Genomic DNA, 72,089 nt, shown 5'->3' with positions numbered 1-72,089 from the left:
AGAAAGCTTTTATTTGTAAACGATTGCCGTTAGGAACATGTTTACCGTGGTTTCACATGCCAAACTTGTCACATGTGACAAGGCTGCTTTTGCACGACTGATTCATGTAAGTCTTATTTTACACTTCTTTTACTTAAAGAGATATTTGATATTTTGTGAAAGATAACTGTACATAATATTTGGACATTACCTTGTCATCCATTACTAGTGAGGAAGAGAGTTCATGTCTATGTCCAATTAAACAGGAGGAACTGGCAAAAGGCTGCTAGTTTATGACCATTGTGGGGACCCTTCGCCAGAACAAGACGGACATACCGCCTGTCATGAGGCCATCCAAATTGAGGGATAAGCATAGAATAAGAATCTGGAGTCAGTGGCAACATGACCATGGTGAGCTATGTGCAAAAGAAGGGGAAGGCTGTTGTCCTCCTGAGCACCATGCATGATGACAAAGCATTGGATGACAACAGTGTAAAGAAGAAACCAGAAGTGATCCAGTACTATAAAAGCAAATCAGGAGTGGACACAATGGATCAGATGGTTCGCACCTACACATGCAGCGGAGAACAAGGAGGTGGCACAGGCGGGCATAGTGCGTAAAAATGGCCAAAGCTTTTGCTGACTCAATAACTGCAGTTCCAAACCAGCTCTGGCATTAATATATATATATATATATATATATATATGGCTGTATATATATATATATATGGCTGTATATATATATATATATTAATATCAGCACCAAAACTGTGGGAGCTTCATGGGTTTTCATGGCCGAGCAGCTGCATCAAGCTTTACATCACCAAGCACAATGCCAAGCGTTGGATGGAGTGGTGTAAAAGCACCACTGGACTCTGGAGCAGTGGAAACGTGTTCTGTGAAGTGACAAATCACGCTTCTCCATCTGTCCTCTGAGGTACGAGTCTGGGTTTGGTGAATGCCAGGAGAACGTTACCTGCCTGACTGCATTGTGCCAACTGTAAAGTTTGGTGGAGGAGGGATAATGCTATGGGGTGTTTTTTCTGGGGTTGGCCTAGGCCCCTTAGTTCCAGTGAAGGGGAATCTTAATGCTTCATCTTACCAAGTCATTTTGGACAATTCTATGCTTGCATGACAATGCCCCACAAAGCAAGGTCCATAAAGGCATGGTTGGGTGAGTTTGGTGTGGAATAACTTGACTGGCCCGCACAGAGCCCTGACCTCAGCCCCATTGAACACCTTTGGGATGAACTAGAATGGAGATTGCGAGCCTGACCCTCTCGTCAAACATCAGTGTCTGACCTCACAAATGCTCTTCTGGATGAATGGGCAAAAGTTCCCACAAACACACTCCAAAATCTTGTAGAAAGCCTTCCCAGAAGAGTGGAAGCTGTTATAGCTGCAAAGGGGGACCATCTTCATATTAATGCATAATAATTTGGAAAGGGATGTCATAGAAGGTTGTGTAGGTGTAATGTGTATGTGGGCCAATGCTTTTGTCTATATAGTGAATAAAGAGACGCATGAGGAGAGCACGCCCCACCTCCAAAAGCACATTACAGGGGGACTGGAAATATGTGGGCTAAAAAGACTAAATGCACGCACCACCCAGCCACATGTACTGTTTGGTCCAAGTCAGTCCTCAATCATTTTTGACCCATTTACGGAAACTTGATGTAGAAATATAAAAACTGTTTTATTTCCTAAATTAAGAAATGTAGAATGAAAATAATGATGTTTGGTGATCAAAAACAAGATATTGAATGAATACTTGGAATATGAAATGATTAAATAAATAGATTTCCAAAAATATAGCTAAGAAACAGTCAGCCATGCATGAAATAACATTGTAAGTCAATATGGGTCATTTCTTACCCATGTTGTTCCTTAAAAGGGTTAAAATGGCTTTTGACTTTGCAACATTATGTCAGTTACATAAAGATCATTTATTGTGCTTCATTATTGTTCTTTGCTTTAAACTCTTTATTTATCTGATATCAAATACTTCCTTTATAACAAAACTTTGAATGAACGACATTAAGAAAAGTCACAGTTTTGTTTGACATTTTTTTCTCTCTTTCTGCAAATTAGAAATCTTGATCAGAGCAGTCCTTTTCTGTACCTGTAAATGTCATCATATAACTTTTGGGTCGTGTGTCTGTTGCGGACAAATGTTGAGAAATGTCTGGAGCTTAAGTTTGCAGAGTCACACTGATGGGAGAATCTTGCAGAGAGGAAGCAGTGAGGGGAAAAGCAGGAGGAGCAAAGTACTGCGGGATAGACAATGGGCCCTAGAAGACATTGGGGAGATGAGGATTATTAAGAAGCATTATCAGAGTTCGTTATTTGGATATTTTTTGCCTAGAAAAAGAAAAATACAAAATACAAAGGCATCCGTTTGTTCAATCATAATCCTGATATCTGTGTAGCGTGGGTGGGAGAAGGCATACTGAAGGTGGGTGCACAGTTTTGTTTGTTTTATGCACTAGAAACGTCTCTCTGCACTGCCAGTTTAGACAGAAGAAAGAATTACCATAGTGCTTCAACACTTTTTTCATTACAGATACATGATTTCCTTTATTAACCTAATTTATAGTACAAATATAAAAAAAAAAAAGTTAAACAGTCAACAATTCCAATTAGCACAAAGACAAAGTTGCATTCATTTGTTCATTCAATAGATTAAAGAAATGCAGTTTACTTTTTAAAGAAAAGCAGCATATCCTTAAAAAACATCATGTTTGGCATACAGTATTGATAAATGCCTTAAACAATGAGGTGGTTATCATGTTCGTGGAAGAACTGTCTGCACATGTAAAGGACTATGTATGACCTGATTGATTCAGCTCTCAATTACAGCCACTCGTAACTCTTTCATTGCACATACAGTATGCACATACAAATATTGTCATAAGAATGATTGTGGGTTTGTAAACAAATATTTTGGATAACTTGAAAGCAAACTCATGTCAGGATTGCTAACCGTAAATTGAAATCAGTAAGAGCAATTATTTAGGAATATATAGATCTATATATATATATATCAATTATTTAAATGAAATTTCTTGTGTGTAGCATTTTAATGTTGTAACAGCTGGAGGTGAAGCTTATTTTACCTACTTTATAAACATTTGGGTAGTTTAGTCCTTAATAGTAGGCCTACATAAAACAATCCGATTCTTCATTTGACACATGAAGACGTGAAACAAATATGTAAAAATCTATAAAAAATCAATGCTGAATTTACAATATTAATTTCTTAATTGTAGTGGAGTAATATTATAGTTTTGGGGGGAAATTGCAGTATGCTATCCAATTACAAATATGGCTTAACGTTAGCTGTTTATTTAATGACTGTTCTTTGCGGCAAGGCCCTACAGCTAACTTTTCTAACCAACATTTAAACTGAGGATGTTGGTTCAACAAATCAAGATGTAAGAGTGCATGTTTACTGTGAATTTACAATTAGCTAAATATATTTTGCTACAATAATTACATAACCTACCGGTAGACTACACAGTTCTTCTTCATTGCGCTTCTTTACAATATTTGACGGTGATCGGTAATAGCAGAATTCCTTCCGGAATGGAATGTGAACTGCTTTTACTAATATGCTTTCAGAAGACTTCCTCGTTCACTAATGAAATATCCCTTATAATATAACAGTTAAAAGATTAAATGAAGGTCATGCAAAGGTAAAGACAACTATTATCACTTCACTACTATTTAGATGTTGGGCCGTGCAAAACAAAACAAATATTAAGACCCAGATATCAAGGTTCTAAACAAAGAACCTTGAACCTTGTCCATCTGTAGCAACTGAGCAATTCTAATGTAACATTTCTCATAATTCGAAATAAAAAAATATTTAGACAAAATTAAATCTAGATTGATTAATTTATTTAAAAATAAAACAAAGTATAAACCACACCAAATTAAAAAAAAACAATTTTCTCCTTTGAACAGAACAAGTTAGTGTAAGTAAGTTCTTTTTTTTTTTTTAATGGCCGAAGGTGAACAATCACAAAGACAGGTAAATCGGTTCATTGGATATCCAAGCTTCACAAATGTTTCTTTTACAGGGCAAGTAGGATGTGAACCCGTTTTCAGTCAAATGTAATCTAGAATTTCAGACCAATCTTCCCAACACAGTACTCATCATATCTAGCATAGCAGATCTATAAGAGTAAGATATATCCACCAAATCATGATTAAAAACAATCCCTTGAAAATAGAGGAATGTATGTCTGGTTCACCATTTTCAGTTTTCAATGTTTAGCATTCTGAATAATGGCAAATGTACAAATACAAAAAAAATTAAAGTAAAAAAAAAATTAAAGACTTGGATTAAGCTACACATTAGTTGTTAAGTTTATTCATAAACAATCTTTGTGAAAACTATATGCAGTTTTGTTTCTCAGAAATGATTGTATGGTCACGTTGGTCATCGGGTCTAGCATGAGTGTTTTGGCACAACATTTGGCTTCATTATTTGTAGTATTAGACGTGCTAAAACAACTGCTTTGTAATATCTGCACACTAAAACATTGCTGTTCATAATAATATCTACAATATCCAGTTGCTTTCTTTTCTTAGGGTATGTTTTCATGATGCATCTTTACCCCATCTAAGGGAACGGTGTACACGAGGTACATTTTTGCATTCTTTCAGAAATTAAAAAAGGTTTACACACACACTCCTTCCTAACAGGCTATTCCTGTTGCTATTGGCTATACTTTCTTTATCTTTTTAGGTATCATTAGAAGCCAATTTCTATAATGAATGTCAAACCACAGCTGAACTCGCTGTTTGATACCATTGTCCCATAAATCTGACATGATTAGTGTGAATGATGCTGGTCAATGAGCAAATAATGGCACCTACAAACGGCTGAATCATCCTGTTAGAAAATAGTTTTGTGGCTCAATTAAGCTTCTGCTGAAGAATATAAAATAATGGTTGGTAGCTATTTTCAGATTGTCTCTTCCCACAATACGACGAAGAAACATACTTTAATCTGAAGTCTTTACTACTACTTCTTCCATACCTCATTCATTGCTAAGAGTAAAGGAATCAAGACGTAATGTGCAATAGGATTTAAAAATCGATCTACTGTGTTATACTTGCTTGTACAAAAGACTGGTGGGAAGATTTCATGAGTGGTGCTGTGGTACATCGATGGTAAAAATAAAGATGACCTATTGAGAAACAGGGGTGTTGACAGTCATGTCAGGGAGAGCCGCACTGCCCCAGCTGAAGGATGGTGACGGAGACCCCGGTGTGTACACATAACTCTCTGCAGTCAGTATGAAGTCCATTAGAAGCACTCTGTGTTCCTACAGGGTATTCTTCTCTGGGGCGAAGAGAGCTTCCAGGCCTGTTGCTTCACTGTTCTGCACTACATCCTTGTCCGGCTTCGGGCTTTTATAGAGCGATGGAAGATTCCGGATATGAACCTCCTTCCTGAACTGCTGGCACAGAGCTTTCTGTTGACGGGAGTCAAAGAGAGGAGGGGTTAGAACAGAGCTATAGGAGATCTACCAGAAAGAATTTCATTACATTGTACAGCCCTGTTGAGCTGCTGCACATTTTCTTTCTGCCGAGCACAGAAGATTTACTGCACAGCCAGAATCACACACTGCTGAGTAATGACTTGCACTCGGAGGCCAGGGTGTCTGGTCACTTCTGATGAGCAGTCTACAGTGGGATATAACAGCGAAGCACTGCTCTCTAGTGGCTAAATGTGGCATTACCCCAACGGTTCCTTCGATGAGCTTCCTGAAGTGGTCTTTCCTCTTCTTGTCTCCAACCTTCTGGGCATTAGGGTCCAAGAGCCGGTGGTCATACTGGTCCAGAGCCTCCACACTGATGTTTGGGATCTGGGTCATCACTACTCTTAGCTCTGGATAGCGAGCTCGCTATAGCAGATAAACAGACCGGTAAGGAGATGATTAGCAATGCATTCTGAGGAATCAACTATAAAGACCCACAGATAAAACTTCTATATATTACTGATAAAATAAGTACTTTGTGACTTCACAGCAGAACCAATTAGTCATTTGACTGCCAATGAATCAGAGGCTCATTTGATAACCGTTTCATTGTTTGATGTTATTTTTGGCAACGGAAATATCCAATATTTCTCACTGGGAGGCTAACATTTGGCATGGAGGTCAAGTTTTTGTGAGGCTGTGTGTGTGAATGAATGTACGTGGTCACAGCTTGTGCGGATTTTTGATGGTTCATGCTTCTTCCATTTATGACAGTCAACTGAACAGTTTTTTACTGCAAGTTAGATAAAACGTGCATTTCAAGACATCACTTTAATCCTCTTATAGTAAAAACAAATATGAAAAACAATGGACTGGGCAATAACGGTCAAACAAACAAGGTCAAAATAAAGAGCAGATATGGCAGAGGTTATTGCTTTTAGCCTCACCAGGTTTTCATAGATGAGCATGGCCAGCTGAGAGAGGGTAGAGTTGCAGACTTCATGTTGCCCGTGAACCTGAAGGGCCCTAAGGACGCTGGTATAAAACCATGTGACTGCTTCAGGAAGAAGATTACCCCCGATAACCTGAAGGGACAAAGAGCGGATTTGAGAGGAAAACTTTAGAAATATGTGAAATTTAAGTCACAGACAATGAGTGAATATCAACAGAAACTCAAAATAGCCTGACCCGGTAAACATGAAATTGTGCATTAAACTGTCAGAAAGGTGTCAGAAAGCCGTATCAAGCATGGTCGTTTCAGCTTTAGACTTCCATTGTATTTTATGAGATTTGTGCACACTAATAAAATACTATAAGGCTAGCTTTTATATTGTACGTTTGTTGCTACCTGGCGCAGAAGTGTCCAGCAGACCATGGAAGCAGTGCGGTGACAGTTGGTGGTGTCCTTCCATGACAGGGAGGTAAAGGTGAGGGTCAACATGTTCATGTAGATGTTCTGGATGAGAAAAACAGAGACATTGAGCCTATCGGCAGCATTTCAGTAATAAATATGCTGTTGCTAGAGTGTTATGCGTCTCAGGCTGACCTCGTGTTTAAACAGGTGTTTTCCCAGCTCACTCAGCTCCTCTGTGGGCTGGGCAGGAGACGCCGTCTGTGCCGAATCCATCATCATGTCTTCCTCTGGGAGAGAACAGTTCAAGAAAAGTATTAAGATAAGATAAGATGGAACTTTATTTATCCCCGTGGTGAAATTCAGGCGTTTATAGCAGCCACAGGGTCAGGGTGAAAAACAGGATTCAAACAAGGTAAAAAATAAAGATAAAATACAATACAAATAATAATACAAACATTTAAAAATAAAAGTGATAAAGTAACTGTTGAAAGAGATATCATGGTAAAACGTTAGTCATTTGAAGTAAGACTAGAGGTGTCCCAAAAGACTTGGAAAATGTGCTTAGGAAACCTTAGACTTGTGCATTATGGGTGTGCTGAAAGTCTGATTTTGCATAGAATTGTTTCTCCAAATAAAGCATGATTTGTCGCCTATTTTGGTATAAATATCATGATAGACTATGCACTATCCAAATGATTTGGACAATCATAGCAGTATCATGGCGATCAGAATACTAATCAGATAATATTAAGAGACAGTTAAATACAACTAATTGTGATTTGACAATAGGCAGGAACAGTACTCGACTATGTCAATTATTATATAAATTAGACACACAAGAGTCATCATTCATGCCATCTTGTCATTGTGAGTATTTGTTTGGAAATGTTCATTGTGAGAAATCCAAATAAAATCTTGAATGAATAAGATAGAGCTTTATTGTCTCCCCTAGGAGAAATCCGTCCTGGGCGTCGAGATAATACACATAAAACATTCAGGTACAGATAGAGATCACATATCACACGGCAAAGAAACAAACAAGAAACATACAGGTACAGCACTTTCCCTATTGCACATACACAATCAAATTGCACTTTCCCTATTGCATTCATACATAATCAAATATTGCACTTTTCCCTATTGTACCTATGCATAGTGTCCGTCAAATTGCACATATCCCTATTGTGTCCATACCTATTTACCAGTGGCGAACCGTCAGGGCCTTCAAGGCATTCAGAGAATACCCTGGAACACTCAGATAAAACAAACAAAAAATTGATTTAATTATATAAATAAAATGTAATAAAATGTATATAGGGGGGGGCGGGGCGGTGGCTGGGTGTGTCTACAGAAGGTCCAGTTGTGATAGCCACGGTTCTCCGTAACTTTCTCGATTGCACAAACTACGCTGTCAACATTGCACCTCCCAACAACTCCTAACACAGCATCACAATTGTTTCTGACTGTTCAGCAGCTTGATTGACAGCGGAACAAAGGAAAACTTATACCTGTTCAATTTACAGTTTGGTAATCTATACCTTATATAATATATACATATATAATAAAAACAAAATACAACTGTATTTAAAGTGTTATCTTACCATCTATTTCCTCTTTATCTGCTGCTGGTTCATGTCCTTTTTTAGATATGCAGCTCACAGCTACAAGAGAAGAAAGAACAGAAATGTTATGGCCGCACAATAACTCAACTCCTCTGCTTACAATATTAAGAGTAATGGCTGATCAGGCAGTTGCTGCTATATGCTCAATTATAAAACACATAATATATTTTTAGCACCTTCTGAATATGCACCCCCAAACATCACCCTTTTTTCGAGTTCACAGTGGGGGTCAGTCATTTAATTACCAAGGCAAAAGACAGTCAACATGTAGACTTTCAGCTCTATACAGGAATTATGGCTCATATTTGCACTTTGCTGATGTGTTTTTAGTTTGCACATCTGGCACATACACAAATTGCCCACATGATTAAAAGTGCATTAGCAGTAACAAGCCATGATTTTCACCGTGTGTTTGGCTTAAAAAAAAAAGATCTCAGGGACATTATATTGCTATCATAAAACAAGTGCACCGTCAATATAATAAAATATCCTTTTGCAACAGATATTTTATTTTGTAATCAATACCTCTGCCAACAAGTGCACAAGTAGCTGGCTCATTGCAATGCTAGTTAATACACTGCTTTTTATGGTGCATTCCTTAACTCCAGTTTAATTATCAAATAATCAGTTAATAGCAACATTAACTTTTAATTCACTTTCATTTATTTTGAACACAAGACATTCTGAAACTTACAGAGAAGGTCCAGCACCTCCCTGGTGAGCAGGCGGACCAGCTGCTCCTCCAACATCTCCTGCGTCACATGGCTCTCCTGACACACCACCACCTCCTCGTCCTCACCACTACAAACACAGAAAAAGATTAAATAAAGATTGTATTTAAGGAAATGTATGCGAGTACCGTTAGCAAAATGTACTGCAAGTATTCTGTAGCCGTGGATTGTACTTACTTGACAGAGGTCCTCTGGCTGATGAGTTGCCACTTGACGTTGAGTCTCTGTAGTATGAAATGGAAACAAGACCATGAGATTTAGCAACCTAAACAACAGTGAGTGTATTAAATATATAATATGGTCAAATTAATGATAAATGTTACAGAATGGGAGATGTGGAGATCTGACCTGCTGCATGTAGGCAAACAAAGGTCCCAGCAGGGGGCACAGTAGACTGTTGTAGTACTCCTGAGGACACGATAGCACCAACTGCCTCAGAAACACCCGTAAAGTTATTAAGGAAATACCATGTCAACATAAAGCAACAGCTCAGATTAGTTCATGTAGAATGAACAGCAGTGATAATATTGGATTTTGAAATAAAACAAAAGCAAGGATATGAATCATAGGGCGAAGTCTGTGGTCCGGCACATGGTCCAGAGACGAAAAAGCAGAGCCAGCTATTTCTTCACTCAGCCTCTCAATGGTGTAGAAATCTTGCTGCAGGGACACACCTGCGCATCCCAGGACATGGAAGCTTCAGAGGTAAAGAGAGCGTAAGATAAAGTAACATTTCATCGGAAAAAACATATTGAAACAAAACCAAACGTTTGGGGATCTTTCTCACCAGTTGTCATACAACGTGGACAAGAATCCCTGCATTCGCTCCAGGTTGCTTTTATACACAGCAGTGTCATAAAGGTCCAGAAGGTTCTGAGAGAGACCTGGAGAGAGGACATATATAGAAGGTGTAGACAAAATCTATGAAGATGATGGCTTACTCATGGGGAGTGAAAGAAGAAATGTTCTGGAAGCCCATCTTACCAAGAACCACATTTTTCTCTGCGTCCATCACATCATGGGCCCTGGAGAAGGTCTCACTCAGACGAGCCATGTTCTCCGGGGTGAACAGACTGTTTTGGGTCCTGCAGTGAGGAATAGAGCAAAGAGACCGGTCACAGATCAGTGTAATAGCAGGAGGTATTATTGGGACACTGCTAGACAAACTGATGAGCAAACACAGAGGACTGACCTCATTTTATCACACATGTAATGTAATTGTAATTAAATAAAGTAACTGCCTTTTTTTTTTTGTTATTTGCACCGCCTCTCAGCTGCCAATCAAAGTGCAATGCTCTGAGCAGACCACCTGATCATGCGAAACCTTTCCTCTTTATCTTCCTTTTTGAAATCAGAAAAGGGCTCCAACATGCGGCCATATACATTGTAAAGCTTTTTTTATCAGCTATGAAAACGCTTTTTACATCAGCATGTCTGACTTGGCAAACCTTACTGCCCAGGTGAAGACATTTGTTGAATGAAGAAGTAATGAAAAGTATTGTGATAAATAAAAAAGGCATACCTGATTAGAGCCAGCAGGTTGGGCAGAAAGGCCAGAAACTGGGCAGTGCAGGGGTTTCTGTAGATGGGAGCTCCTGTGGGGGTGAGGCCCCCCACGAAGCCCCCAGCTTTGGCTTCCTCCAGGTCGGCAGGCCAGCGCGCACGCTTCACCACCCCCATCATGGCATACAAGCAGAAACTCAGCTAAAGAAGGCCAACAAATAAGAGATTAAGAGTTAAACAATTGTTTCATTATTGGGCTCATTGCTTTCTCAATACTTACAATTAGCCCAGTACTCTTTATGAGCAAACACCTGCAAAATGAGCCTTAGAGCTCACATACTAGGTAGACCTACACACTTACCCGCGCTCTATTAAGGCCCGATGTGTCTGCATCTTTATTCTGCTCAGTGACAACCTGATCGGCCCCGACAAAGGACAGGTACACGGCAGGGTTCGACAGCACACTGGAACACAAAGAAGAGATACTTATCTTTCATGACTTTAAAGCTCATGTACATATTGAGGGGGAAAATAAAGAATTCATACGCACTGCCTCATCTCCTCCGAGGTCCAGTCTGCAACCACTGAAGCCATCAGCTCGTCTATAAAAGCCTTCTGCTTTTCAAAGTCTTTGAACTCGTTACTGATGAGCACCAGAGACTCCATTAGAGAGCTTTCCATCTGAGAGAGCGTGGCCTGGCTCGAGCACAGCTTCTTTACGTGATTGTAAAACATGTCAAAACAAGGCTGGGGAGGAGAAAATAAATCATGTTAACTAATGGATATACATGTCATGGGATTTTACTTAAAATTGGTGAATTGGACACTCACCAAGAGGACCCTAGGGTAGTCTCGGCATATTTTGATGATTGAAGAACAGGCGTGCCGTCTCACGTTCTTTACAGCTCGGGACCGAGGTGCCTAAAGTCATCAATTGGATGTTTATTTCTTGGGGTTTTAGACATGTAGGATTAGGAAGATCACCGGTTCTGTTATGTTAATTGGTTCTGTGAAAGAAACTCACCTTATTTTCCTGACCAACCTCAAATGTGACTGCTTTAAACAGCTGTAGGGACAAAATAATAAAGTACTGTTAATCGTGATGATAATACTTGTTATAAACTTGTTTTTGAATGTTGTAGAAACTGGTGGCATAGCAACACATAGCATGCAAAGTTGTGTACATGGGATATTTAAGAACACAGACATCCCCACATTTGAAAAGACTAATACATATCATATTGAATAGAGTTTTTCTCTACCTAAACTTAAATATCTTAGAAAACCAGCAGCACTACATTAAACCATCATAAAACTACTATATATTTATATTAGCCATTACTATATTCCGGTTTATATATATACATATATTGAAGATGCACATAAATAGTATGCAGTGACCATGAGGACTCCGCTGACCTTGTAGAGGACCTGTGGCAGGAAGTTTGGTCTATGTATGACAAACGGGAAGAGAGCAGAGACGTTGGTGAGCACACAGGACAAGATGAGCGGGTCTTTGGTGTCGTAGTTCAGCACGGCCTGCAGCAGCTCCATGCTCTGATCTATGGGCAACTTCTACACGGTAAGAGGCAGAGGGAGAGGGGGGCAAACGTTTACATCATTATAGTCCACATTATTTGTATCACTCAGGTTTGTTCTGTAGCTTAAAGCGATTCCTCTTACCTCCTCCTCCAGATTTTTGAAGATCTGTGTGGCCATACACTCCATGAACACAGTCATTGCATCCCACTGCACCACTGATGGAGACAGGAAGGAGCACAGGCCCTCGGCAGTCTTAGCTAGTGAGGTTTAGAGAGACAAGTTAATTAGCTGCTTTTAGGAATGTATGATCATCCATATAAATGCAAAGTTTAAGTAGAGCCAATGGTGTATGCTTTACGTGTTCAATTACCCAAATCAGCCACAAATGTACAGATAAGAACATTTAGAACACAATAAGGACACTTACATGTGATAGCCCCAGTATCAATAGGGCTGCTGATCTGATACTGCAACCATTCTGCTGCTATCTGGAACGCCTCCAGAGGAACAATGCGACATGCAAACCTCACCACCAGTCCCAGCTGCGCCCGATAAGCTGTTAAACATGAACATACACGGTTAAAAACATCAAGGGATCAGATAAGGACGACTCAGGTAAAGCTACATCTGTAATGCTTACAGTTGAAAAAGAAATTGAAGTCCTCATCACTGTCAAAGTCCACACAGGAGTACTGGCAACTTGGGTTATCGTCTCTAGATGGAAATCCAGCCTGAAGAGAAAGACAAGTCAATATTGGGCCCCTTGAATTATACCTAACATATAAGACACCTGTGGTACCCTGAAAATGTTTACGTCTGGTTGGCTTACATCCATGTCTCACCTTGACTAGGTTGGTCATAGACGTTCTGAGGAATTTGGCGGCCATCTGTACAACGACTGCGTCCTTACAAAGAGCCTCATGTCTGAACAAAGAGCCCCAGGTAGGCAGGGTGGTTTTCTTCAGAAACTGCAGCATATCAAACACAGAGAGAAGGATTCATTTTCTACAGATTCAAATGCAGTTTACAACATAAGGATTTAGAAGTGAAAGCCATCAGAAAGAAAGTGATCTCACCTGACTGGAATGTGTAGTGAAGGCTAAAAGGGCTTCCATGTACTTGCTGAGATTTGCAGGTACTTCAACCTCTACATCTGAACCCTGTGGAGAGGACACATTATACACATTGCTTATATGATGTGACACCAAATGTATTCATGGCCAGGATAAAAGGCCATGTGAACACAGGAATTGATATGTTGTCAAATTCATTTACCACTAATGAGCAGAGCTGGCCTCCCAGAGCGCACAGCACCTGACACAGCCTCTTCAGGAAGATGTAGCGCCGCTCCACCACATCCACTGCTCTAAAAAAGGTATTCACAAAGAAGTGTATTCAGTATTGCCCCTATGTGCTTTGATGGCTCTTTTAAATCCACAGAAGGCATTTGTGTCACATGACTTACTGTGATTCATCGGATTTCATACATATTGCCAGTCCATCTGCTGACCTGCAACCAGACAATCCATTGATTAACAGTGACAATAGGCTGAAGCCAGTAAAGTGGTGGATGGTGGAGGAAGTACTCACTGGGCTGCAGAAAGCATGTAGTCGATGGCCACATCATCAAACAGCAGCATGAAGGGCTTCCTGTCCTCCAGCTTGCCCTGTGGCAGAAACACACAATACATGGTGTGTTATTGTTCATTTAATGTAAAACTTCAAGGTAGCATGACTCATCTGATCTACAGTTCTAAAATAAATGATAAGGCAGTTTTATATTCCAAATCCATTACTTTCACCAAGGCTGCACAATCCCCTAATTTATTTTCCTGTATTTTTATATTCAGCATCTAGAATCTAGATCAGCAGCAAATAAACAGAGTGATATATATTAAAAACAGATTGACTGATGGTGAAAATGTCAGAGTCAGACTCATGACTTATAGGCGTTTAAATAACACCATCAAAATAATTTCCTTAAGACTTTAAAAGAATCTCTAAGAGTTGATAAGTGCGCACAGAACTTGTTCGGACTAAACAATATATAATGTATATATTATAAATAATCAACTAAGAATTATTGTAAAACTAAAATCAAAAAACGGCTAGGTTTGTCTGGGAGTGCGTTGTGAGGCAAAGTCGTTGTATTTGTTTAAGTAACCACAAGGTGGCCCTATTGCTACAGATATGCATCACATCTTTCCATTTCCCAATTTTCCAATAAATTCCATAAAATCTGGCGAGATGTTTCGAACATATCATACAATAGCTACTATCTGACAAACAGAGAGCACACAAAAAACGAGATTTACAGCTGGCATCATGGCTTAAGCTACAGTCTAAGGGCCTTTCATTCCTGTGTTTTCTCTGCGACTCACCTTCCGACTGATAGCGATGAGCAGACACTCGGCTGCCTCCAGCTGCAGCTCCGGTTCACTCAGCAGTAAACACAACATTTCCAGCAGATGACAGTTTCCGGAGGTGATGTACACCAGAGACACCCAGTCTATGTAGCCTGCAAGTGTATTCAGCGTCGCCACGGCAACTCTGCAGTGAGCCCTGGCCTGTGCATGGAAAATCAAGGTAAGTAATCAAGTTCATAAGAGGTTCATTTTTAGAGCAGAGAAGCTGTGTGGTGTTCTGACCTGCAGCTCATGTTCGGGAGACCCTTTCTGGAAACAGAAATATAAGGAAAAAAAGATCAGAAAAACAAGAAATTATCCTACTTTTTTATTTTAGCTATATGAAAAACAATGGATCAATACATAAAAACCATAACACTGGCACATGATTTTGATTGCTACTTTCTACTAAATAAAAGTTTGGACGCCACTGACCAGTTTGCGGTATTCCTCCACATTAAGATGCAGAATGGCCATCATGAAGCTGAAGATGCTTTCCATGTTTTGGGTGAGGGTCTGCTGGATGTCTCTGCGTCGCTGGGTGGGCAACGTCTGGAACGTGATCACATCCTCCGCCAGTCTCAGCAGGATCAACATCACCAACTCTGTCTGAGCCTCCTATGAAAAGGCAGAAGGGCATTTTAGCTTCAACTTTATTTATTACATTTCACACCTGCCTTGTATAGTCCGGTTGAATCGAACCCTGGTGCGTGTAGCCGCTTGGTGCGGTTCATTTGGGTCGGTGTGAACACAATCCGAGACCTCTTAAGTGAACTAAACAACCGGACTCTGGTCCGCTAAAATAGGTGGTCTCGGAACGCTTGCTTGCGAACTCTGGAGCGGTTCATTGCTGGTGTGAACGCAGTCCGCACCAAAACATAGGAAGCGTAGTATTTACGTGTCACAAGAACGCGGATATCTTCAAAATCTTTAGCGAAAGAGTCTTTCAAGACATCCGCGGTTGTTTAGTTAAAGAGTGAAGCAGAATTAAGTGCTGAACAGTGTCGTGTAAAGTAAAAATTCTCCGTCAGCTACATAAAAGTAAGAACACCTGTCGTCGGTGAAACGCCCCTCCTTACTGCAGAACGTCTCTCATTATGTTCTAAAGTTTTTTAACGGATGTTGTCCGATTATATAATCATATGCACGGGCCGCTAGTGTCTGTTGATCTTCAGGTTAACAGCAGCATGAGAATAACCTGCCGAAAGTTCCGATGCTCCATGGCGGAGGCTCCGGTAGAAATTGCCGGGATTTGCGTTTTTACCCCCTTAATGTCTGACCAATGGTTGAACAGCATTTCCGTGCACATGACTTGTGTTTAAAGTTTATAGTCCGTTTGAGTTTTGCCCTGTGAACGCAAACCGAACCTTCTGAAAAATGAAACAATGTAACAAACTGTCGCCTGGTGCGCACCAGAAAACGGACTATTAGGTGTGAATGCACCAAGACCATAACAACAAAAACATTAAAGGGCTGCATCTTTTGGACCAAAAAATATACTTTGTGCTCTACTACAATAACCAATTGGGAAACAAGTTGTTTCGGTTTATAGTTGCTCATTTACCTTTCATTTGCTACAATCTTCAAGTAGACAATGACACCAGATGAAAATGACTAATCCTCGACTGGCACTTATTTGCATGCGATTTATGACATAATATTATTCAAATTTCGTGCAAGCTGGCAGAGGAAACGACACATATGCAATAACAAACTATATACACGCTATTAATTACTCACCCCATTGCTAGTGAGAGCCTCCATCTCTTTCAGCATGTCTGGCCAATGTTGAGGCCATTCTCTCTTTATCATTTCCACAGTGATTCTTGACAGGCCATCTTTGATGTGGCTCTCCTCCTCTAGGATAGAATGAGTACCCTGATAAGACGCAAAACAGGTGTTAGATAAGTGTCTACTACTGTGACAGTAAGATTCAGGATCATTTAAACCAAAAGACAGATAGTTATGTTGTTAACAGCCTATTAATGTCACACTTACAGTTGATAACAGGTGCATGGCACATTCCTTCAACTGGACCTTCTCTTGTTGTGGCATGTTGTTCCATCTGAACCTGCAATAAAAATAAGATTAATTTAGCTTTTAGCACGTCATTATTTGTTATAAACATGATTTCTCTGTTGCACTCACTTGATTACGTGTTCCAGGATTTGCAAACCAAAGTGTCTTACAACAGCTGGCTGGGCTTTGTCAGCCAATTGCAAGGCACATGGGACACAGAATGAGCTGGTCTCTTTAAACTCCTCGCAAAACTGATGTGAAAAAAAAGCTTGTTATTACACAGACCCATAGATAAATTTAATGATATAAGGTATAAACATACGATAATATTACCATATTGGTGTAGTTAGTCAGTAGGAAAGTGGCTTCAACAACAGCTGCCAGAGCAACTTTTAATTCAATACCAAATAGCCTAAAGTTAACAAAACAATTAGCCATTTAAGCTAGATGCAGCCCTGCAAGGTTTATTGGACTTGTTAAACCAGGCTCAGTATTTAATAACCCTATGCAGGACTTTCAGTAAATAATAATGTCTTTGAATGAATGCATGTCTTCACTGTGATACTCATGGCATGCAGGGGCTAGCTCGCAAAACATCTGGCCATCATTATTTATAAGCGAACGTAGACAAAATGTGTTAGCAATGGTGTTAATACTAGACCATTACAACATATTATTTTTTTATTCAGCTACGCAGTTACTTGAGTCTAATTTCACACCAACTACAATATATGGTATTCTCAGCTAGCTAGCAGCTAGCTAGCAACCCAAAACGATGCTACCTTTAGGGCCTCCAGCCGGTAAACTTGTCCTGTTTCTGCATCCATCATCACATTCAGAGCTTTGATAAGCTGATCACACATGGCGGCCACCTGGTCAGCCATGACTTCAGGTAGTGTCTGGAGAAAGCGAGTATCTCCCTTATGCAAAACACCTGCACGATAGTGAGCAGCGTAAACAGGGACGTACCAACGTGCACACAATGTGATGTCCGCGCATTTGAACTGTTGGCTTTCCGTTGAATTAGAATTCTGGGAGTTGTAGTGGAACCGTCATGTTTTTTGTTTTTTTTTTATAAAAAAAAAAAGATCGTCTATGTACTGCAAGAGATATCCCATCAGGGTTAAGAAAAATCATGATCATAGGAATACTCAATCCATGTTCCTTCGTTTGATTTGTATTTCTTTCTTAACAGAAAGCATAACGCGACTGCGATGTTTTTTCTGTTTTTACATGACTAAATGGCCAGATTATCTTTTGAGATAAATTGACAAAACGTACACGGACTCAGGGGACTGCGGTCAAGCCAGCCTCCACTCGGGAAAACCTAGTCAAACCAGCCCGCACGTGATATTGCGGTGCGCGAATATCCTATGCATTACGGTAGAGTCCTGGAAACACTGCCTCAGTGTTTAGATGAGAATAATAATAATAATGTTTTCTAAGTGACTAGATGGGATGTCCTGCTATCACCCTGAAGTGAAATAAGTCTTTGATACTGGACAGTTTTTGTTTTATTCTCATCTAAAAACAGGGATGATAGCTCATACAACAGAGATTTCAAAGGTCTTTTATTTTGAAACTCTACATAAGAATGTCCTGATTTTTTCTGGGTGACTAGATGGGGTGTCCTGCTATCACCCTGAAGTGAGATGAGTCTTTGATACTGGACAGTTTTTGTTTTATTCTCATCTAAACACAGAGGGATGATAGCTCATATATGAGACTTCAAAGGTCTTTTATTTTGAAACTGTACATCAGAATGTCATGATTTTTTCTAAGTGACTAGATGGGGTGTCCTGCTATCACCCTGGAGTGAGATGAGTCTTTGATACTGGACAGTTTTTGTTTTATTCTCATCTAAAAACAGGGATGATAGCTCATATATGAGACTTCAAAGGTCTTTTATTTTGAAACTGTACATCAGAATTTCCTGATTGTTTCTAAGTGACTAGATGGGGTGTCCTGCTATCACCCTGGAGTGAGATAAGTCTTTGATACTGGACAGTTTTTGTTTTATTCTCATCTAAAAACAGGGATGATAGCTCATATATGAGACTTCAAAGGTCTTTTATTTTGAAACTGTACATCAGAATTTCCTGATTATTTCTAAGTGACTAGATGGGGTGTCCTGCTATCACCCTGGAGTGAGATAAGTCTTTGATACTGGACAGTTTTTGTTTTATTCTCATCTAAAAACAGGGATGATAGCTCATACAATAGAGATTTCAAAGGTCTTTTATTTTGAAACTCTACATCAGAATGTCCTGATTTTTTCTAAGTGACTAGATGGGATGTCCTGATATCACCCTGAAGTGAAATGAGTCTTTGATACTGGACAGCTTTTGTTTTATTCTCATCTAAACACAGAGGCAGTGTTTCCAGGATTCTACCGTAATGCATAGGATATTCGCGCACCGCAATATCACGTGCGGGCTGGCTTGACTAGGGTTTCCCGAGTGGAGGCTGGCTTGACCGCAGTCCCAGGGGCAAGGCAAAACTCTCGGAAGCAATTTCAAAATAAAAGCCCTCGTCTGGTCTGGACACTTGATAGATGAAGCTTGCCCTTAACAACCATAGCTATTCACAAAAGGCTATTCATCCTAATTTAAATAGCAAGCCGATACACGCAAACCTAGAAGATGGATAACTAGTAAAAGTGCAAAGTGCAACGCCAAAAGGACTTTCTAAAAAATATTTCCTTGTCATAATGTTCTACCATAACCACTTCCCCTGTTGGATATTTCAGTGCTACCAAATTCACTTCACACATTAATACCCAAATTGGTTAAAAAAAATGCATTTGCTTAATGTTAATTAATTTGAATATTTTATGGGAAAAAATCAATAACTTCTCTGTGATACCAAAAATTCACGTTACACATCAATGGTCTTAATTCATAACCCTAACATGGAAGGAATGAAAATAACCACGGCTTTGATTGAAAAAATGGAAAGCGTTTTGACGTTTGTTATGAATTTGCGACAATTGCACTGGCGTTTGCAAAGCGAACAGTTCCACAATACGCCACTATTTGAAAGTGTTCATAAAAACAGAATTATTCCACGCGTATTATGTGCACTTTTCGTATTTTTTCAAAGCGTTGGTTTTAAATGGGAGTGCCCGGTGTTAAACACCCAATAATCACATATTTTGTTTTTGTCTTTGTTCAATATCATTTTTTATTTTACAATATAGCTTCATACTTGCAATGCTGTAGCTCATTAACGCTCCTGTTCCTACTTTTTTACTGGTTTCCCACCAGTAATACAATCAACAAACCATTCTGCTACAGCGGTTCAGCTTAATCCGGTGATTTACGATGATGATTTTAGTAGAATTTTACTTTATGACATGGAAGTTATGTAATATTTGATTTTTTCATTTTTCGGCGTTTTACTTTGTAGACGGTCCCTGTGCACTCTGCAGATAGAAGTGTTCCATCTCGGAGGACCCTTATACAGTCTATGGGAGGACGGAGCCCATCGGCCTGTTTTGATATAAATGTTGTTGAAACTCCTTGTGTACCTTACTATTGTTGTTTAAGAGACGAGGTTTGTGTTTTGACAATTGTTTGTGTTGAGTTATTGATCCATCAAGTTTGAATCAGTCAAAATCGTTCTTACCTAACGCTAACCGAACTAGGAAAGCAAACTTTAACTTTCATCTTGTAAAATACGAGCAGAGTGAGACCTCTTGCCTTTTCAACTCAGGTTGATCTTCACTTTTAATGTAAGTTTAATTTACATCTAAAACATATGCCCAACTGAATGATTTGATACAAATTAAGTAGATATTAACTTTTATTTCATGCGAGTGTAAATGCTACAGTGTGTACCGATCTAGCCGTTGGGGGTGTTTTCTGTTCCAAAAGGGGGCGGAGCTTGAATTCCAAACTGGAATGAGTTTCCTCCTATGGTTTCCTCCCGATACGTCACTCTGGGATAGGCTGTGAGCAGCCGAGCAACACTGCCTGTCAACGGAGTTTCGGGCTGATTACCTTGGCGTTTTTGGGTAAGCAAAAACAATAAAATAATCAAAGAATTGCTGAATAGATTTATGATTAATTTTTACCTTTAGTTTGTTACAAAAGGTGAGGGTTTTTAGCTTTGCCTCCCTCTCGCAACGAGCAGTTTTAAAGTTCGATGTTCACACAACTACAAGGGAAACTTTTGTCGGGAAGGCCTTGTGTTATTTGTTGCAACAGGTCCTCGACACGGGATAGTATTCATGTATTTTATATTGTGTGCATTTTGGTTGGACTTATGAAATAACGAAGTCCTGTGTTTTGAATGCAGGACGGGACCCCCAAGTGAGAGAAAGTAGCCTTGCCCATCGCGGCTTTAGGCTCTGGGATTAAAGTGATCGCCAGTCTCACAGCTTTCGTCGAAACTGCGAGTTGGGGATTCATGCTGTGTTGGTTAGCTAAATGCGGTACGAAGCTAAAATGATGCCGGTAAGTTCATGTTTTAATTACTTGGCTACAAGTTTCATCGTTGTCCTTTCGCATTGTATTCATTGTATTTCATTGTTTTCGACATGATATCACTGCACTTACCCTGCATTGTGAATTACCTGGACATATAATTGGACGCTGCAAGATGATGTGGCTGCGACTTTTGTGTTAATAATTTGGCAGCACAGGTTTCTGCTGTGAAGTTAACCATGTGTGACAGCAGTGTGTGATCTGCGTATGATGTTATGTCATATATTTGCTTTCCACGCATACGGTCTCTAGCTACCTTCACGTAAACCAGCCAGAGTCCCCTGCGTCAAACTACCTTTTATAACCTGTCTCGGGACAGTTTACATTAACCTGACAACATAGTCATTAACGGAACTCCGTTAAGACATGATCCTGCTCAGTACACACAACAAGCAGGGGACACCTGCCAAGTCTGGATGGCACTAAGCTAACCTCAGCTCTGGACTCCTGCCATGTCATCACCATCATCAGAGGTCCATTTCTCTTGCTGCAGTCAAAGCCTCTTTCTCTCAGCACTTCTTTGATGTATGTAGAGAGAGAACAGCGGACAGTCTGTATGTGCTCACAGTAGAGAAATAACCTTCCCAACAATTAGAATTTGAGACATGTTTTTTTATTTTAATAATGCAGGAATGCAAGCAAGGGTGCAAAGTTCAAAGAAGTGGTGGCTGAATTTGTAACTAGTAAGCGTTCAACCCAGCAAAATAATCGTATTTATTTTTAAATCGTATAAATTAAAGTTCCCTTCACAATTTTCTAGACATCAAGAAGGACATGTGTTATTGCTATTTGTTTTCATCCTTTTAATTGTACCAACAAAGTATATTAATATATATATATATATATATATATATATAGGAAAGATAGAGGAAAGAACATCTATTGTCTGAATGTTAACACTGCAGTGTTTTGTGTTTTTGCCTCAGCTTCTCTGGTTGTTTCTAGTTATTTGTGTTATTATGAACAAATATGTTAAGTCACATGCTGTACGATGCAGAGACTGTACACTTGATTTATAAAGATGTAAACAACTAATGACAAATCCAGTGTAATCCTGTGTGGTAGTATGTCTCAGGTTCTACTAATGATAGCCGTCTGTGCCTCGACCGGTGCTTCCAGTAAAACAGCTTGATCAGTGAATTAATCATCTTAGCTATGGAGACAGAGTCCTATCTGTCTGGTGCATGACCTCAGTCTGCTCCTGGCACATGGTTATTTAGTATCACCAAGCTCCCATCTTGTCGAAACTAATATACATGTCACCCTTAAACTCTTTCAAACAAGATTTGTGAGACCTTGTTAACCGCCCCCCTTTATCCCATTTCTGACTCCTGAGAATATTTGTGTGTGTGTTTTGTTGTGTTTGAATGGGATACAGCTTCTGGTGCTGGCCTGATAAACACAAAATGGCCTCTATATATCAACGTCTGATGTGAGGTATTGTCTTAGAAATTGCACCCATAGCCCATGACCCCGCTGGTACATGCCAGGGGCTCGGGGGTAGTGAGAATGTAGTGTCGTAATGACTGCTGGGATGGTAAATAAGGGGTCACTGTTTTCTGAACACAATGAGCTGCAGGGACTCTTTTACAGCTTGTTGTGGAGAGCACATTGTGTGTGCGCCTGACTGTGAGTGTTGTGGCAGCACCCTGATAAGAGATGCTCACCCTCTGTTGAACCATAGAAGATATAACTCATCTACCCCTTATTTACCATCAGGTTTTCTCAATCTAGGCTTTGACTGTCGACAGTTACTAATGACACATTTAGTCTTGGACTCTCTGCTGGTTTTTAAGCTTATATAATGTTGTCCTTTTTGTTAATATTGATTATATTCAATACAATGCTCTGGCAACATACAGTGACAGAAACTCACACCTGTTAACATGCATGTTCCTGCTTTATTTTGATGTCAAATGTTGCAGGCATAAATCACTTCCTCATTCCTTTCCCATGACATAAGTTGCTTGCTGTGTAGATTTCCAAGCAGATAAACTATTTTGTGCCCATCCTGCATTATTGAGTTGTGCCTTCTTTGACCACACGCATGTCTCAATTATACCACAACAAATCTCTGTTGTTAGACTTTGTGGTGGGAAAAATGAAATGATGCTCTGGGAAGCCTGATTTTGCTGTATATGTCAACAGAAACATGAGAAAGCTTTCTCTGTGGCCACCATAGCCTTTATGTGTAGCCTGTGGGAGAGTATGAAGTGGTTACATAAGCAGCCTCATTGGTGATAGCCAAGGACTCACAAGGGCAATGTTTTGACTTTTATTTTAATACGAATATATTTAGATTTGACTGTATAGGCCCAAAAGAGTAGTGTCAAAATACACTTCTCTCCAAACGTAACAAGCTAGTAATTTTATATAGTTTGTATGTTCTTAAGATAGCTTAGAACAATATACCATAATGTAAACAAGCAGGATTTCATCACAAGGCAGAACAAAGATTTTTTCGCTGAGTCAATGACGCTATTTTACAAGATTTCTGTGATGCACCCTGTTAGACTGCAGGACACTAATGCTACAATACCAGCCTCACATTAGCTCGGTTTCTGAAAGGAAGCACACATGAGTCACCTGAGCAGGTATTGACTTACCTACCATAGAGTATTGAGTGACTCCCATCCGGGGGAATCGTGGTGAAAAGCCGAACTACACTCCAGAAAGACACCTTTTCAAGCAGCGACAGCATTTGAAACGGTCTAACTATTAGGAACACTGCGGCTATGGTTCAGAAGTGAAGCCAGGGTGATCAGGGAAACAGCTTGTGACCCTTTATCATTACATATTCCCAGGAACTAAGATAAAAATTAAGGTCCATCTTCTTCTTCTTCTTCTTCTTCTTAAAGCTTGGACTTGGAGGTTGTGGTCGAGTTGTCAATTTTAGCTTAGACAGGTTCTTGCTGAGTTAAATGATCCGGAAGTACTTAAGTGATGATGAGAGCAGTTGGGATACTCTAGATCAGGGGTGCCCACACTTTTTCAGCTTGAGAGCTACTTTTAAAATGACCAGGCCCAAATGAACTGCCTAAACTGTGTTGCGAGCGGGGAGGGGGTTCTAGTGGACTAAACGGCGGATAAACTGTGGCGCCATTCAGATGAGGAGGTGAGGCCCCCTCATAACTGCATGAACCCGTATGCCACAATACATTTTATACCCTTTCTTTAGTAGAATTGTATAAATTGACTAACTAGGTAATCAGTTCGTTGGTGATTTGCAGCGCATGCGTGGTCAGCTGCATGTTAGAAAAGATGAGATCTCAGACTGGCTTACCTGTAAGTCAATCAAGTGGCAAATGCCATAGTAACGGCCCCTACACACGGTGGCGTGCGTTGAAGCTTGCCGGCTGGCATGTCTGACGCTCGACCAACAACCAATCACATGAATCTCCCGCCCCGGACACACAAGCAGCGGTTTGATTGGCTAGAGCTTGTACTGTCATATGATTCGATTGGCTGACGCTTCCGTCGAAGCTTCAAAAGTAGAACATTGCTCAACTTTTGAAGCGAACAACGCTTTGCTCCCACAATGCAGTTTGGCGAAGCGTGACGTCACCCCATTCAAAGTGAATGGGCAGAAGCGTTGAAGCTTCAACGCACGCCGCCGTGTGGATGGATGATAACGGCTAACTTTTTTTTTTTTTTCAATGCCATGTGATCGACCCACACTACCTTTGCGATCGACCGGTCGATCGCGATCGACGTATTGGGCACCCCTGCTCTAGATGATAGGAAAGGAGCTTCAATGCTTCCTTTATAATTTCCTTTAGTTTAGGATACATTGGTCCATCCTTTACAAAAGGAAACAAGCTATCCAATTCCTTGTCGACACAACATTCGGCTGTTCACAGAAACAAACAAAGTATGAGATAGATACTACAGTAGATGCGCTTATTGTATCTCGTAGTGCAGAACATTGTATTTCCCACGGCAGAAGCACATCAAGAACACCTTGTTTCCCCTCCTGCCAAATCTGAAGAGCCAATGGGATATGGTATATTATAATGAGAACAGTAAGCAGTCAATTTTCTCATTTAACAAGATAACATCACAGTTGTGCAACCCTGATGTTTGAATACATGTCACTTTGGTTTGTTTGAATGGCAGACATGTATTGATATTCCAGCCTATGTAGTCCTAATATTGATACTACTGGAAACCAGTGCTTGCTGTTCTCCCATGGACTTTTGTTCACACTAAAACAATTTGTCCAGGAACTAAATGTAGACTCTAGTTCCTTTGGTCAACAATTTGTCAAAAAGACAGTTCCTGGAAATGTTCCTTCATTGGAAAAGACCTTTTTGTAGTCTGCCTCCTCCAATCACCCGCTCTCCTGCTTCAACAAAGACTCTTTAGCACATGACAGATACAACACAACCAACAAAGTGGGCGTTTTTTAAGGATGCCAATTAGTGTGCCTGTCACATTCTCAATTGCTGGCTTTTAGTTTACTTTAGTGTTAGAAAGATGGGTTTTGCATACAGTAAACTCGTATACCACGGACAAGCCGACAAACTATTTAAATAGCAAAGTCTGTGTATGTTATCTGAAATAGCCTCAACTTTGCTGCGGCCTTGTTTTTACTCTGAATGATCTCATCCAACTGTAGAAGGCTTGGAAAAAGGATACATCCACTCCCTTCTGGTTCATTTTGACTGCCATTTCCCTTATCTGTTAAGCGCGAGTTGGAATGGTCTCGTATAGGCCTGGAATGGAAAGCTATTGTGCAGATCGTAAAGTGATAGGCTAAGTAGTAAGTACTGCAGTGCAGACGGAGAGAAGAGGGTGTCCTGATTCAAGAGTCACAGCTCTCTGCAGCGTTGTAAAAGCTGCTTGTATTTTTCTGCAGCTACGGTGCATTCGGATAACGCCCGTGTCCTCGTGTTTGTTACCCCTGACCTTTTCTCCCTCACCCCGTCATCCCTCCTAATGTAGCATAAAGAAAGTGAGAGAGAGATGAAGAGGAATAATGCATAATGCACATTAGGGAGTTTTCTGCTGCCTTGCCTTTTTGAAAGACTGCTATGCTGGAACAGTGTCAACTTTTGAGGCTGTGGCAGAGAGAAGATGATGCTGCAGTGTCTTACAAACCCGCTGTAATCAGATTCAGAGGTGACTCCCTCAACAAGACCTAGTGGCGTCATTTGCTTACCACAGCAAAACGTGAAAGTGTGTGTGGACTAGTGTTGTCACGATACCAACATTTTGGTTTCGATACCGATACCATGTCAAGAATTGCGATTCCGATTCTTTTTCGATACTTTTCTTAAAAAAAGGGAAACACGGAATATCGTCTTTAAAATTAGGAATAACAGATGATGTTAGCAGTCAGAACAACTGAAGCAGCAGTGTTACTAAGAACAGAAACGCCAAAGAGTCACATCTTATATAAATATATATAAAAGCATTTATTTTAATTGTGTAGCAGTGAGTTTAACATTTCGGCAGCACTGTTGAGCATTTTGAAAATGTATTTTCATGCCTCTGTGCAAGGCTTAGTCTTTCTATCTTTATAGCATCTGGTGTAAAGTAACTAAGTTCATAAACTCAAGTACTACTTGGGTACAATTTTGAGATACTTGTACTTTATTTAAGTATTTCAATGTTTCTTTTGCTACTTTGTTCTTCTAATCCACTACAGTTCAGAGGTACATGGTGTACTTTTACTCCACTACATGTATTAATCCCTTTAGTTACTTCACAGATGTGGATGAATGATGTGAAATATAATCAAGTGTTAAATCAGACTTTAATTCCACCTGGAGTAAATCCACAAGATTCAAACTAGCTGCACCTTCACCAGCTTTGAGAACACTTTCATGATCAATCATTATAAAACACATCATATATATTATTCTGAAATGGACCAATCTGCACAATGACTACTTTTACTTGAGGAATATTTTGAATGCAGTACTTTTACTGTAACAGAGTATTCTACACTCTGGTGCTTCTAGTACAAGACCTGAGTACTTCTACTTTTACTGTCGCTACTTTAACTATATTTTGATGATAATACTTTTGTACTTTTATTTGAGGAACATTTTGATTGCAGGATTGTTCCTACATTCTGGTACTTCTACTTTAACTCAAGTACAAGACCCGGGTACTTCTACTTTTACTCAAGTACAAGATATATACGTATACCACCTCCGTTTATAGCCTATGAAAAAAACTAATAGAAAACGAAGGCTAAAGCTAACGTTAGCAGATAGTGATGCTAGTTTGCTAGTTAAGTTTGCTCAACGATAATATTGCGACAGAAAAACTTTTCAGTGCACATCACGCTCTGCCGCTCCGACAGGAAGCTCTGCTCTGAACACCTGAACGGCCCGTTCACAGACTTCTGCCGTCTTTTTTGTCAACAAGCCGAGGCGCAGCGGCAGTTGCACTCCCACTTGCAGACATGCTTCTAGTTTTCTCACATGCTCTGGCAGCTAGCGCGTGGCCGCGTGCACGAGAGAGGGGAGGGACTTAGAACGTGCTTGAGAGGAGCGGGACTGCAGGCACGGCTGCAGTGCAGGGAGTGGAAGCAGAGCGCTGAACACACACGGCTCTTATTAAAACGGCGCTTTTTCACGGGAGTGCTTTTCCCCGTCATTCTTAAAGTACCGATACTAATGAAACGGAGGAATCGTACCGTTTTTAACGGCAGGGTATCGCGGTACCTTTCAAGTATCGGTACACCGTGCAACACTAGTGTGGACAGAAGGCCCCTAAGGTGAGACCCAGTGATGTACCTGAACGCGTTCAATGAACGATCGTTCATGAACGCGTTCATATTTTGGGCGAACGTGAACTGAACGTACTGTATTTCCGCTAGATGAACGTAATTGAGAACGCGTTCATTCTCAGCGCTGTATAACGGCGTTCAAAAGTGCGTTCATTCTCAGCACTGTATTATAACGGCGTTCAAACGTGTGCCAGATTTCATATGCCTTTCAGCCGAAAACCCAGTTAAAACACACCGTAAACAGGCTTCAAAATAATGCGGAAAACCACCCAATCTGGCAACAGCAAGCTGCCTGTGACGCGTACGCGCCTGTCACCCCTGGCTGTCGCACTAAAATATAAATATACTAAATATATCAGACTCCTCACAACAAACAATGTGGAACCGCGGAACCGGCGAGCATTGAATGAATGAATGAATTAGTATGGACGAAGCCGAGAGCAGCTGCAGCAGCACTCGCTCAGAGTGAGACTCTACGGCAGGGGTGGGGAACCTTAGGCCTCCGGCCGTATACGGCCCGCGAGACAATGTGGTACGGCCCTCGAGGTAATTTATAAACACACGCAAAAAATAAAAAAATGAAAGAAATCTAGACAGCAAAAAAATTAAACAAGCGAGTGCCTGTTTTTCCTGGCCAAAGTCAGGGTCCTTGAACACAACACGAGCCTAACGTGTCATCACGTGGTATATGTCTCGACTGACAGGGTGCAGTTCTGACGGAGAGCACCAGAACGCCACTCCAGCACTTCAGAAATTGCAGTACCGATAAGTCCATACACATGCCGCAGTTTCTGCGTGTCTGTGTCTTTAGTTGAAAGCCCAGTGGCGATCTGCTCATCTGTCATACTGATCAGACAGTCAATAACTGTGTTGTTATCATTAGCATCTGGTTAGCTAGCTATGCTAACAAATATAAGAAGCTTTTTCTACAACCAGTGAGGTAAAGGCACATCTTTATATGACCATTATAGTTATAAAAAAAACAAGAGAATAAAGTAAACAGGTATAAAATACTATATGACAGTTATTAATAAAGAAGAATACAGTTTGAAAGGGTAGTGAATTGTCAAATATCCATAAATTAAAAGAAAATCTGCTTACAGTTGTGTTTGGGTGTTGAGAGATGTGTCCATAGATCTCCTAATGTTGCTCTCAAAGTGCAACAAATCTTCCCAGGGGAGCATGCCCCCCGGACCCCTCTAGAGGAGGTTAGGTCCCCCCCACCCACTTAAACCATGTTCACATGGATAGGAAACTAAATACATTTGCACACATCTTGTGTCCATATCTTTCTGTGTTGGTGGTCACGCCACACCCTGCACGTGCATGCATACGCGAGTCATGGTGAGATATCTGGATGAGGAGGTTGCTTTTTCTTTGCACAGAATGAAATGAATGGGCTGTGATTTTAGTTTTTTTAAGCAGAGGTCAATAACTTGTACGGCCCTCTGAGGATATTGTAAACATTGAAATGGCCCATTAACATCGTACAGGAGACAAATAATAGCTCGCAGCAACGTATTGAAAAAAGAACTATGAACTATAAATTAGTTCATTTTTGAAACCATGAACTTTAGTTCAACATTTTGAATTATGAACTATGAACTGAACTAGTTCATTTTAAAATGTGTGAACTGTGAACTGAACTAGTTCATGTAGAAAGTGAACTTTCCCAACACTGGTGAGACCCCTCTGGCATGGTCAAAGATATAGTCCCTGTTATCTTATCTGTTGTCACCCTGCCTCACACTACCCAGTCTCCTAGTAGATGTTTTGTATATGGCAGTCTTCTTCTTATCGTGTCCACAAGGCAGTCAGTTACAGGGCTTGGTTAGATGTGGTTCAGCCACAGCTGAACACATTGCTGTCCCTTCTCATTAAACTCTGCTAAGTCCGATGTTGTGCAGGGTTGCTCCAGCAGGGGGCATATCAGGAGATGTTGCATGGTTTGTGGTTCAATGCCGCAGTCACACACAACGTCCCCGTCATTTAGGTATCCCCATTTGGCGAGAGTGGCTTTTGCACGTCCAACACCAGATCTTATTCTGTTTAGGCATTTCCACACTGCGTAGTTGGTGTCTGCTCTAGGGGGCAGTGCCTCGCTCGCCTTCAGCTCCATTGTTGTTGCTGATGGGAGGTTGTCAAGTCTTTCTTCCCACCGAGTGACTCTTTCACTGCTTATGCTCGGTGTTCCGAGGGGTGGGACGCTCTTCAGGAAACTTTTCCTGGATTTAAGGCGGCTTTTGGCACATGGCCAAAGAGAGGATGTCTTTGGTCAGTAGACTGTTGTTGGCGCTCTTTCTTGCTTGCTGCATTTCGTCGTATCTCTGGTGGGGCTATGCCTGCCAGGATGTACAGACGGTCTGTAGGTGTTGATTTCAGGCAGCCTGTGATAATGTGGTAGCTAGCATTGAGAGCGGGATCCAGCTTCTTGGCATGGGCGGCTCGTGCCTATACTGGGCAGGCATACTCGGCAGCTGAGTAGCAGAGGGCTAGTGCGGTTGACTTCAGAGTCTGTGGGTTTGCACCCCAGGTCGTGCCGGTGAGCTTGCGGATGATGTTATTCCTCGCACTCACTTTGCACTTAGTCTTCTCAGTGTGGCAGTCAATCCCACTGTATCATATCAAGCCTGTCTGACACTCTGCCTCATTGGATATGACTACATCCAGGCTCCTTCAAGGCAGGGATACATCTGGAATGCTTAGAAAGGGTACATGTGTATATAGTAAATTCATAGATATTCATCAACACACTCGAATATTGGGCTCTTTTATTGAGCATAATGCAGCTTTTCCAAGTTGGTGTCAATGTGAAGTTGTTCCCTTGTGCCTCCAACACACACTGAAACTATTTAGCTTGCTTATATTATACCACCTTTGCCTTCACTTAAAAGCAACATTTTACAGCCTGAGAAATTAACATAACTTATACATATTTATTAGTCTTTTATCAGCAGGAGGTTTTCAATCAGGTCAACCTGATTACACGCGACGCATGGCTTTACAGGTTCTTTGTTTGAGATTAAACAGCATATGCAACACTTTGACAAGCCGAAAATATGTAATGCTACTTGCAGAGAAAAATAAGCAATCAATAATGTTTTAGTTGTTTGTTATAAGTATTTAATTGTATGTATAGTATTAAACTTCATACCTATGTTAGTTAGATTAAACAGGCCATATACATTTTGGGCTTTTATTTGAGTTGTTAATTCGTTTATTTTATATCTACAGTATATTCTGAACAATAAATAAGTTAATAACATAAATAATTTGTTGATTTATCTGTAATGCAATTAATCTCTTAGCTTTTTTTAGTTACAATCAGTGTAGAATTTCATAAATGTCCATGTTGAACAAGATAAACATTATGAACAAACATGACTGAGCTATTATAGTAAGGATTGATTTGAGAATAAGAAATCCCTTGCTGATGTTACAGCCAACATCAGTACGAGTATGTTATCGGATTTAATTTAAACAGCAAGCTAAGATAATAAATGTATGTCCAACATTGCTGTGGGTGTTTGTAGTTGTATTCATGTGAATTCTCAGTAACAGGATGCTCTTTAATTGGCCGGTCATCCTGACATTGCAGAGTAATTCCATTACAGTACAATCCGTTGTTGTTTGTCTATTCCTGGAAATGGGAAACTGCAGTGGCAGACAGTTTGGATCAGTCTTAACTCAATATGGGACCAATTGCATTTAGACGATGATCTTGACAGCCTCATGCCGCAGAAATGACCCTCACATGGAGAGCGAGGACTTTCAAGGTGGGACACTGAGATTCATGTACTCCTATAGGCTGTTGGAAGCAACGTCACCAAAAGATCATTCTAATTGTTTCCCTTCTATCAAGACTTCTTTCCACTGCTGCACATGTTATCTGGGCAATCAGTGGGAGTGCCGCTCTCCCACACCAGCAGAGCTACGGTTACAGTGTTGATCTTTAAACTCAAGTCTCATCTCAGAGTCCTCTGTTTACACAACTAACGAGGCTCGAAAAGCCCGTTCCCTTTTTAGGCGTGCAATATATGGCATCTGCTTCATAGCAATGAGATCCAAATTACACAGTAAAGAGCCCAATCAGCAACTAAGAGGCTGTAGGCTTTGTAGCTGATATCTTCAGTGTACAGTGTTCCGCATTATAGTCCTGAACCTCCCCACAGGGACTCCTCCTCGTTTCATTTCATACAGGAGAGAATTATTGACAAAGGACCCTGTTTCCTTGCAATAACCCAGAACAACTGTTAAAGGATATCTTTGTTTCCCCATCTCTTATTCTCGAGCTCTCTGCTTTTTTCAGCAGGACAGGTCAAGCATGTGCTGCCAGCTGCAGTCACTCTCTCAAAGATGTGTTCTTATTACAATGCCTTTGGTCTGAGGGTTTGATGTCATTGCCTTTCATCTCACACACACTCCTGTTCTGTGTCCAGAAAAGATGTTTTTAAGCATGTGCCAAATAACCCTCGAGACTGTATTTTTGTGTTCTATCAATATCACAACAGAACCTCATTTGATAGATTTAAAAGCACAAACCAGGCACTTAAATGTGAGTAATGAATATAAACGCCTGCTCTTGGGGCGTTGGTTACCCAGAAGAATATTCTCTTTTAAACTTAAGATGTAGCGTATTTGCTGCAGGCTATTGAATTTAAGCTTACTATTTATACTGAGCCAGTGGTCTGTTGAAAGGCTATATTTTGATATAGCGGATTAACTTAATCCCTGAGATATAGCCCCAATGACCTAGCCTTATAGCTGCTCTGCTTTGAAAGTATCTACAGTGCAGGCTGCAGTGTTAACAGACACATCTCTTTGCAATACATACAATTGTCAGTTTGCAATTCTGAGCTGTCCCAGTGCCGAACTCGGAGAGACAGCTTTGATTTAGCTAAGGCTGTGATCGAATTGGAAATATATTTTTATAACAGCGAACTGCAGCAGCTCGTCCCAGTCTCCTTCCCAGAGGCGCTCTCTTCGCCCTGTCTCAGGTAGGCAGGAAGTGCAATTCAGCAGCATCTGTCACCCTCTCTGATAGACAGAAGGCAAGTGAAGCACAATGATGTCAGACATTGGTACACTTCAGCGCCCTGTTAGTGTAAGGTTACCTGAGACGAGGATTTCTGGTGAGATGTTGTGCCACTGTTTTGTACTATCAAGTTGTTATTGAACTGTTTAAACTGTTGTATCAAATAATGTTTAATAAACTCAAGTTGTTTGGCTCAGGCAAAACAGGGGGGTCAGGGCACTCTTCTTACCCGTCTCTCTGGGATGGTCATTTGAGGAAATTCACCTGCAGTAGGACAGGGCATTATGGAGACGTTTGATATATCGTAATAAACCAGTTTTTTCATAGAATATAAGTTGTATAATTAGTCTGCTAACAATGGAAAGCCAAAGTGGATGTTCTGCTGATAATAATGAAATATGAATTCATTAACTAAGCAATAAGAATATGCAAGATGAATGCAAATGTTCCTGATTGGTTTAATTAATTATGAATATGTTGCACATGTGTGCGTGTCCTAGCCTTTAAGCAGCGACCGCACGCATTGGCTGGATGAAGGTCAGCAGCAAAGTGCTAACTCATCCAGATGGAGGCTGGGCCTGGGTAGTGGTGGACCTGGATCATTAACTTTAGTGCTGAAGAGAATTGGCTTTCAGTGTAGGTATTGCCACCCCCCAAGACTCCACACTCCTCCCATCTCTCACTCTCTTTCAGCCCCGCTCTCCACCCCCCTCACTTTGTTGTCTCTCGTCCACTCTTCAAATATGAACAGGGTCATTTGAATGTCCTACGTTGCTGGGAAGTTGTGATGATGTCAGCGGCTCTGTTCTCATCTCTTGAAGGCATTTTTTGCTAAAAGCAGGCTTCATGAGATTGATGCCAGTTGAGGTTTTATTTTAATTACTGACCCTGACAGTGCAATTTATTATGTTGTTTACTGATTCCCCTTTAGTTCTCAGCTTCCACAAACAGTAAAACTGTTCTGATAAGGAGACAGGAAAGGAACTGTTTTGGCTTTATTCTCCGGGGTGGTCTTTCACCACAGAGCTGTTAGGTCCTGTATGGCCTGTGAGGAACACAAAGGGGCAATGTCTATTTCCAGCTTTCTGTTCTGTACTGTAGATTACTGACGAGGATGACTCACTGCTGATTTGCTCTATTGATGGGGATCTTCAATTTGCATCCCTAGGAACAAACCAGTTGACTCAGCTCCTCTGAGTCAGAGCGCTCCCCGTTGTTTGCACCTTTGCCTCATCACAGGGAAAGAAAACCTTTTCCGGTTGTGATACAATACAATGATGTTGCTAAGGAAAGGTGTCCCCTGCCCACTCACTCAGTAAGCTTCATTTGAAGAAGAAAAGGGGGATAAAGCCACTTATCTTAAGGCTGCTGTGCTTTTGCTCAGTGCAACCTTCAGTTCAAAAGCTACTCAAATACTTTTGTTTCTGCTCTTTGGCTGCAGCTGCTCCGCATGCTCGCCCCCTCAAGCCCCTTTGTACTCGTGACCCTGCTGACCTGATGTTCCCACCATGGCCCCTTAGGCACAGCCGCTCACGGCAGCATGCTTAGAAAAGACCTGTCAGTCCAACCTGGATGTTCAGGAAGCTCACAATACAAGTCTAACAATGAGACACTTTCTCTGGCTACTATTTTTCTATTGGAGTCACTGTGTAGACACAGACATAGTGTTGTATCAAAACCTAAAGCTAAATACCAAAGTTGAATACGTTTGTGTGACATGTCCCAGGGCACCTATGTTATGTCACAATATTAGTTTTATTACAGCCTTTTACAGCCCTCACTCTCCTTTCGTGTGATCAGATTACAGATGGGAGTATATTCCAGCTTGCCCTAAAAGCCTCTTAAGCATACATCTGTATATTATTACAGTCACGGTTCTCCACTTCCTGTTTACTGTCAGTGTTTGTGTATTTGTAGGGTGTCACACAGGCAGAATATGACTTGACTCCCAGATATCCATTTTAAAATGGACTGTCAAGCCTTTAGTTTGACAAAGGCCTTCTTTCTTTTATTAAACTGGACTCCCAATAGGGCTGAGCGATTAATCGATTTTAAATCGCAATTTGAAATTGTTTTTTTTGCTCTTCTTGTGGGTCAGTCATCATGTACCAGTCATTGTTGACCAATCAGAAGTGGCCCATGATAGTAGGTGATAGACAGATTGATCCAATCACCTGGCAAGTATTTTTGAAATACTTTTCCAAATGGCTTCCAATGGAGCTTTTCTAGATGGTTTGGTGAAACAAACCATCTGAGTCAGGTTAGTAATGCTCCATCACATACACGGTGAATCTTAAACTGAAGCTTGACTTTAAAGCATCCCAACGGAAGTTTCATGTAAGTTTAGTTATTTCACTCGTAGCTCGAGCTGCGGGGGTGCTAGAGACGGGAGCACGTTGATACGACCTTCCTAGCCGGAGATATGGCCACATTTTACAATAAACTTCCGTTGGGTCGCTTAAAAACAAATATCGCAAATCGAATCGCAATCGCAATATCTGTCAGAAAAATCACAATTAGATTATTTCCCCAAATCGTGCAGCCCTAACTCCCAACACCTATTATTTTACCTGTATGTACCCTGTATGAGTATTGATTTGAGAATCCTTTCAAATGTTTGTTTTAATACAGAATGTGGTTTTATTCGAATTGAGACATGAATTCCACCTTTGGGTCACTTACTCTATGACGGCTCTATTTTCTGCTCGGTGTCATGAGGGGCGCAGTACTTTTCCCACTTTAGTTCCGATATAGTTCTGAAATGTTGCGTTCACACTAAAAAGAGCCGGAACTAAAATTAGTTCATGAGAACCTTTTCACCCCCTTTTCCGTCCCTGCTAGAGAGCAGGGACTTTCGTGGGAGAAAAAGGTTCCTATGTCTGATTGGCTGGGCGGATTGCAAACCACACCCCGTAAAACTCCCAAAAAGTTTTGTGAAGCCGCCATTTTATTATCCTCGCATTAGCATTATTTGCATTAGCATTAGCCCAGCGCAGAAACGCAGAGAGACTAACTTATGGCAACACAAAATAAAACATGGGAGCGGTGGAGATGAGGAGGTGTCGGCGTTGTGGCGATTTACTTGGAAGGCTTGCATTTAGGCGGCCTGCCAGTAAACCCAAAGCAGAAGAAGAAGAATTGACGTCAGCGGCTTCATTTGCCTAATCCTCCCCCAGGGACTTATTCCGGTGTGAACGCGATCTGTACTTAGTTCATGAGAACTAAAGAGTTCTCATGAACTAAGTTCTCATGAACCTTTGTGGGAAAAGTACTGCGGTGTGAATGCGCCTCAAGTGTTTTTTCCTGCAGTAGCTTAAGGCTTTCACTTTCCGCTTCAATGACATCTTCATTGAGTCCATTTCTTCATAGTCCTTGACCATTCTCTACTATCTGTCAGCCTAACACGAACATACACATCCAGCATTGCCAGAGTCCTCAGTGGGCTGTCTGAGATGAGAGTATTACCTCATTCACACCAACGGTGTTTCAGGGCTGGTTCGGAGCTGGAGCTTGAAAAGCACCGGGTTTTCCTCTTCACACCGCAGCGGAGCAGCCTCTTAGCTCCGGAATCCGGTTCGTTTCAAGCACCAACAAATTGTCCGGCCAGAGCAAAAGCACCACATACGTCACGCTTACGTCGAGGCGGGGGCAGAGACGGATCAACTCCTGAACAACAACAAAAAGCCCGCGTTTTATCCAGTTTGTACACAACGATGGAGAAACTTAACAAGAGTTTCAGAGTTTCAGTCATAGACTGTGTATATAAAGGTTTCTGCTCATGGTGAAGCAACGTGTCTGCGTGTTAAGGTGGAACCTGAGCATTCACGTTGGTCACCTCTCATTATAACTCATTATAAATCTATAAAACTATAAATATTAAACTTTACTTCACGTGTTCATTTGAGAACAGCTGTTCCATACCTGGGTGAAGTTTACAGTTCATTTAAATGAAAGATACAACGTTACTCATGGTTCAGTCCACCTTAAGAAATAAGACCGACCTCGGAAGCAGTTGTGTTTTAAAAAAACCTTTATTGACACGAGTACACTTTTTTTTATAAGAATATAACTAAACCACAGAAATTTTATCCGCGCGGTTTGGCTTTATGAAGCAGGCACGCAAACGGTTACGTCGTGACGCAAACGATGACGCAACGACGCATTACCAGTCGGACTCTGGGCAGTGTAAAAAGAGCCAGAGCTAAACCGAAGAACTGGTTCTGAACCTGAAAAGCTCTAGCACGGGGCTTGAACCGGAGTTGCGTTGGTGTGAATGAGGTATATGAGAGTGCTTGGCAGTGGTATTTAGGGGTGTGTGTGTGTGTTCTCTCTCACAGTGGTGACGGCACTAGTTAGCAGTTAGATGGCGTTGGGGGAAATGGAATTCTGGGAGCTGGCCTGTGATGTCTCTGTTGACACAGAGGAACGAGGACTGGGAAACACACTGCTCTCTGTAGCCCCTTTCAGACATGCACCTCTTTTCTAATGAGAATTTAACATGTGACTCTTAGGTCTGAATAAGTATGAACATCCTATTAGGCTAGACCTGGTAACATTTCTGTGTAATTTGAAACTCAGCAAAAGTCTAATTTGAAATGCTCATGGAATAACATAAAGACTGCAGCAGTACAATGTGAAACATGCAGAGAGAGATATTAAAAGTATTGCACTGCTTCATAAAATGACTGTTATCTCAATAAATAAAAAATCTGGCCCACAGTCTCTATTCTTTTCCCATATACTCCTGCCAACTGTACTAAATGAATAGCCAGTTGAACCCTTTACATACAGCATGTGAGCTTAGCGAAATGAAATGAGTGTCTCAGCTTGATTGCCCTGTAATGCTTGTGCACTGTGAACTATTCTAAAAGAGGCAGCAGAATTCCCTCTTCAATAACATTTTATACAAAAGCAAACAGTGAAAAAGCCTCTGTACTATCACTGTTGGGAATGGTGGCAAGGCTTCTTTTGCCCACAATGGTCACTAAATTGTGTGTTACATATAAATGTGCTGCCATGTTTAAATAAAGAAGTTCAAAGCATAAACCGGACAATCACGAGGCGTGGATGACAAAATGCTACAATTTAACAGATGGATAAAGACTGCAATGTTACTCATTCCCTGTCTGAAAAGTGATAGTATGACCAGATACACACTTCTTATTGTTATTTAGCTCTATCTAATGCCTCTCTCTTTCTGTCCCCAGATGTTCCTGACAGTATACCTCAGTAACAATGACCAGCATTTTACTGAGGTCCCCGTTACCCCAGAGACACTGTGCCGGGACGTGGTGGAGTTGTGCAAGGAGCCGGGGGAGGCCGACTGTCACCTCGCTGAGATGTGGCGTGGATCTGGTGAGTGCCAGTTCACTGTTATCCTGATCCGTCTACACACCATGAACAACAGGAGATGTTCAGTAACAGGCTGTGGAATATGGATGTGGGCAGACACTTGTTTGTCCTCTTCCATTTAATGAGAGGGAAATTGCTTTTTTGAAGTAGACCATATATGGAGATTAGCTTTGTGGTCAACTGCTTGCTGATTTCTTTTTAAAGGGTTGCATCTCTTTTGGGTCTGCAATGCAAATGAAGCAGAGCCCATAATCCCTGTAACAAGCACCCAGACATCTCCCTCATCAGGTGGGAGGAGGGGGGGTGGGTTTCTACCCCCTATTCCCCCCATCTGTGAGTCAGGAGGTATTCAGAATCAAAACTCAAGGAGCCAGGCTTCGTTGCTGTTACCATGGTGATGCTGCCATAAGAGTGAATAAAGTACCAATCATTGCGTTTGAGTACTTCCAAGTAGTCTGAAAAGATTGTCACATTTTGCAGCCATGGCTCTCCTTGAAAACACAGCAGTGACATTTGGATGAATTTAGATGTAAAGCTTTAAGTAACCTAAACATTACAATCATCGCTGATTTGTTTTGCAGGCACGACATCACAATGGATCATTTTCATTGACCTCTACTTGACTGTAATGTGTCAGTCCATTTGTGTAATGAAATGGTCTTAAGCAGGTTGAAGAAGATGTCTGAGGAATTGATGATGAGCTCGTTGGCTCAGTACCAGCCAGAATAATTGACCACACAGTTGTTTTCCCCCAAGGTCATTACTCAGAAAGATCAACTAGATGCAGAAGGTGCTGGTGAAATCAAACAAAGTGTCAGTGTAGCCCAGCTGCGTTGGGCTAAACGCAGTGGTTCTCAAACTTTTTCTGTCAGGCCCCCCCTTTGGAGAAAAAAAGATCGGGCCCCCCCAACACAAATAGTCAGGCTCAGTGGCGGCACCAGAGATTTATTTTGGGGGTGCTGTGGGGTAGCTTGACGTTTCATAGAGGGTTGTGAAGCTGACCGTTGAGCGGCCCAGACCAAGCAAGGAGGCAGAGGCAGAACATCCAAAAATATAACCCGACGTGGGCATTTATTAAAAACATGGGCACAAAGTTCACAGCCTCAATCCTGCTGTTCTCCTTGTCCACATCCTGCAGCCACAAGGATTTCACACACACACACCCAGCCCTCCCCACAGACAGATAAACAGAGCCCAAATACACACACTCCAATCAGCACAACAAGACATGGGTGAGGGGGGAGGAGACAACACAGGACACCAGGTGCACACAATCATCAGCCACAGACAACATACACTGTGCAATCACGCCAATAAAGTGCCACATTACCCGGCCTGAAGCCGTCAGTCCATAGTGACGAAGTTCCCTTCGTCACAAGGGTGCTCAAACATTTAGGGTTTCCCATTAATGTACCGGGCGCTACAGTGGAATGTTCTACTGCAACACTCCCCGCGCAAATACACAATGTACCCGCGACTGTTACAATGAAGGCTCAATAATCGGCTCATGGCATAAGCAGGGGTAAAGTGCTATTTTTATAGGTGGTATGTGGACCTCACACAGGGGGGTCCAGGGGCAAGCTCCCCCGGGAAGATTTTTAAATATTGAAGTTAAAAGCATCAATCTGGTGCACTTTGAGAGCAACATGAATAGATCTATGGATACCTCTCTCAACACAGAACTGTAAACAGATTTACTATTTCTTTATGGATATTTTACAAATCACTCTCCTTTTAAACTTTATTCATTTTTTACTGTCATATAGTATTTCATACCTGTTTTTAATTTATTCTCTTATTTTTTTATAACTATAATGATCATATAAACGTGTGCCTTGGAAATAATTGTTTACATTAATGGTGACCAAAATGTTTGAGACCCACTGAGATAACACTGAGAGAGTCCTTTAGCTCACTGAGTCTCTCAGTCTGACAGGAGAGGACTCTCCTCCACTTTGTTGTGTGACTTTTTCTGTCTGACGCGAGTGCTGAAGTAATTATGTATTCTGTCTGCAGAGCGAGCTGTAAGTGACGGAGAGAGGATGCTGGATGTGCTCCAACGTTGGGGACAACACAGGGCAGAGGTGCGCTTCTTTTTGCGTCACAATCGAGCCCCTAGCAGGGAATCTGGTAAGTGTCTACCCCCACCACAAATACAAGAGATAATGAAGCAGGAGCAAGGGTTTCTCAGTCCTCTCACACAAGGGTCATGGTTGGGACGAGGGCAATCCCCAGAGAAAATACATTTGACACCAACGTAGTAAACTCCAGAGATGCCTGTAGCCTCTAAACGTACACACACCAACTCTGGTGTTAAGGATCCATTTGTGGCTGAGAATAAACCAGACCACCTCACCTTGTACTCTACATAGATTTTTATATTAGCAGGCCTCAAATAATTGAACAAGCCTTATTTAGCTGTACTGTTTGAGGCCAGGGTTTCCAAGCTACAACGTCATAAGCCTGTTACTTTACAGTTTTCTTAGGAACAGAGAAAATGCTAGTATTTTGGTCGTGCGCTATCCTTTCAGCCCCCAGTTGCGTAACTAAGTCCTTTTACCCCTCACAGCTTGAGTCTGGCCCAGGGATTAGATGGCTGTTTTCCCTTCCTGTTATCTTAGTCCGCTCTTGTTTTCCCACACTGTTAGCTTAGCTCTGCTTACTATTTGCAACCCAGTTCTGCATTACCTTTTTCTGTTAAGACTTTTATTATGGACTGGTGCATTTGGTGTCCTGTTTCTGTGGTGCTGATATTATTCATGAAAGTGTAGCAGTAGGGAGTTAAATGTTAACACTTCCTGATTCGGGGCAGGCTCTCACCAGGTCAGAGAACGACAATTACTCTCTGCTGAATTGAGCTAGCGAAGTAATTCAATACTCAATCTTGCTTATGGAGCCTTACCATGGTGTTATATTTACAGCAACCAGTATTTAACATGCATACTGTATGTCAGGGGTCATCTAAGACCATTATGCAAGCTAAAGGGCTTTGGTAATGAGTCAAGGCTTTGAGATCTGGATTGTCAGACCCCCACCACTCTGAGCTGTTAAATGCCAGTAGCATGTTTGGATATTAGCGCACATATGTACACAGATAAGCAAGTATACACACAATTGTGGAGCCCAGTACCAGGCGGATATGTATTACGCTAAATCCTGAGATTACTGCAAGTCACAAAGAGCTCTGATCCCAGTTGTTTCCCAGGACAGCTTACATTAGATCATTTATTCTGTTGTGCCGAGCCGTCTACTGATCTACACCGTTCTGCAGCGAGTCCAGAGAAAGTCGTATAGTGAACGGCCAAAGAAAGCTCCAGTCATTCTCACAATTGGCTGCAAAGGCCATTAGTTTTCTTAGTTTTCCGTTTCATGGTTTGGACTTAGATGAAGATCCACGGTAGATTTTGATGTCTGAGGAAATCTTCCATCTTGTTGGTTTCTCAGGCGGCTCAAGAGGCTCAGAGCAGAAGAGGAATGGAGTGAAGGCTCCCCCAGACAGACGCATGGAGAACGGGGTGAGTTTGAATAGGTTTTATTTTAAGAGAAGTTAAAATGCATTTAACGGCATGCTTACAATTAACAGTTTCTTATTCAAGAAAAAAGCATAATGGTAAATCATTCAAACACATGTTTTAATGCATCTCATTGTAATTATAGTCATATATCCCTACGAATAAGATGTTTCCATATATTTTCTATATTCTTGTCACACGGTTCATAGACTTTATTATTTCAAAACATTCTATGACCTGATTTATTGTTCCTTTTTAAACTGAACAACAAACCAGCTTGATGATTTGCTGAGGGGTTTTCATTAATTCACTTCAAAACACCCTGAAGTATATAAATGCAAATGAAACATTAATCAGTGCATCATAACAAGGACTGTTTCTTGAATAATCAAGTTGAAGATGTCACTTGAAAATAAATGTTGTACTGCAAATCTTCAAATCCCTTTTTAATGCGTTCTCTTTTATCCCTTTTATTTATACCCTTCCCAGGTGGTGACACCGCGGATGGACATGACACTATCGGAGCTACAAGAGATGGCTTCCAGGCAGCAGCAACAAATAGACTCTCAACAACAGCTCCTTGCTTCCAAGGTGAATAGAGATGGAGTGCAAGATGAAAGGAGAGATGGAAGAGAGAAGGGTGAATACTGGGGACAAGAGGTTCAAGTGGTGGAGATGAAAGTAAAAGCAAGGGAGACAGAATAATACAGCAAGATGAAAGAGGAAGTTATTGAGACAAAGTGGAGAAATAGAACATAATACAAAGGTGATCAAATAAGTGGAGTGCACTCATGGAAATAAAGATGCTTGGAAAATAACACACATGATGGTTGTGATAAATGGGTATGATGAGTTGTGTATGGCTGCAGGTGTAGTGTTAATCATTTGAGAAGCCTGAGACTGCAGCCTGCCTGGGATTCTCACAATGCAGGACTTGTGGTATTTAAAAAAATCTCGCTTAGGACTGTTGTTTTTGAGTTTCTGGTGACAGCAGGGGATTGATATGACCGAAACAGACGTGATATATTAAAACATTGTGTGAACATGTTTCCTTGCTTATCTAGACATATTGATCCATCTTGTTTATAAAAAAAAATGAATATGCTTTAATATGGCCCGCAGGCTGAAACCTGGCTAGCATTCTGAAACCTGTCTAGCATTCTGATCGAAGCAACTGTTGCCTGAGGATGATGTAGGAAGCCAAGGAATGCTGCTTCAAGCAGTCATGAACACTTGCACAATCCGGAAAACAAACATTACAATCAGCACACGTCACCTGGTATAGTTCCAGGTAGAGACAGTGTTCTGTTCATCTTAGAACCGGTTTGAGGCTCAGGTGCATAGCACGCTGTTTCATTGTTTAAGACTGAAGATTTAACTCCGTTTCACTTTACACAAAGATTTCTCGGCTCTTGTAGCTATTTTCACTTGACAAAAAGCAATAGGATTTTGCCTCTGGATTTTGGAATATTGCAGAAAATAAGATCTGTGCTAAACCAAACTTTTTATTTTACTTAACACATTTTTATCAGCAGGATCATTTCCACATATTAACACCACTTCATGATTTTGATCCCAAGTGACTTGCTAAAGTAAGGCTATAAACTCACTGCATATTGCTCGCTTAGGTGCTTATCACCACCTCTAAGCTAAAGCCAGACTACTGTTTTTAGCAATTGCCCTTTTGTTAGACACAGAAGCTTTGGACATTCACTACTGGGGTTCTTTATGAAGTATTTGATGTCTTAAAACTAAATGTCAAATATGTTTTGCTTGTGTTAGACACAGAACTTACTGTATTTCATGCATCTAATCAAACACACTTTCAAAAAAATAAACGGGAAGTGTTTTGAGACTCATTACTGTTGCACTCTATTTAGCCTGGCATGTTGATATAAAATGCATTCCTAACAGCCTGCAGGAGCAGTAAGAGAAGAAGGTGTATTCTTACAACAGCCAATTTACTAGTGGCCCATAACATCTGTACCTCAATGCCTGAGGACATTTTGACAGCACCTGTTGAGGAAGGAAACTCAGCCATTGATTACTCATTAATGATAGTTAACAGGGTTGTGTCTGTTAAATAATGTTCCTGACCTTTTCTCCCTTTCTCCTCTTGTCCCTTTCTTCAGGAGCAGCGGCTGCGCTACTTAAAGCAGCAGGAGCAGCGTCAGCAGCAGCAGGCGTCTGAGCAGGAGAAGCTGCAGCGCCTCCGAGAGAACATCGAGAACCAGGAGACTCGGCTCAAGAAGGTCCGGGCCCTCAAGGGCCAGGTGGAGCAGAAGCGCCTCAGCAATGGAAAACTGGGTAAGCTCCTCAGGGACTTAAAGGATTTTATGAATAAATGCCTGCTCAGAATATTATATGACAGGAAGCGTGGAATATTTTATATAGATTATTTATTTGATTTCATGATGTTCTGTGTCCCTGAATTCTCTCGTCTCAATTCCACTTCCTTTCCAGTGGAGGAGATCGACCAGATGAACAACCTGTTTCAGCAGAAGCAGAGAGAACTAGTGATGGCTGCTACCAAGGTGGAGGATCTCAGTCTACAGCTCGAGTTGCTTAAAAATGGAAAAATGGACAATTTCAATGACAACCAGAGCTCTGTGGCTGAACTCGACCGTCTGTACAAGGAGCTACAGGTGTGCAGAAACAACAGTTACTAAATGACATAAATCAACACAACACATAGCTCCAAACACAGTATTTATTTTAATGAGCACAAACATTGAACCATCTCTTCCTTTTGTCCTTCTTCAGCTGAGGAACAAGCTGAACCAGGATCAGAACTCTAAGTTGCAGCAGCAGCGAGACGGCCTGAACAAGCGCAACATGGAGGTGGCTGCCATGGACAAACGCATCATTGAGCTGCGAGATCGGCTGTGGAAGAAGAAGGCAGCGCTGCAGCAGAAAGAGAACTTGCCTGTAAGTATCACATCAACAACATAAATAACACATATGTGACCTGATGCAGAACCCCCTGAGGTGTCTTTCTGGATAAGGTGTTGACATTTGTTAATGTGTTTTTCTTGCAATTTCCCCAAGCCACAATATTTCAAATAAGTTATGGAAAAGATGTTGATCAGAGCTCCCCCTAGTGGCCTCATATTAAAGGCTGTGTGTATGTCTCTTTCCCTCCGGAAGCCTCAGATACCCTGGCATTCAGAGCTCACCCATTCCAACGTAAGGCTCCTTAACTTAAAATCTTCTGTGTGGGAAAACCTAGTGATGCCCTCACTCGAAGGAGATCACTCCTATCCGTCTTTTTCCACTCTTTGATCCCTTTGTCTGAGATAGCTGGTGTGGATTGATTATCATTTTGATTAGAGTCGCATCTGAGTTTACACTCCCGCTGTTTTCAGTTCCATTTGGCAGAAGCAGCTTCTGCAGAGAGGAGAGGAGTAATAAGCGCATGCTGACACATCAGAAAGGCTGGAATGTCAGGGGAGATGCTATCTTCTATGACTACATAGAAATAGGAAAAGACGAATAATTAGTTTACTGAAGGCAAACAAACTTCTTACCAAGAACGTTTGCTTTTAAAAACATATTGCATAATACAAACTGAATGTAACGGATACTAGAAATACTTGAAAGGCTGAATAACCTAGTCTCTTCACTAGATCTTATTGTCGTTCTAAGCGTTGGCTCTGAGCTCGCTGCCTGGTGTCTCCCTGCTCCACTCTCCCCTTTACAGGAGTTGTTTTGAACACATGTTGCCATGGGACTGTAAAGAAGAGTCAACAGACTGTTGGGAAGGAATATTAACACGTTCACTGCCTGAGATTGAATGCTTGTGAAGGGATAGCAGAAGATGTAAGGGTGGCAACAACGAAACATAATCATTCTGATCGAGTGATGGATGATTTTATGTTTTTACCAGCTTAAAAACACAAGTCATTTGACTTTGTTTCTTTCTTTATGTCTACTGATCAGGTGGACTTCCTCTCAGACATATGCAGGTGTTTCATTGGCCGTCACCATTAACTTTCTGTCTTTCAACCAAATTAACATTCAACCAATTAACCTCAAATTTCGTTTTGCAATATATTATGCTGATTCCTATCTTTGTAATGCAAATCAAAAAGCTCCTCGATGAAATGATATTTCCCCTGTGTTGTAGATACTGTACAAAAACATTGCCTCTTGAGTTTACAGCATGCGATGTTTACTTCTGCAGTGTACAAGATCTATGAGTTGGAACATAAATAATAAATGTTATAATGTAAATGTAACATATCCTCCCGCAGCTCTGCCTGGAAGATTTCTAGATGAAGTAAAAACGTGCCACCTTATCCGACTTTAGGGAAGCCCAACTTGTCTTTTAATGTTCCCTTTACAAATCGAATAAAGTAGGAACAGAATAGAGCAATATGTGTGTTTGTGTGTGCATGCCTCTGTGTGAGTGTGTTTTAGAGATGAAGGCTTGAAAGGGCCCGGTGAGGAGGTGATTTACCCACACCCTGCCTGGAATCATAATGAGTGGGCCTTTTTCACACTGACACAAAGACCCTCCATCCAAGCTGCCTCTCTCCTCCAACCAAACAGCAAGAGTCTGTCTGACTTCACCCAAAAACCCCGTTTAACCATTCTGACTGAAGAGAGTAGCCTGCGAGCTGCCAGCCGAGAGACACCCGCACCGTATTATGATGCGTAGTACAGGGAACTAACAAAAGGCTAATATCAGATTGAAGAAAGGGATACTTTGGTATTTTGAACTGCTGTTTTATGTTTGTGCTTTTGTTTTTTCAAGAATGGCTATCCCGGTAAAGAGAGGGCTTCAAAAGACACTCATCTTCAGGTAACTAAACTAGCATTGAAGCTGATCCTAAAGTATGTGTCCTTTTTCTTTCTGATCATCTTGTTTCCAAAGGGACAGCTTGTCATCATGAATTCAGGAGGATATCTTTTTGTCCAGGGGATGAGCCGTTTTTAAAAATACGGTTCAAGTACTTTAGAGAGTCTAAAGCAGCGATACTCAACCCGCGGCTCCTTTAAGACTAGTTGCGGCTCTTTTAAGTCCCACTTAAAAAAATAATAATTTACATTAAAAAAAAAAACGAAAAACAAAAACATTGTCAGCAGAATTCATCAACATTTCATTATCACTCACAAGTCACACATCAGTCATCACACACATCAGTCTATTAAGCCGCCCCCCCCATCCCTCTGAACAACCAATCAATCAATCAATCAATCAATCAATCAATCAATCAATCAATCAATCAATCAATCAATCAATGTTTATTTATATAGCCCAATATCACAAATGTTACATTTGTCTCAGTGGTCTTCACAGTGTGTACAGAATATCAGTATGACAATACGACACCCTCTGTCCTTAGACCCTCACATCGTACAAGGAAAAACTTCCAAAGAAAACCCAGTTTAAAGGGAAAAATGGGAGAAACCTCAGGGAGAGCAACAGAGGAGGGATCCCTCTCCCAGGACGGACAGACGTGCAATAGATGCCGTGTGTAAATTGAAAAGATAATACATTTGCAACATAGGTAGTCCAAATGTTTGGAAATGCATGTGTGTATATAATAGGAAGATGAATCCACGAGGATATCCATCCAGGACCTATGATCCAGGACCACAGCCACGACTCAAGATCCAGCGCTCGCGATCCAGGACACAGGATCGCAGGATCATCCATGACTCCGGATCCCAGCGTATATAGACACCAAAAAGAAAGACATTTGGGGAAGCTGGGTTAATCGGAACATGAGTGTACACGGGTATAGACAGAGAGAAGGAAGAAGTAAGATGTCCCCCGACAAACTAAGCCTATATCAGCAAAACTAGGGGCTGAATCTAATCAGCCCTAACTATAAGCTTTATCAAAAAGGAAGGTCTTAAGCGCACTCTTAAAAACGGATAGGGTGTCTGCCGCCCGAACACAAACTGGAAGCTGATTCCACAAATGTGGAGCTTGATAAGAAAAGGCTCTGGCTCCCATTGTACTTTTAGAGATTCTAGGAACAACCAACAACCCTGCATTCTTGGAACGCAATGCCCTAGTAGGACAGTAGGGTATAATGAGTTCTTTAAGGTAAGATGGCGCCTGCCCATTAAGGGCTTTGTAGGCGAGAAGAAGAATTTTAAATTCTATCCTGTGTTCTATAGGGAGCCAGTGTAAGGCAGCCAGAACCGGAGTAATGTGGTCCCTTTTCCTAACTCTGGTTAGTACACGAGCCGCAGCATTTTGAATCAGCTGAAGCGACTTGATTGACTTCTTGGTACTCCCTGATAATAAAGAGTTACAATAATCCAGCCTAGAAGTAACAAATGCATGGACTAGTTTCTCTGCATCGTTTTGAGGCAAGATATGCCTGATCTTTGCAATGTTACGTAGATGGAAGTAGGCGGTCCTTGAAATTGATTTTATGTGGGCGTTAAAGGATAAATCCTGATCAAATATAACACCAAGATTCCTTACAGTCTCCCTGGAGGCCAAATTAATGCCATCCATAGTTAGTATGTCTTTAGATAATTTGTTTCGTAGATTTTTCGGGCCAAGTACAATAACTTCAGTTTTGGTCGTGTTTAACATCAAAAAGTTTAAGGTCATCCACGTTTTTAAGTCCTTAAGGCAGTCTTGAATTTTATTTAGATGATTAATTTCATCAGGCTTGATTGATAAATATAGTTGAGTATCATCCGCATAACAATGAAAGTTTACAGAATGATTCCTTATAATATTGCCTAACGGAAGCATATATAATGTGAACAAAATAGGTCCGAGCACTGAGCCCTGTGGCACTCCATAGCTAACTTTGGTTTGCGTGGAAGATTCATCGTTAACACGTACAAACTGAGAGCGTTCAGATAGATAGGACCTAAACCAGCCTAAAGCAGTTCCCTGTATGCCAACTAAGTGCTCTAGTCTTTGCAATAGGATATCATGGTCGATAGTATCAAATGCAGCACTGAGATCGAGCAAAACAAGAATAGAGACAAGTCCCTTGTCTGAGGCTATTAGAATATCATTTGTGACTTTAACCAGAGCTGTCTCTGTGCTATGATGTGTTCTAAAGCCAGACTGAAAATCTTCAAATAAATCATTGTTTTTTAAGTAATCACACAACTGTTTTGCGACCGCTTTCTCAAGAATTTTTGAGAGGAACGGAAGATTAGAAATAGGTCTATAGTTGGCTAAAACCTCTGGATCGAGGTTGTGCTTTTTAAGAAGCGGTTTTATCACTGCTACTTTGAATGATTGTGGAACATAGCCTGATAATAAAGACATATTCATAATATTTAATAAAGAAGTGCTAATTAATGGAAAAACTTCCTTTAACAGCTTAGTTGGAATTGGGTCTAACATGCGGTGGAAAATCACAAATTATTTCAGGTTTCGCGCTCTGATTGCAGGTGCGCAAGATAATTGCTCCGTCACACTGGGAAAAATAGCTTACAGCACTATGCAAAAATGGTAAAGGAATATAGGAAACGAAAATATGAAGAGGAATATCGAACATTTAAAGAGGACTGGGAACTCGAGTTTTTCTTCGTCTCCACCGGTTCGGGAAAATGCATCTGCCTGCTTTGTGACAATGTCATTTCACAATTTAAAAGGTCCATTTTGCAGCGCCATCACGACACAAAACACCCGAAGTTCAGTACCGACTTTCCGAAAGGTGGAGAGTTGAGGGCGGAAAAGCTGGCGAGACTCAAACAGAACCGAACTGCTCAAAAAAACGTATTCCACACTAATACGAGTGAAAGAGCAACAGAGGCATCCTGTGATGATCAGTAAACATGCTGTCTGTTATCTGTTGTTATGGGCAGTCAGCAATGTGTGTTTTGTGGTTGCAGTGAAAATAATAAATCACAGTTATTGCACTGTACATTATGCTTTTCATTCCTTAGTAACATATTACTATTATCCATATTCTCAAATGCATAATGGTTTCAGGGAGGAAAGGAGCGTTTTTGGATTGTGGCTCTTGCAAAAATATTTTTTCGTCAATGTGGCTCCTGATTAGGACAAGGTTGAATACCACTGGTCTAAAGGGACATTTGGAGTCCGTTTGTTTGGTTTGGAAATCACAAGTGCATTTAATTTATTGTATAAGATGTGGCATTCATGACTAACTTACCCTCTTTTAACTTCAAGCGTTCTCTGATTCAAGCCTGGAATTAATCTACAGGATTTCAAAAAGGTTGTGCTGTAGATTTGACATCACCTGTCCAAGATGGAGATCCCACGACAATCCAAGCTGCTTTCAAATCACTGCACAATGCTCCATTGCAACTTGTTTTATAAAAAGCACTTTCGGAGTCAAATCTTGGGTTTCAATATTTTATAAATCTGTGTAAGCTAAATCTTTTATAAATCAGCGACTGTAATGCATGTGTTTTCTTGAAGCAATGTGGTTGTTCATGGTCCTCATGAAACCATGGCCGTCATCAGCGTTATAAGGTCTCATTTTCCACTTACATACACACCTTCATAAACTCTCACAAGTGTCTTACTCTAATGCTAGTTCTTCTAGCATCAGCTACGGGTTGGAAACATTATGACTGCCTTACAAATCTTTGAACCCTTCCATACTAGCCAGAAAAAAAACATATTGATGAACAACCTGGCCCCGGTCTGGCACCACCTTTAGGCCACAGTTTTCTCAGCATTTGTATCCATTATAATATTATACAACTCTTTCTTTGTAACTTATTAACCATTAGAGCCTAAGAGGGCTTATATGGACGTGTAGTGTTTTTGATTAGTGCCCAAATGTGAAAATGTATTAAAAATATAACATTTTAGCATGATTTCTGTGATACTCATCTCAATGTCAACAGTTGTATACATTCGTAAGTTGTGGTTACTATTTTTGTCATCTACGTTTATGTGCCTGAATAGTGTTTCTCCCTTATGGCAATATTTGTGTACCTCATTCCTGAGTGAGCAATGATAAATTCAGTGCACAGGAAACTATTGCACGTTAATTGAGTTAATAGCAAACATGGAAATTCCTTTTGGAGCATAAAAGTTTGATACAATTTAAATATCCTTTTCTTGAGTAGATTGTCTATAATGAATATGCCTGCAAAATGTATCTTCCAGTTCTCCTAAACTTCCATTACGAGCTCAGGACTGAGGCACAAATACAATGCCATACTCTCTCCTGCACACGTAACACACACATTTGAGACATTCCCTCAGATCTTTGCTTCTCTAACAGACTCTCTTCTCTCCCACCTCGTCTCTGTACAGGTGCCCACAGATGGCCCAGCCGGACAGCAGTCAGGTCCGTCTCGCGTGGCGGCGGTCGGCCCGTACATCCAGTCGTCCACCATGCCCCGGGGCCCAGTGAGGCACGAGCTGCTCGTAAAACCAGCCTACCCAGACGGCACGGCAACCCTCCCTGCCCACGACCCGCAGAGCAAGGCCGGCCCAGGTGAGCAGCCGGAGACCACACAGCGCCTGCAGCCTTTTACTTCTAAAACCATTCCTTTTCATTTCTGTAACATGGCTCGAATAAAGACTCGGGGGCGGGCCATCAATAGTAAAAATGTATTCAGATAATTGAGTCAATTGCTGAGTTCTGCAACAGCTCACTTGTAAAATAAAAGCTTACATTTTCAGATCGGTTAGGGTCCCAAAAGTGTTTTCAACTACTATTCTAGGTGTTCCTTTGTGATTGTACTCCCATTAACTGTTTAAATGTGACAACACCGTCCTGCTTTCAGTAGAAGCAGTGGATTCTGGGACACCTGCTGGTTGCGATGTCGATCTGAGCTCGGAAGGTAGCTAGTTACCTCCTGGATGGTGTGTTGTGACCGAGTTTTGCTGAGCCTGAACTTTGAACTCTTTATCCTCTTTTACATTTTCTGAAGAACTTGTGATATGCTTTGCAGTGAGTGAGCCAGTTATTGAACCATTGTTCCTATTGCCACCATGTGTGTCTCTTCTGCTTTTATCCTTTTTTTAAAGTCAACTTTTAGAGCCAGTACAGACTAAGCTGCTGCACTCTCTTTCCACAGACTGCAGTAGCATGTGTGATGTGTGATGGAGTGGAATGAAGTCTGACCAAAGCAATGAGAGACCAGAGCAACATTTCCCATTTAGAAATGTTCTTTGTTCTTTCTCAGTAATTCTTTCTCAGAGGCTCTGTCTCTAGACTCGATCTCTTAGCCCTGAACCAGTCCCCCAGTGGATAGTGGGCCAGCTTTATGTTATTAAAAATGAATGATCATACACAGAAAGTAGTCATTACAAATGAACAGCACCAGGGACCACCCCTTTCCTCATTCAGTCTACTCATTATCAGCCCATGTTTTCCTATTTAAAGTAATCCCACATACAAGAAGTGAAAGTATCAGTTTTCCCCCAGTCTGTCATGATGTTGCACGCAATTATTTCTGCATGCTGAGTTGATTTGCAGCATGTAAAGAGGAGAGAGAGAGAGGGATGGGCGGGGAGGCAGAGGAATCTGCTCTTGGTATAAACCCATTCCCGGTTCTTCTAGCAGGGACGTTGTGCACAGTTTCAGGCCGGCTCCTGGGGGTTGTTCTGATCTCTGCTTGGCCCCTCAGGGGGCCCCTACCTGGGCCGTGCCAACAGCAAGACTCGAGCAAAGGGAGATATGGAGCTCTAAGGCTACTTTTGTTTTTCTTTTCTTTCGAATGCATCTTCCTCAGAAGCCATGTTCTTGCTTAAGCCTCTGAAAGAGCTGCGGGCTAAGAGAAAAGGTACACATTTGTGTTTGTGTGTGGCGCGTGTATTTCTCTCCACGGCTTTGTGTGGTTCTGTTTATTTTTAAAGGGGAGATTCCTACTGAAAAAGCTGAGATGTATATTCATAATTGGCTATCTACATTATGAGTCCTTTCTGCTTGTTTTGCCGCTGTTTGTTAAAGCGGGTTTTTGTTTGTTCTCCTCAGTTATTTTCCGCCGCTCTAAATGGGTCAGTCGGAAACAAATGCATAACCTTCAGTTGAACTGACAAGCTGTGTGTATGCTGACCATCCAAATCTGATCTTGTTGGCAAAATATGTTTTGTGTTTTTTGTGTCTTTCTACGACACCACTAAACTATGGGCACTGCAAAGGATAATCATTATGATTATGAAGACTTGACTGTCTTTGATGTGATGCTAATCTTGCTAGTTGCGAGTGCTCTATGCTTGTGTGGCTCATTTGACTGTTGATGTCTGCGGACATGCATGGCCACTGGCTGAGTCTTAGTCAGTCAACCAAAACAACAAATGATGAGTAACGATGGAGGCATAGTGCTTTTTTCAAATGACTGTTTCATGACGGTTTGCTCTGTGTGACTCTGCATACAACACAGCTTTGTGCTTCTGTGGGACAATTGTGACTGCAGAAGGTTACCACTTATCTTTATTAAAAGAATTATAGTATTTGTTTGACATTAACACATTCTCCGCCTGTCCCTTTTTCTTTCCCTCCTCTCCTGCTGGTCCCACAGGCCTTCAGCCATCCAAGCTGGCAGACTGGGGCTCTTCAGGTCCAGAATCCAACAACAACGGTCATGGTTCATCTTCAACATTGCCCCGAATGACCTCCCACTCCAACACAGAACAAGGTTAGAGCAATACACACACACACACACACACACACACACACACACACACACACACACACACACACACACACACACACACACACACACACTCCTCCACAGAAAGTGCACTGCGATCTTTCCTGGAACTGTGAAAACTGTAATGAAGGCAGAACAAAAGCTTTGAAAGGGGCTTTTGTTCCGTCTTTCTATGGAATCACGCTCGCTCTGAACATGCGGTGAAACTGATTACTGCCTCTATATGTTGTGTGTGAATAGATGAGACTGAAACGAGGAGGGACAAGAAGGTGCGTCCACTCTCCATGTTTGAGTCAACGGACATTCCCGCCACCTCCCTCCGCAAAAACCAGAGCAGTGATGACCTGGTCAGGGACGCAAAGGTGAGAATGAATGAAAACAAACTCCTTAAATACTAAGTAAAGGTCCAAGAAAATACTTGTTTAGCAGTAATACATCCATGCATCTAATTCTCTCTCTGTCCTCTCATGTCCACAGTCGGCCCCCAAAGGTCCAGTCAAGGTGCCTCCTCCAGTTCCCACCAAACCAAAAGGCCCTGGTGTCGTTCCCTATGGGAAACCAGGCCTCAACACAGGCACCTTCCCCAAAGCCAAGCCCCACAGCCAGCAGCCCCAGCCCCCCCAGGGCCGCAGCCCTCTCCCATCCTCACAGAGCCAGACACTCCCCCTCCCCTCCAAGCAGGACGCTCCACCTGCAGCCACCGTGCGGCCCTTCACCCCGGAGCTGCCCTCCTCCAAGCCTCAGACTTTAGCGGCCAGCTCCATTTACTCCATGTACACGCAGCAGGCCGGCTCAGCCAAGCCCTTCCACCCGCCGAGTGGAGTGCAGAACGCTCTCAACAGGAATCAGAGCCGCTCCAATGGATTTGTCAGTGGTAAGAATACTTTTTGAGTTTAGTCAAAAACACTGTTGTTCAGGTGACACATGAATACGGTCTTTCTGCTGTAAAACACACAATCAACGAGTATATGTATGAACACATGTCAATCTTCAGGTTTACGTATCAATCAAAGAGTATCTCTTTAAGAAGATTGAGCATTCAATCTTAAGACTAATACTGGAGTAAAAATCTAGGGATGACTTAAAGGTCACCTATTATTCAAAATCCACTTTTATACACAATAAAATACTCTGCGTTAAAAGATTCTGAAAGTGTCAGGAAAAAAGATTCTCTCACTTTTTGTCCTGATCCATTTATATAAAAACTAGGGCTGTCAAACGATTAAAAATTTTAATCAGATTAATCACAGCTTAAAAATTAATTAATCATGATTAATCACCATTCGAACTATGTCCAAAATATGCCATTTATTTATGTATATTGTTGTGGGAATGGAAAGATAAATGAAAGAAGGCGGATATATCCATTTAACATACAGTATCTATGTTTATTATAACATTTGTCTGTGTGTCAAAATGAAAGACAGCCCACACACCTATCAATCATCAAACCGTGGGGTCTTAATTCATTACGTGTTGATTTCTATCAACGGGGGAGTACTTCAGGAAAGTCGACAGAGGGGGGGGCGGCTAGTGGAGTACTTCGTGACCACAGAGTGTGAACGTTGTGATCAGCTGTTTTAGCGCAGTTCTCCAGTGAAGGGGGGGGGGGGTCTCCCTCCGCTGCCGGTTGGCGTAATTTTGGCACAATTCCGTTGTACAGACCGACGTTAACAGCAGCCCTGTCTGTGCACACGGAGACCGACTCTGTCGTCCGGTGATCTAACCGCCTTCTGGAAAAGCTTCACAAGTACGTCGGTACGCAAATGCGCTTTGAGACACAAGTGACGGTACGCATTTCAGATTACGCACATAACCTGCGTACCAGTTAAGTGCACCCCTGGCTGTACTACAGCAAGAGTATTCTCCGTCGGGACTTCCTGCAACAACACCACGCCGTTATCAAAGATGTTCTATTGAGAAGACGATCACTAAGTGACAAAAGTTTTCAAAACCGTGGCTACTGAAATCAATCTTACTAACTGCTGTCGGTGCAATTTACTCCGCGCGAGTTGGCAGACTTTAGTTTGCGTACTTTAACATCATTTTTCATGGTAGGGCTAAAACATTTATTTGTATGGGTGTAGCCTACCCCATTCATACCCTGGCGCTGCCACTGGTGGCACGTATGGGGCGGGCCATTCTGCACATGCGTTAAATGCGTTAAATATTTTAACGCAATTAATTACCGCCGTTAACGCGATAATTTTGACAGCACTAATAAAAACCTGTCTGAAAATGAGCCGATCAGATTTTGGCCACTTTATGATGTCATAATGTTGTATTGGCTTGTGTAACCATTAGCCAATCACCAACCAAGATCACCCCCCCCCCACCTTATCACCTGAATCTCCTCCTAGAGCATCATTGACTTCTTTGTAACCAAATATCTCTCAGAGGGGCGTGGGGAGTGGCTCCTTATTTTCATCTAAAGTAACAGACAGAGAATCAGCACTTTTGAAACAGGGCTGAAACAGAGGGGATTATGGGATGCTACAATGATCTGTTTGGTATTTTGAGGTAAACACTTCAGAGACATGTTTTGTATATATCTGAGACCTATAATATATTGATGAAAAACAGTATACTCGGGCACCTTTAAATCTAAATTCAGGAGTCTAGACAAGTGTTTATAAAAATAGAATATTGTGTCACTTGAGATATATTCACTGTTAAGTAGTTCTGCCCTGCTGCTGTTCTGTTTAGCATATTCAACCGGAATATATTCACACACCGTTGACCAGAGGATGAGCTAGAGCGTCTACACCATCTGTTACATCTACCCTTTACAAACGCAATAACAGGCAACCGTACCGGCTGCTTGTGACTGGAGTTGTGGAATTGAAATGGAACACATTTTTCTCCTCCCCTGAGTCAGTTCGGAGGATTGAATCAATGCTAGCTCTGTAAATGCTTACTATAAGAGAGAGATGCAAGGGCAGGTTTAAACGAAAAGTCCAATTAAAGTCTTGAATAGGCATAGAAAATGTCAAATATTACTGATGCATATACAACATATAGGTACATTATAATTAAGTATTCCATTCCAAAGTTATTTAGACCGAACTAGTATTTTATTTATATAAAAAAAACAATATACTCTGATTTGTTTGTCTGATTTTGCTTTACGTCTCAAATGACCAGAACATTGCATTCATAATTGATATTCCCATCTGGTGTACATTTTTGACCAATGTTCGCCTTAAGCAATCATTTATATTTAATAAGCAGTATCTTAGAGGAAAGAATATATTATTCTCTCCGGTTTTTCTTTTAACCATTATCACTGCATTTTTTACTTAGCGCATTGCTGACCTGAGCATCTTGTAATTATCACATTGTAATTTGCTTGGGGGCAGAACAAAGGGTCAGTTATTAGTGCATCTGTGTAACACTTGTTTCCTGTCTTTGTTCATAGTGTACGGTAAACCAGTGATCCCCAGCGGAGGCCTCCTATATCCAGAGAACCCTTACATGGACCGCCGCTCCCCTGCCTTTGAATCTGAGGTCGACCACAACGGAGCCTACAACGTGGGTCCCAGTCCATCTGAGGTCCCCCAACCCGAAACGGAGCGCACCCCCCGGCCCCTCAGCCCCACCAAGCTGCTTCCCTTCATTTCGAACCCCTACAGGAACCAGAACGATGGCGACCTGGAAGCCCTGAGGAAGAAGCTCTACAACGCCCCCAGGCCGCTGAAGAAACGCAGCTCCATCACTGAACCCGAGGGTCCTGCGGGGCCCAACATTCAGAAGCTCCTCTACCAGAAGACCACCCTGAAAGCTATGGAGACTATTACCACACCGACCACTCCCACCTACGCTGGTGAAGCAGAGAAGGCGGCGGAGGGATCTGCGGGGCCGCATGTTTCTCTAGGTGGAGCGGACCACCAATCGACAGAGACTCCGGAGGGGGGACAGCTCCCGTCTCACATCACTACAGCTAATGTCCCCGTGCCAGGACCCCCTGAGCACACCAAACCACCGTCAGCCTTCCAAGAGAGAGAGGACATTATCCCCCCTCCTCCCCCATCCCACCCAGCGCCCAGGCCAGATGACGGTCACTTCCCACCACCTCCAGGTTCTGGCTCCGAGGACGCAATTTCCAACCTCCCCCCTCCACCTCCAGAAGGCTTCCTGGAAGAGTTCCCCCCCTACCCCCCACCCCCATACCCCAGTGGAGCGGAGCAGGACAGCTTGGGAGAGGACACCTTCAACATGAAGGCCCCCGAGGTCACCGGCCAGGTCATTCTGCCACCGGTATGTATTAACACATTAAATGAGACGCAACAAAAGAAGCATTCATAATTGTCCGCTTTTCTGTCAAGCTATTTATCAATCTATACTATTTGGTGTGTTTGCCGCGTGTTCAATATATCAGCCGTAGAGATGTCTGCCTTCTGTTGAATATCTCTACGGTCTGTGGATAATCTTGTGTATCCGAGTCATGATAACTGGAAAGAGGCATTGCGCTTCAGTCTTTCAAATACATTGTTTTTGTTTTTTGAGCACCACAAAACAACTGCCATCAACTGTAGATCAAATGTTTTCGAGAGAAGGCAGACATCACCCTGTTGATATCTCCAACACACGGCAACTCGGACCCACATATTCTAAATGGATAAATATCACTAGAGGAAAAAGTTTATCTTGGATTTTGGGTGAGCTGTCAAGCTGTTTAAACACAAACATTATGTACCGGGCGGTAACCCTCGGTCTTCTCTTGTTTGTGTCCCACAGTCCTGAGTCTCAGTACAGTACAGACTACAGTTGTGTGCTTGTGTTATTAAATCCTCTCACATGCTTGTTTGTTAGCACAGTAGCTGGTCATGAGGTACAGTTATTGTGCATTCTACTTAATAAAGCTGTGCTGTTAAACAGCGCTGAGCTGGTCTGTTATATCATCATGTAATTCCTGTCAAGTACTTCTATTGTTTCTGGAGAAAATGGACCTTATTCCACTTTCAGTAAGCGGATACCCAGCCTACTTAATGTGTTGAAAAACAGTTCATACTGTATGTTCTTGTTGTTAAGCTCTTAGCGAGACTTCTTAAGTGGGTTTTATGCTGAGGGGACGGGTATTACCACCAGTGAGTAAACTAATTAGAAATAAGTATTCATGATTCCCCCCCCCCCTAGTTTTCTCCATTTGAGAACCAATTATTTGTGTAATCATGGTTTTAGAAAAATCTGTGTTTCTGGGTAAACGGGATAAGCAACGCTCGTAGAGCTGGAAAACAAGTCCCTCCTCTTCTCTCAGTCCACATTGAACGCAACCGAGTGGACGATCAGGAGGAGACTCTGATTTGACATTTTCCTTCTTTGTGTTGTAATGGCTTTTTATGATCACTGACGTGCTACACGGTTATGATTGTGTCTCCAGGGAAAGAGGACCAACTTGCGCAAGCTTTGCTCTGAACGCATCGATCACAGCATGAGAGTGAAGTTCAACCCTCTGGCTCTGCTGCTGGACTCTTCTCTGGAGGGAGAGTTCGACCTGGTCCAGAGGATCATCTATGAAGTAAGATATTTACTTTTGCGTTCTTTTGCTTAGTTTTCTGCTGTGTTAGTCGGCTACCATTGTGTCAGTGTTAGATACAAAATATCAAAAAGAGACATTTTTGTTTGCTATTTTCCGTGGCTCACACTACCCCCTTTTAAACTGTTTCAATCTCAGGTGGAGGATCCCAGTCTGCCTAACGATGAAGGCATCACTGCTCTACACAATGCTGTCTGTGCTGGACATACAGAGATTGTCAAGTTTCTGGTTCAGTTTGGTGTCAATGTCAATGCTGCTGACAGTGACGGCTGGTACGTTCACTGCTGACATGGCTGATTACCTGAGACAAGTCTGAACTGTCACAATGAGTTTTCAAATGGTTTGCATTTATTTACTCAACTCTCAACTCCTTCCTCCCTCTAGGACCCCTCTTCACTGTGCTGCATCCTGCAACAATGTGCAAGTGTGCAAGTTCCTGGTGGAGTCCGGTGCAGCCGTGTTCGCTATGACTTACAGCGACATGCAAACAGCAGCTGATAAATGTGAAGAGATGGAGGAGGGCTACACCCAGTGCTCTCAGTTCCTCTATGGTCAGTTCCTTGCTATACGTTATGAATGCATTGTTATAATTTTGATTGTGTCCTGTGTATGTTTCCGGCAAAGAAAATGATGTCTTACACTTCATATCTTTTGTGTGCTTAATCTTTGTGTTTTTCCAAATCTGTCTACCCTCAGGTGTGCAAGAGAAGATGGGCATCATGAACAGGGGAGTGATCTACGGTCTGTGGGAATACAATGGTGAAAACCCTGATGAACTGGTGTTCCGCGAGGGAGACTGCATGACCATCGTCCGCAGAGAAGACGAGGATGAGATCGAATGGTGGTGGGCCCGCATGGGAGACACCGAGGGTTACATTCCCCGCAACCTCCTCGGGGTGAGTCGAAAGTCACTGAAACTGCAAAGATGAGAAATTGTGTTTTTTTTTATGTACAAATGTGCACTGCTAACATTCCTTGTCGTTTTCTCTTAACAGCTCTACCCCAGAATTAAGCCAAGACAAAGAACGCTGGCTTAAAACATAAAAAAACCTGCACATTGCAGTCTGCCAGAGCTGTACACATACTCAAACATACACACACACTCAAATACACACACACACACACACACTCAAATACACACACACACACACACACACACACACACACACACACACACACACACGCTTTAACAGACTGGGACAGAGAAGGACACTGCTGAAATGAAGAGACAAGGACAGACCAAACAATATGAAGGATTATCTATGAACTCTTTCTGACTTTTTTTCTGTATCTACAACAGAGGAATTCTCCCTCTCGTACTTTTCCAGGCCACACTGTGTACCGTGTACTTCAGACACTTTTGGCATTGCTTTCCTTTAATCCACTTTTTTGTAATAAGTGTCTGAAACTATTTCCTACTTGACAGAAACTCAAATGTTGGGATGTGAATGGATCAAGCAGTATTTGTTATTGCGCAACAGTAATTTTTACACTTTTCGATAGTCTTTTAAAACTTGTTTTTCTGGGCTACTGGTTATTTTCTAACACTTGAGGCTCTACGTTGCATGAGGTGAATGAGTGGAATATGATAATGCTCCGTTACCATGACAATCTCTGTGGGGCTTGTTTCTCGTCATCTGTGTTGAGTGCCTGTGCCTCTGCTACCTGCACTACTGGGGTAAAATCAATCGTGACCACCACTGTTCTTGATTTAAAAAAAGAAAAGAATGAAATGATTGGTGGGAAAAACTTTTGATTGATCTATTAATGTTCATTCTGTGGTCTATGATGCCCACAAAGCCAGTCTGCTCTCCTGCAATGGCACATGGTTGAGATGCCATAGATACTGTGTATACATGTATTTCTGTCATAAACACTAGTGAGAAGTTACTTTAGGAATTATATTCTTATCTAAGTTTCCAACTCTTAAGATGCCCTTTGATCTGGAAGGAGATTTCCATCCATATGAATTTTATATTTTATTACAGCCATTTCATGACAATATTGTAAAAAGAAAAGCAAGTGTAAAACCAGACACCATGATTTTTTGTTATAATCAGTTGTACGATTTATTGTAATGACGATTTATTCAGCTGAATCAAAAATAAAGATGCAACTTTTACAATATCGGATGAGTTCCTGAAACTTACCACATATCTCTGTCAATGCAGATTGTATTTATTTTTGTTACTTTTTCTTTAGCCCTTTTGTCAGAATTATAACCACAAATGTACTGTAGTATTTCCAATATTTCCAATAAAATACTTTATACTAAAATGCAAGTCTTCTTTTTTAACCACACATGCACACTTTATCCACTTTTCTCACTGGTCTCCATGTGTCATTTTTTAATACACATTCTTTGCTGACCTCTGCTGGACAGAAGGTGACACTTTAACTTTCCAGAGTATGAATCCAAATCAGATCCAAATATGGAAAATAGTCAGAGGTGCAGTAGCAGATTCAAAAATATGCGATTAGAAATATTTTCCAATCACATGGATACTTTTGGTCTCAAAGACAAATACAAACTTAAAACGTCATCTGCTATAAGGTTATAATATATAATTATGTTAGAAAACAAATAAGTGATCGGGGGCTAAATCGCTTGGATGAATATGCTCAAATATTCAAAATAAATATATATGTTAAATAGTAGTATTGGTAAAAAGCTGAAACGGTGTCTAATGTAACTTAATTATTAAACGTTTTGTTTTGTAAATGATACGAGTTGACTCGGATTGTGTGAAAAACTAATCCTTATCACAGTCTGGGATAATTCTATGATTAGCAACAACATTGATTTTGATGCATTGCAGCAAACATTGCAAGCGTTGCTCCATAATACAGCAGAAATGCAAGAGGAATCAAGTGTAATAGCATGCATTTGCACCATGCATTAGAATACATGGTTCTATATTGTAATGGCCCTGGGACAAAGATTTGTCCTTAAGGATCTCAGTGTATTTGAGCTGCACCATTTATTTTATACCTATTTTAGAAGCTCAGGTTAAACTTCCAAAACTCAGGGGTTTTTACTTCTCACAAAATGTTAGCGTAAATTATTTTAAAAAAAAACATTTGAATAAAGGCTAAACATTTCCCTAGTGACACAAATGTTGCTAATATGCTTATACCTAAACATGCAGATGATTAGAAGCTAGGATTACCATTCCTTGCATCCTAGTAAACCTAGTTAGTATGCTTACATTTTTATAGTTAGCACTGAACAAAATCAGCAGTATTCTTCCTCTGGGGACCATGAAGGTCTGTTTAAATTTCATGGCAGGTTGTTGATATATCCCTGACCAAAGTGCTGCACCAACAGACAACATGTTCCACATTCACTATATTATAATCTGTTATGTCCGAACGCTGTGTTTGCTTAGATCTCTGTTACAGAGAGGCAGACAAAGGGAAACACTTCAATTCATTTTTATTGTTATTTCTAGCAAGCACATATAGGAAGAAAACCATAAGTTCTGCACCTTGTAATGTAACTAATCCATAACTTACATACAGTAAGTCATACATGCACAAACCACCAGTCCTTCAGGTACCCCTGTTGCCATGGTAACCTGCAACAGGGACACTCCTTCCTCATTAAGCTCTATCGTTAATCTGTTGTGTCTCAGTTGAATGGGGTTAATGCAGCTAAATGTTTTGGCCCTTTACTGTGTGTATTTCCTGCAGAATTGCAATGAGACATGGAGACACAATGCTGACTTCAACATCAACTCTGCCCACTGAATATGACTAACTCTATTTATAATTAATAACTACATTTATAATGGATTCAAAGTTCTGTATAAATCAGAGAACACAGTCGTATATGGGATGACAGATAGCTGGTGTTTTCTCTCTCTTCATAATCTCTGCAGCACACAAGCCCTTTTTTGTTTTATGAGCATTGTGAAGACCTGCAGGGGGTCTGCACTCTGCACACAGATACATATCTGATCTAGGTTGTGACTGTAACTTTATGCAGTATAATGACTATGTATCTCCTCATGGGCCTGATAATTAATTGGAAGTGTGTTCCTCAGAGGAGAGGGATGGAGATGGTTTTCCTCACAGGCAACTTCATTAAGTGTTGAGCCCCTGCGTACATAACAGCCACATTTACTGGGATATGAGATCTGCTGCTAGAGCAAGAATTATACCTGAAATCAAAATGTGTCAGGCAGGGAAACAGTGTTACGTGAATCTGACACAAAAGTGTTTTAATAAAGAAAAAAACTAAACCTAAAGCTACATGGACTTCAGGGTTCAAACATCCATTGTTTTCTGTAAACATTTTGTCATTTATCATTTTATATCGCCATACAACATATTTTTAAAACAGCTCTGCTTTTGGTTTCTATACCAACTCAGAGTGATGTAGCTGCCCCAATGGCCAGCGTACCAGAGGAAGAAAACCACCAACAAATGGCAAAAGCCTATTTCTCTCAACTGAGTGGTGTGTATCTAGCTGTGGACAATTACTGTTCGAAGTGGTTGGTATTTCCAAAAAGAAAAAAACATAAAAATGATTAAAAGCATATTTCTCCAAATAAATCTTGTGTAAATGTGTGAAGTTATTTTGCTTGAGTTTTACTGTATAACTATGACTTACTGGTAGTTATTGAATATTACCATAAAGAATATTTAACAAATGCACATTGGTTAAATTCAGAGGTAGGAAGTAACTAAATACATTGACTCAGTATACTTTCTGAGATAAATGTACTTGAGTATTTCCATGTTATGCTACTTTGTACTTCTACTCCACTACAATTCAGAGGTAAATCCTGTATTTTTACTTGACTACATTTATTTTGTACTTGTAGTTACTTTAAACATTTAGATTAATGATGTGAAATATAACAGTGGAGTAACATTCACTATCTAGCTACCCTGCAGTATACAAAGTCATTAAAACTAGCTGCACCTTTACCGGCTTTGATAAACACTTTAATGCATCAATAATTGTAATCAAAACATATAACATGTATTATTCTAAAATTGACCAATCTGCATAAGTACTTTTACTTTTGGTACTTTTGTATATTTTGATGCCAATACTTTTGTACTTTTATTTTAGTAACATTTTTGAATGCATGACTTTTACTTGTAACAGAGTATTCCTACACTCTGGTACTTTTACTCAAGTATTTCTCCTACCTCTGTTTAAATGTAATCAGCAGAGCAGGCCTACTCTTCTTATGACTCTATAATCAGCACACCTGGTTGGGTGCACTTCCCTCTGCGCGCTAGGGGTCAGTGTGACGTCACACTGGAGCATTGCATGGATAGGTTGCACACGTTGCCTCACAACTGTCATCAGCTCGTGTTACACACTGCATAGAAGTGGTACAACGAACCAGGAAAGATAAAAAACAACAAAAAAGGAACGGAATACTTAATTCAGAGGTTCGTTGAGAAAAAAGAAGGGACACAGTGAGCGTCACGAGAGGGCGGGCCGCGCCACCTGTGACGGCGGACGAGCGGAGCCACAGTCCCGCTGTCAGTGCTGTGAGGCGTTCATTGAGTGTGTTTGAGAGTGTGTTTCTGCGACTAAAGTCCACCTGGATTATTTTGAGCTCAGTGTCTTTCTCTTCGAATAATTTGAACACGATTCAGGTGAGGCACACTATCTTGACACGACCGTTTCTTAGATAAAACCCACAGAAAAATGTATTTTCTTAGTAATGAGTATATCTTCGTGGTACCTTTTTAAAGTATTTCATGCAGTGATAGTGGTGTGGTATACTCGTGTGTCGTCGTGGTTCACCCTATTTGCAATCTCCTAATATTTATGACAGTTATGAAATGGTCCTATTAAGACTGCTTATGATATTTACCCTCATAAAATAAGGGGTGGTTTTCGTCTCGTTATAAGGGAATTTACCGGATGGTTGCACCAATTCCGACAGGTGTAAGCCTATATGAAGAAGGAATTGGTCATTAATGTGTGTAAAAGTAGCTTATTGTTGCATTTGAAACACCCAGTGACACATTATGTGAATTATTGCTTCACTTTACTGCATTAATGCGTTACAACTCATCAGGGTTCAGTGGACTTACTTTGAATCCGTGTGGGCGAACTAAGCAATATGCAAAGTAAAGATGCAGCCTGTGATTCATATAAAAAACATGAGGCAAGAAGAACAGCTATGGTTGGAGTAGATCAGCTGTAAACATACAGTGATGATGTTGAAGGTATGAAGAGATGATTGATATGTTGAATATGGGTATCTGCCATTTCCTGTCCAAGCTGATACTCTTTAAAACTGTGATCTAATCATTCCATGTAAAGGGACACCCAGTGAACACATCTACCTGCTTGGTCTTTAAAGAAAACAAGGCGTAGAGGTATGGCAAGTGGATGAAAGGCTTGTCAAATATGCAAAGATGCTGCCATTTGACACAAAGTAAATAATTGTGATGTAGATAGTGTCCTTGATGCTTCTCCCCCATTCTTCAAAGGGTACTAGTTCAGCCCATATTTAAATGTTAGTCTTTAATAATGATGCTTTTATAATGACTTCAGCTATGCTTTTAGTTGTTAACTTAATATTCAGCTGCAGCCACTCATTGGGATTAGCACAGTGGAATAAAGCAACCATAATACTTCCTAATGCAATCTATTATCCTGGCTACATCCACAGTGCAAACATGCTATTTCTTCTGCAAAATCACAAAGGTAGTTCCACATACCAAATACATGTTTGCACCTCATTTATATAATATTGTAATTCTTTGTCTCTACACCTGTTATTTTCTATGAATCAGAATACTTTTATTCGTCCCAACGAGAGGAAATGTACATTAATTACAGCATAAAAGAGCCAAAGATATCTTCACATTAACTATTGCCATTTCTATTGGCCTTTCTATTGCCTTTCTTTAGTTGAGATGGAATTCATCCTCTGTTGTTTTTGTCCTCACCAAGTTAAGGTTTGCTTCTCATTTACGTATTCACAAACACATTCACACACAAATGGTGGTGGGGGGCAGCCATGCGAGGTGCAGGGTTTCCCATCAGGAGCAGCTTGGGGCTCAGTATCTTCATCAATGACACCTCAACATGCGGACAGTAACATCCAGGCATCAAACCTCCAACCTTGTGTTCAACAAAATAACTACACTATATTTCAATGTAATTGCCAAGCCGTTACCTAACGGCAATCACAATGATAATATGCTGACCCTAAGGAGTGAAGGTGGTGTTTTCTGCCCAGACTGAGAAGCCCTTTGAGGCAAATGTGGGATTCTCTGACATGGCTGAATGGAGTGTAAGCTTTGAGTGAGATTGAATCTGGTTTTGGAGAGTCTAAACTGCTCATAGAGACCTACAAAAATAAGAATCTAGACTCTAAACTATTGCCAGATTTGGACGGCCATAAACCCAGAGAGAATCAGCTGCGGAAAGATTCAAACAAATGAGCAAATAAGCTGTGAGGTTGTGTTGTGCGCACAAATAAATGATAGTTACAATAGTTTCAATGTTGTTTGTGGTGTTGTCAGATAACTACAGTTTCTGTTTAAAGAGCCTAGTGTTGCACTCACAATGTGACTGTATAAAGCTACAGTGGGAAGAGAAGGTTCAACTCAGTGGGCTTCCTGTTGTCTGTCTGTTTGAAAGCAGTATGCATGCAGCTCAATGGCTTTGGCTGTCATCATTTCTACTATTTGTCTCTTTCACACACGTATCCAACTCAAAAACAGAGAGTTTCAAGTTCTTACGGACAATCGTGGTCTGTTGATGGTGCTGTCACCGCAGTGCTCCAATCTCTTGCATTCAGGCAGGTTTAATAGTAACTTTATAATTGCCTGATAAAAGCCACCTCTGTGAATAAATGTCATGGGACTGTGAGCTGGCAGTGTGTTCGGAAGGCAGTCAGATTTAGAAAGGTTAGGTAGTGAGTGGTAGAGTCTCTGTGATTTCCTCTGGGTCAGCCCTAACTTTGTTTTCAACATGTTTCGACTGGTGTGCTCAGTGGCCAATTAAGTATTGAAAGCTTCTGCATGTAGGGGTCTGGGGTACACTGATAAAGCTTCTGCATGTAGGGGTCTGGGGTACACTGATAAGGCTGGGAGTAATGGATTTGAGATAAAAGAGAATTGGGAATGACACGATTACTGTTCCTTTGCTCTGCGCAGCTGGACTTTCCGCTTGCATTTTACCTCCCGCATCGCTGCAATAGATCCTCCTTCCTCTCGGGATTATAAGACACCAGGACCCCTGAGGTTGACTGACAGACTGATTGACTGAAAGGGTTTAGACCCTGACAGCCCGATTGAGAGATTTGATGTGCATCAGTCAGATAAACGACTTCTGAAGAGCCCCTAAGTGCGCCTTCTCTGCCACCTTTTAAGGGAAGCTTAGACAAGACTGGGAAGGAGTGACACACCTTTACGATGTTTGACAGTCCACCTCGAGAGGCTGCACATTCTGACAGAGAGTCTACGACTGACTTAATTGGAGTCCCCAAAGTGTATTTCCATCCTGGCAATAAGATAGAGCCACTAAAAAGTAATTTAGTCTGGTGAAAAAGTATTATTTCCCAAACGGCTACATTTCATTAACTTGAGAAAGTGGTGTTGTTATCACTGTGTTTTGAGATTTTCCTGATGCTTAGAGAAATGAATACTTAGCTTTTCTATTGTTTTGTTGACTCCAGTAAAGTAGAGATATCCCTTTGCCGACACCTGAAATCCATCAATGCTTGAACATTTTGTTGACTTTTATCTCAAACATCCTTTCTGTCAAAATATGTTGCCATTAGGGTTGATTTTTAAAAGCTCTTCCTTGCAGGTGTATTCCAACATCCAAGACTTAACCTTCAGCTGCTAAGAACTACATTTGTTTAATGGAAAAAACGAATTAGTTAAATGTTTCAGCAGTAAACAAATTCACTACTCATGATGACGTATCTTTTTAGTAATGCCTTTGTGTTCTTGTTTCTGACGATATAACTTGTGACTACAATGGCTTTTTGGCTCAGCTCAGGTGTAGGAGTAAGAAGTTGTTTTTGTGAAAGTTCACATATAAAGTGTATAGGAGTACAACACTCCATGAAAGTCTTACATAGTTCTTGTGTCCTGTGGGTGGAGCAGTGGTAAGAGGTGATAATATCATCAGTGTTTACAGTACTTACAGCCCGTCCTACTGTTACTACCTACTGTTAAACTAACAGTTAATAGTACATCTCTTTCCTCCACACGTGCGTGCTGCTGTGTGTGTCCGTTACATTATCAAAAGCCGACCGTTGTCATGGTGTCAGCCCTGAGGGACTGCTCTGACTTTCTCTGAGCTAGCAGTCAGGGTCACTTGTGCTAATGGCTTTACTTTTCAGCTCTTTTTTTATTGTGTGTGTGTGTGTGTGTGTGTGTGTGTGTGTGTGTGTGTGTGTGTGTGTGTGTGTGTGTGTGTGTGTGTGTGTGTGTGTGTGTGTGTGTGTGTGTGTGTGTGTGTGTGTGTGTGTGTGTGTGTGTGTGTGTGTGTGTGTGTGTGTGTGTGTGTGTGTGTGTGTGTGTGTGTGTGTGTAAATAGATTTAGTGTGTGTGATGTGCATGTGATGGAAGGAGCAAGCAGCCTGCTTGGATGTTCAGCTCTTTAGTGTGACAGAGAGGAAAGCACTAAAGAGTGTGACTGTTTACATTTGAAACTGGTGAGGCGTTTTAGAGACGAAGGTTGAGTATAAGGAGAGAAATAGAGAGGGAGCAATAAATGTACGGTTACTGTTTGACAGATGAGACAGAAATGCACTCCTAGATTGTGATGCATTCAATGAAGCGAGGAACATTTATTTTTGACAAAATCGTTAATCCTAGATTTCAAAGAATTTTAAGATGTCAAGAAAATGTAAAAATTCCTAATGAGATGGAAACTTGCTGTCCGAAAACCTATTGGACAGTGGAGGATACACACACACACACACACACACACACACACACACACACACACACACACACACACACACACACACACACACACACACACACACACACGTTAACATTCCTCCAGATGAATGTGGTTAAGGTCAGTAATGCACCATGGTATGACATGTATTTCCAATGTTGGTGTGTGTACTGGTGCATGTGATGGTGACACAAGCACACCATCTCCTCATCTCCTTCACTTCTATAAAAAAAGAAGCTCTCGTCCTGCAGTTACGACATTGGCATTCACATCACACACAGACACACACAGACACATCGTATATATTCAGTCATTATCCTCATGGATTTTGCTCCTCAGGTATGTCTGCAGTTTGAACTGGTTTCACACCTTATCAATCTGGATTGCTCCACATCTCAGTTTAATCCTCAAGTGTTTGTGTGATATCGGCATCTTGTTCTCTTTGACAGCCCTTGTTTGGTTAATGACAATTACAATAATTAGTTTAGACTGTGTAGCTGCTGCTCACACACTGCAACACGGAGAGCCGGCCCCAGTCTCACTCAGCCCCATTGATCTGCAAAAAACCCCAATATGTTATTGAGCAAATGCCCTTTGTGTCTCTTTCGTATCTCTGTCGTCATCTTACGAAATCCTCCGCATCAGCTTATTTAATGTGTTGCTCAACTTCAGCTATCCTTCTTTTTGACTTATTTTACTTTTCAGTAGACACTTGCAGTCATAGTGCCCACATGTTTCTTCCTTTTTTGACATGACTACTAACACTGGTGTTTTTTTAATTTTCTAGGTTCCTTTGGTCCTGTCCACAGCACTGTGAGGGAGGTTGCCAGTTCCAACAAGTGTGTGTGTGTGTGTGTGTGAGTGAGTCGTAGGTTGAATATGTTTGTGTGAGAGCCTTTGAATTGGAACACCGTGGTCGGAAAGTGTGTCCCATGAGACGCTGGACGGAGATGCGGGGGGCTGGATCCTCTGCGATGCGCCTCCTGCTGCTGAGCTGCTGTGTGTGTGCTGCAGCTGGGTACCCGTTCAGAACGCCTCTGGACCTGGATGTGACTCCACGCGTCACCGTGTTGCGCAGCGGTAAGCACAAACGCAAGCAGATGTTTCTTTCTCAAATCTGCATGATTATGAACAGTTTATGGTGCTTCAGTTTTCTGGTCATTTGACCCTCAAACTTCTCTCTGGTTTGTGGTGAAATACCTAAATATGACTCATAACTCATTAATGCAGTGTTTTACATTCAGACCAGGTGTCGAAACTCTTTATATACTCAGCCTCTTCCTGTAGTAGGTGCCTCCTTCGTTCTCTTTATCTCAGTTTCCTTTATTTTCCCACTCTTCTGACACAGCTTCCTCTTCTTTTCCATCACTAAAAGAATAGAAAAACAGCTTGCGCATATACCTGCTTGGATATTCTGACTCCTGCCTCTTCTGTAAATCGTTTTTCTTTTGAACAAACTGTGATTATTCTCCATTCACCCTGCATGAGTGATGGCTTGTAAGCCGAGGTGTTACAGAGGTAGAGGCAGATGAGTGATGAGCGTACTCTTGGATCCCTGCAGAGCATCAGGGAGACTGACACCACTGTAGGACGTTCATAAGCAGTGTTACCATGACAACTGTTGTAGTATGGCGCAAAACGGCCTTTTACAGTATGTTTGTTGTGTGTGCTGTTATCTGATACTTTTATTGTTGGTATACAGATGTTCTCACGTTTCCACTTTGACTCGCTGGCTGCAATTCACTTTATAAGATCTACTTCTTCTCTTTGTCGAAACAGATGTCTTTTTTACAATACATTACCCACCTACACTCATTATCTATCTTTCCCACCTCCTCTTTCTATAAACCTCTTGATACTTTTATCTCTGTTTCTGTACATCATCTGTTAGTGCACCTCCCTCCCACAGGTCCTCCTCCACGACTCAGCTCCGTCCCTCTCCTCCACTCCCCCTCCATCAATCTCTCTAACTTTGCACCTAAGCTCCGTCTCTTTTCCTCTTCATTAGTTTGGACTTTTTCGGGGTTGCGCTGCCCTCTTTTTAATCCCTTTACCTCAAGTCTTTGTTTCCTTTTCTTCCCCCCTCCCGATGAGAAGATTTTGGTATACAAAGTTACCTCTAATCCATTTAATCTCTGTTTCTTAGCAACCCAAAAAGCAAAGACTCCTCCAAACCTGTGTGGGGTAGTTAAATCAATCACACACACGCGCACACACACACGCGCACGCACACAGTATTATGATTTGATAAATTCCAGTGCTCGAGGGTAAACGCTGGAAACACTAAGATTTAGCAGGTTGTGAAAAAAGAAAAGATTGTTGAATCTACCTTCACACACTGATTTCAACCTGACCATTTTTGGGGGGATTAACAGTCTGTGGCTTACTTATTCAGAACCACCCGTAGGCCCGTCAGAAAATTCAAACTGTAAACAAGCCCTGACACTCGAGTGTGAATTCGCATATAAGGCTGTCACGTCACAGCCCGTCTCCTAGAGGTTCAGCGAGTGTGTGTGCGCTTGCGTGTGTGTGTCCCGGAACACTGTGTACTTTGCTGATCAGCTGAGGTACCTCCAAGTGTTTGCTCAGTAAATAATATCATCTGGGCTTCTCTCTGCCCTCTTTTTCTTTCCCCATAAAATGAATCAAACTGGTGTTTTCTTGCACGGTCTTATAAGCCAAGGCTAAAACATGCTGTCAAATACAGCTAATAATTCTTCCTCTGCTGCGTCACACTTTCTGTGAGGTAGTTTTCAGTTACATGGCTCCAGCTGTCAGGCAATGTGTTCTAATACTTGGATTACACCGAAGAAAAACCCAGGCTTTGTCTCTGCTGTAATGCATTTTCCTCACTAACAATGAGGACCTCGTATCACGTAGGTAAAGCTATTGTTCAGAGAAAGCTAAGACTCTCCTTCCTCCTGCTGAGAATGAAGGAGGTAAGTAAACACCTGTTCACTCAGGAGGAGTCTCGGATGGAATCTGACTCCTGCTGAAGTGAGAGGAGAGGATTGTGTTTTGCAGCGGGTGATGGGAATCTTAATGAAAGCGTACTTGATAACCATGCAGTCTTCGGTGAGGATGCTGAGGGGCTGAGGTTTCAAGAAGGCCAACACTTTTCTTTTTGGCCAAGTGGAGCTACTGCATTTAACATTTAGGTTTCCTCCGCTGATAATAAAGCCTGTTCAGCATAAGTCACGTCAGACATTTAAATAAGACATTCGTTTACATTTATTTTGTAATGTTCTCTGTTTGGTCAATTCACAGTTGTTATGACCCGGCTCAAAAGGCCACAAC

General features: G+C 41.4%; 3 protein-coding genes across 4 annotated transcripts in view; 2 read left to right on the top strand and 1 right to left on the bottom strand.

Moving 5' to 3' along the window:
* Positions 1-2,608: 2,608 nt before the first annotated feature.
* Positions 2,609-17,630, bottom strand: LOC117459844 (exportin-5). The gene is made up of 33 exons (XM_071205659.1): positions 17,430-17,630; positions 16,777-16,898; positions 16,627-16,699; positions 16,369-16,506; positions 15,064-15,246; positions 14,872-14,898; positions 14,605-14,790; positions 13,814-13,890; positions 13,689-13,733; positions 13,499-13,589; positions 13,300-13,383; positions 13,066-13,191; positions 12,864-12,954; positions 12,651-12,779; positions 12,365-12,480; positions 12,101-12,256; positions 11,706-11,747; positions 11,513-11,602; positions 11,232-11,428; positions 11,043-11,145; positions 10,701-10,882; positions 10,163-10,263; positions 9,966-10,062; positions 9,740-9,875; positions 9,527-9,625; positions 9,356-9,402; positions 9,142-9,248; positions 8,427-8,486; positions 7,018-7,112; positions 6,820-6,927; positions 6,419-6,556; positions 5,733-5,897; positions 2,609-5,465 (listed from the first exon to the last, which is right to left on the bottom strand). The coding sequence occupies exons 1-33, from the start codon at positions 17,529-17,531 to the stop codon at positions 5,316-5,318; spliced, it is 3,663 nt and encodes a 1,220-aa protein (XP_071061760.1). The 5' UTR covers positions 17,532-17,630; the 3' UTR covers positions 2,609-5,315.
* Positions 17,631-20,561: 2,931 nt separating this feature from the next.
* On the top strand, positions 20,562-61,169 carry tp53bp2a (tumor protein p53 binding protein, 2a). Of its 2 annotated transcripts, XM_034100743.1 has the most exons (21): positions 20,562-20,662; positions 20,947-21,104; positions 38,119-38,266; positions 40,280-40,393; positions 41,708-41,778; positions 42,265-42,366; positions 43,908-44,082; positions 44,239-44,420; positions 44,539-44,703; positions 44,923-44,961; positions 46,532-46,579; positions 51,002-51,185; positions 53,218-53,334; positions 53,590-53,711; positions 53,827-54,223; positions 56,768-57,606; positions 58,730-58,867; positions 59,024-59,157; positions 59,270-59,436; positions 59,582-59,781; positions 59,881-61,169. In XM_034100743.1, exons 2-21 carry the CDS (start codon positions 21,078-21,080, stop codon positions 59,920-59,922), a joined length of 3,411 nt encoding a protein of 1,136 aa, XP_033956634.1. In that variant the 5' UTR covers positions 20,562-20,662; positions 20,947-21,077; the 3' UTR covers positions 59,923-61,169. The 2 variants fall into 2 exon arrangements, with proteins under 2 accessions (XP_033956634.1, XP_033956635.1); XM_034100744.2 differs by lacking the exon at positions 44,923-44,961 and having other exon boundaries at positions 20,563-20,662.
* Positions 61,170-64,210: 3,041 nt separating this feature from the next.
* The window catches only part of LOC117459803 (semaphorin-4G-like), a 30,156-nt gene continuing 22,277 nt past the window's right edge, over positions 64,211-72,089 (top strand). The window contains exons 1-2 of the mRNA XM_034100930.2: positions 64,211-64,507; positions 69,580-69,872. Coding sequence (XP_033956821.1) covers positions 69,725-69,872 — 148 coding nt within the window. The 5' untranslated portion in view covers positions 64,211-64,507; positions 69,580-69,724. The remainder of the gene's footprint in view (positions 64,508-69,579; positions 69,873-72,089) is intronic.

Source organism: Pseudochaenichthys georgianus, chromosome 15 (assembly GCF_902827115.2).
Source record: "Pseudochaenichthys georgianus chromosome 15, fPseGeo1.2, whole genome shotgun sequence".
Lineage (NCBI taxonomy): Eukaryota > Metazoa > Chordata > Actinopteri > Perciformes > Channichthyidae > Pseudochaenichthys > Pseudochaenichthys georgianus.
The sequence above is the reverse complement of the archived record's forward strand: the minus strand, read 5'-3'. Positions and strand labels throughout refer to the sequence as shown.

Coding starts and splice junctions, on each gene's coding strand:
- tp53bp2a (XM_034100743.1), top strand. CDS start 21,078: ATGCGGTACGAAGCTAAAATGATGCCG. Junction 53,335..53,589: donor CCACTCCAACACAGAACAAG/GTTAGAGCAATA, acceptor GTGTGTGAATAG/ATGAGACTGAAACGAGGAGG. Junction 59,158..59,269: donor GCTGCTGACAGTGACGGCTG/GTACGTTCACTG, acceptor TCCTCCCTCTAG/GACCCCTCTTCACTGTGCTG.
- LOC117459844 (XM_071205659.1), bottom strand. CDS start 17,531: ATGGCTGACCAGGTGGCCGCCATGTGTGATCAGCTTATCAAAGCTCTG. Junction 13,590..13,688: donor ATGAAATCCGATGAATCACA/GTAAGTCATGTG, acceptor TACCTTTTTTAG/AGCAGTGGATGTGGTGGAGC. Junction 9,876..9,965: donor TCCACGTTGTATGACAACTG/GTGAGAAAGATC, acceptor TTACCTCTGAAG/CTTCCATGTCCTGGGATGCG.